The sequence below is a fragment of the Mesoplodon densirostris genome, chromosome 3 (genome assembly GCF_025265405.1).
Source record: "Mesoplodon densirostris isolate mMesDen1 chromosome 3, mMesDen1 primary haplotype, whole genome shotgun sequence".
NCBI classification, from domain to species: Eukaryota; Metazoa; Chordata; class Mammalia; order Artiodactyla; family Ziphiidae; genus Mesoplodon; species Mesoplodon densirostris.
Window position 1 is genome coordinate 72,819,130 of NC_082663.1, and position 72,089 is coordinate 72,891,218.

Sequence of the window (72,089 nt, forward strand, 5' to 3'; positions counted from 1 at the left end):
CCACTCCCCCCTCCACCCCATCCCACCCAATAGGTTATCACTGAACACTGAGCTGAGTTCCTGTGCTTTATAGCAGGTTCCACTAGCTAACTGTTTTACACATGGTAGTGTATATATGTCAATTCTAATCTCCCAATTCATCCCACCTTCCCCTTCCCACCCCTGTGTCCACATGTCCATTCTCTACATCTGCATCTCTATTCCTGCCCTGGAAATAGGTTCATCTGTACCATTTTTCTAGATTCCACATATATGCATTAACATATGATATTTGTTTTTCTCTTTCTGACTTACTTCACTCTATGACGGACTCTAGGTCCATCCACTTCTCTACAAATGACCCAGTTTCATTTGTTTTTATGGCTGAGTAATATTCCATTGTATATATGTACCACGTCTTCTTTATGCATTCATCTGTCGTTGGACTTTTAAGTTTTTTCCATGTCCTGGCTATTGTAAATAGTGCTGCAATTAACAATGTAGTTGTGTCCTTTTGAATTATGGTTTTCTCAGAGTATATGCCCAGTAGTGGAATTGCTGGGTCATATGATAGTTCTATTTTTAGTTTTTAAAGAAACATCCATACTGTTCTCTGCAGTAGTTGTGTCAATTTATATTCCCACCAACAGCGCAAGAGGGTTCCCTTTTCTCCATACCCTCTCCAGCATTTATTGTTTGTAGATTTTTTGATGGTAGCCATTCTGACTGGTATGAGGTGATACCTCATTGTAGTTTTGATTTGATTTCTCTAATAATTAGTGATGTTGAGCATCTTTTCATCTGTTTGTTGGTCATCTATATGTCTTCTTTGGAGAGATGTCTACTTAGGTCTTCTGCTCATTTTTTGATTGGGTTGTTTATTTTTTTAATATTGAGCTGCATGAGCTGTTTGTATATTTTGGAGATTAATCCTCTGTTGATTCGTTTTCAAATATTTTCTCCCATTCTGAGCATTCTCTTTTCGTCTTGTTTATGGTTTCCTTTGCTGTGCAAAAACTTTTAAGTTTAAATCGATCCCATTTGTTTATTTTTATTTTCATTACTCTAGGAGGTGGGTCAGAAAAGATCTTGCTGTGGTTTATGTCAAAGACTGTTTTTCCTATGTTTTCCTCTAAGAGTTTTATAGTTTTACATTTAGGTCTTTATTGCATTTTGTGTTTATTTTTGTGTATGGTGTTTGAGAATGTTCTAATTTCATTCTTTTACATGTAGCTGTCCAGTTTTCCCAGCACCACTTACTGAAAAAGCTGTCTTTCTCCATTGTATATTCTTGCCTCCTTTGTCATAGATTAGCTGACCATAGGTGCGTGGGTTTATCTCTGGGCTTTCTATTCTGTACCATTGATCTATATTTCTGTTTTGGTGCCAGTACCATACTGTTTTGATTACTGTAGCTTTATAGTATAGTCCGAAGTCAGGGAGCCTGATTCCCCCAGCTCTGTTTTTCTTTCTTAAGATTGCTTTTGGCTATTTGAGGTCTTTTGTGTTTCTATACAAATTGTACAATTTTTTGTTCTAGTTCTGTGAAAAATGCCAGTGGTACTTTGATAAGGATTGCATCGAATCTGTAGATTGCTTTGGGTAGTATAGTCATTTTCACAATGTTGATTCTTCCAATCCAAGAACATGGTATATCTCTCCATCTGTTTATATCATCTTTAATTTCTTTCATCACTGTCTTATAGTTTTCTACATACAGCTTTTGTCTCCTTATGTAGGTTTATTCCTAGGTATTTTATTCTTTTTGTTGCATTGGTAAATGGAAGTGTTTCCTTAATTTCTCTTCTGATCTTTTGTTGTTAGTGTATAGGAATGCAAGAGATTTCTGTGCATTAATTTTGTATTCTGCAGCTTTACCAGATTCACTGATTAGCTCTAGTAGTTTTCTGATGGCATCTTTAGGACTTTCTGTGTATAGTATCGTGTCATCTGCAAACAATGACAGTTTTACTTCTTTTCCAGTTTGGATTCCTTTTATTTCCTTTTCTTCTCTGATTGCCATGGCTAGGACTTCCAAAACTATGTTGAATAAGAGTGGCAAGAGTGGACATCCTTGTCTTGTTCCTGATCTTAGTGGAAATGCTTTCAGTTTTTCACCATTGAGTATGATGTTTGTTGTGGGTTTGTCATATATGAGCTTTATTGTGTTGAGATAGGTTCCCTCTATGACCATTTTCTGGAGAGTTTTCATCATAAATGGGTGTTGAATTTTGTCAAAGGCTTTTTCTACATCTACTGAGATGATCATATGTTTTTTTACTTTTTAATTTGTTAATATGGTGTATCACATTGACTAATTTGTGTATATTGAAGAATTCTTGCAGTCCTGCAATAAATCCCACTTGATCATGATGTATGATCCTTTTATTGTGTTGTTGGATTCTGTTTGCTAGTATTTTGTTGAGGATTTTTGTCTGTGTTCATCAGTGATACTGGCATGTAATTTTCTTTTTTGTGATATCTTTGTCTGGTTTTGGTATCTGGGTGATGGTGGCCTTGTAGAATGAGTTTGGGAGTGTTCTGCCCTCTGCAAGTTTTTGGAAGAGTTTGAGAAGAATAGGTGTTAGCTCTTCTCTAAATGTTTGATAGAATTCGCCTGTGAAGCCATCTGGTCCTGGACTTTTGCTTGTTGGAAAATTTTTAATTACAGCTTCAATTTCATTACTTGTGATTGTTCTGTTTATACTTTCTAATTATTCCTGGTTGAGTCTTGAAAAATTGTACCTTTCAAAGAATTTGTCCATTTTTTCCAGTTTGTACAATTTATTGGCATCTAGTTGCTTGTAGTAGTCTCTTACTATCCTTTGTATTTCTGCAGTGTCAGTTGTAATTTCTCCTTTTTCATTTCTAATTTTATTGATTTGTCCTCTCCCTTTTTTTTCTTTTTGCAGTACGCGGGCCTCTCACTGTTGTGGCCTCTCCCTTTGTGGAGCACAGGCTCTGGACGCGCAGGCTCAGCAGTCAAGGCTCACGGGCCCAGCCACTCCGTGGCATGTGGGATTCTCCTGGACCAGAGCACAAATCCGTGTCCCCTGCATCAGCAGGCGGACTCTCAACCACTGTACCACCAGGGAAGCCCCTGTCCTCTCCCTTTTAAAAAATATATTTATTTATTTATTTATGGCTGCATTGGGTCTTTGTTGCTGCGTGCGGGCTTTCTCTAGTTCCGGCAAGAGGCGGCTACTCTTCTTTGTGGTGTGCAGGCTTCTCATTGTGGTGGCTTGCCTTGTTGCAGAGCATGGGTTCTAGGTGTGCGGGCTTCAGTAGTTGTGGCACGTGGGCTCAGTAGTTGTGGCTCACTGGCTCTAGAGTGCAGGCTCAGTAGCTGTGGCACACAGGCTTAGCTGCTTCACAGCATGTGGGATATTCCCAGACTAGGGATCAAATCCTTGTCCCCTGCATTGGCAGGTGGATTCTTCACCACTGTGCCACCAGAGAAGTCCCTCCTTTTTTTTTTTTTTTTGATGAGTCTGGCTAAAGGTTTATTATTTTGTTTATCTTCTCAAAGAACCAACTTTTAGTTTTATTGATCTGTGCTATTGTTTTCTTCATTTCTATTTCATTTATTTTGCTCTGATCTTTATGATTTCTTTCCTTCTACTCACTTCAGGTTTTCTTTGTTCTTCTTTCTTTACTTGCTTTAGGTGTAAGTTTAGATTGTTTATTTGAGATTTTTCTTGTTTCTTGAAGTGAGATTGAATTGCTATAAACTTCCCTCTTAGAAATGCTTTTGCTGCGTCCCATAGGTTTGGGGTTGTTATGTTTTCATTGTCATTTGTTTCTATGTATTTTTTAATTTCCTCTTTGATTTCTTCACTGATCTCTTGCTTATTTAGCAGCACACTGTTTAGCCTTCATGTGTTTGTGTTGTTTACAGCTTTTTTCCTGTAATTGATTTCTAATCTCATAGCATTGTGGTTGGAAAGGATACTTGATATGACTTCAGTTTTCTTCAATTTTCTGAGGCTTGATTTGTGACCCCAGATGTGATCTATGTTGGAGAATGTTCTGTGTGCACTTGGGAATAAAGTGTATTCTGCTGCTGTTGTGTGGAATGTCCTATAAATATCACTTAAATCTATCTGGTCTATTCTGTCATTTAAAGCTTCTGTTTCCTTATTTTTTTCCTGTCTGGATGATCTGTCCATTGGTGTAAGTGAGGTGTTAAAGTCTCCTACTATTATTGTGTCACTGTTGATTTCTCCTTTTATGGCTGTTAGTATTTGCCTTATGTATTGAGGCGCTCCTATGTTGGGTTCATAAATATTTATAAGTGTTATATCTTCTTGGATTTATCCCATGATCATTATGTAGTGTCCTTCCTTATCTCTTGTAACAGTTTTTATTTTAAAGTGTATTTTGTCTTATTCGCGTATTGCTACTCCAGCCTTCTTTTGATTTCCATTTGCACGGAATATCTTTTTCCATCCTCTCACTTTCAGTCTGTATGTTTACCTAGGTCTCAAGTGGGTATCTTGTAGACAACATCTATACGGGTCTTCTTTTTGTATCTATTCAGCCAGTCTGTATCTCTTGGTTGGAGCACTTAATCCATTTACATTTAAGGTAATTATCAATATGTATGTTCGTATTACCATTTTCTTAATTGTGGGTCTTTTTCTTCTCTTGTGGTTCTTGCCTAGGGATGTTCCTTTAGCATTTGCTGTAACGCTGGTTTGGTGGTGCTGAATTCTCTTAGCTTTTGCTTGTCTGAAAAGCTTTTGACTTCTCCATCGAATCTGAATGAGATCCTTGCTGGGTAGTCTTGGTTGTAGGCTTTTCCCTTTCATCACTTTAAATGTATCCTGTCACTCCCTTCTGGCCTACAGGGTTTCTGCTGAAAAATCAGCTGATAACCTTATGGATATTCCTTTGTATGTTATTTTTTGCTTTTCCCTTGCTGCTTATTAATATTTTTTCTTTGAATTTAATTTTTGTTAGTTTGATTATCGTGTCTTGGTGGGTTTTCTCCTAGGATTTATCCTGTATGGGACTCTCTGTGCTTCCTGGACTTAGGTGGCTATTTCCTTTCCCATATTAGGGAGGTTTTCGACTATAATATCTTAGAATATTTTCTCAGACCCTTCCTTTTTCTCGTCTTCTTCCAGGACCCCTATAATTTGAATGTTGTGGGGTTCAGTGTTGTTGCAGAGGTCTCTGAGACTGTCTTCAGTTCTTTTCATTTTTTCTTTGTTCTGCTCCTTGGCAGTTATTTCCACCATTCCATCTTCCTGCTCACTTATTTGTTCTTCTGCCCCAGTTTTTCTGTTATTGATTCCTTCTAGTGTACTTTTCATTTCAGTTTTTGTGTTGTTCATCTCCATTTGTTTGTTCTTTAGTTCTTCTAGGTCATTGTTAAACATTTCTTGTATTTTCTCACTCTGTGCCTCCGTTCTTTTTCTGAGATCTTGGATCACCTTTACTATCATTACTCTGCATTCTGTTTTAGGTAAGTTGCCTGTTTCCTCTTCAGTTATTTGGTCTTGTAGGTTTTTACCTTGTTCCTTCATCTGTAACATATTTTTTTGTCATCTCATTTTTTTTGATGGGTGGGACTCTGTTCCTGTCTTACTGGTTGTTTGGCCTGAGGCTTCCAGCCCTGGAGTTTGCAGGCAGTTGGGTAGAGCTGGGTCTTGGTGCCAAGATGAGGACCTCCAGGAGACCTCACTCCAGTTAATATTCCCTGGGGTCTGAGGTTCTCTGTTAGTCCAGAGGTTCAGATTCAGTCCTCCCACTACAGGAGCTCAAGCCCAATCTCCGGCCCATGAACCAAGGTCCCACAAGTTGGTCACTCAGGGGTTCCTCCCATCCACTGTGTGTCGAGGTCCCCCACCAGCATCTTGTATGTGCCCTAGTTGTGACGAGATGCACACTCTGTGTCCTCCTACTCTGCCATCTTGTTATTAGAGTCTGTCACCATATCTCTTACTCTTCATCATATTTAACCACTGTCTGAAGATACATGATTATTTATTTGCTTGTTTATCAGTTATACCAAGATCGTAAGCTCTACGAGGGCAGGGGATTTTTCTTGTTCAATCCTGTATCTGAGGGCCTTGTACAGTACCTAATACATATTAGGTACTTAATAAATCTTTTTGAATGATCAATGAATATGTTCCTTCCCCTCACTTAGACATCTTAAGTAATTATTTACCTACCTTTAAAACATTCCCAGTTCTTTAATAAGCCATATAAGATGTTTTTAAAAAACCTTACTATTTTTATGTTATAAAACCTACAAAGGTGTTTACTAAACTTTTACTCTGTATACGGTACATTAAGTATACTTGGGTTGTTGTATAGTTGTCAACCAGCAAATGAAGATTGCAATGGGCCAGGCCCATTATATTTGTTATAATCTATAATCTTTCCTCTTGTTTCATGAGCTGTGTGTTATTGATTCCATTTTATAGACGATGACACTGATATCCAGAGATATAATTAACATACTTGATATACTTAAGGTCATATAGTTAGTAAATGACATAACTGGGATTTGACCCATCTGGCTGACCCCACGTATCTTTCCCTATTAAATCCTCTAAACACTAGTTTACAAAGTACCAGATGAACAAATAGGTTTGAGTCTTGTTAACCAGTGAATTTCATTTAATGATACCTTATTGTTATATTGGCATAGAACCATCTTTAAAAATTAACACAGTAGCTAATCTCTGTATTTTTACTTATACTAAGTAATAGCAAATTCACACATATGTCAGATTTAAATAAGAATTTTAAACATATTTTGTGTTTTGTAATGGCAAATTCATTGTATATCCCCTGGATAAGTGTAATTCCAATAGAAGTCTGCAAGTTAGTTATAAATCTACCAAAAAAAAAAAAAGGGAAAATAGAAAATAGTAGAAAAGTTACCTTCCTAGTCTGTGCATGAGGAACATATATTAGAGCATTCTTTAAAATGGAGGTTGTTAATTGATTTATTCCTGAATAGTTAGGAATAATATTTAGGAAGAAATATAGACTTTATCAAATTACATAATTGTCTAGTTGATGTTCCAAGATATATTTTCAAGAAAGATATACATACAAATACCTGTCGTCTATCTAAGCTAGGAACCTACAAGTTACTGAATGGTGTTATTCTAGAGGAACAGGAAGGAAATAAAGCAGTTACTTCTTCAGGCTGGAAATTGCTTGTTGAAATTAGTCTTGACGACTTGCTAACATAGTAATATGTGTAAATAGTGATTTCATTCTGCATATTCGTGGGCATTGCATTGTCTCCCCCACATATATTCTTATCTCAAGTCAATTGTGTGGCAGACATGAGTTTTTATTGGAATTGATATGATTCCTAGGCCCATAGGTGGGACCAGCTAAGTCTAAATTAGGATAATTCTGTCTCCCTTGACATAGTGATTGCTTCTGTAAACCTTGGCCTAAGCCGATAAGCAAATGACATTCTTACTGCCACAGATACTGTTCCAGGGTGGGCAAAGACCTAAGCCAGTCCAATGAGAACAAAGTTCAGGTTGTAAGAGATACTAACTCTCTCCTGTGTATTAACCAGAAAGCATGTGGCTCAGGTAGGATTGGCAGCCCCTCTCCCTGCCATGAGGAGGGCCAGCCTAGCAAAAAGCCTGTCAGGTGGAAGTGAACAGTGCAAGAGAGTCATAAAGAAGCAGGTCTGCCCTGATGAAACTCTATGGCTCTTCCAACCTCTGCACACTTTACTTGTATGACTCGTTATTTTGGCTGTTTTGAGCTGGGCGTCCCATCACTTGAAGCTAAAAGCCTCATAAGAGGTTATTGAAATTACCTCTGATTCTGTTTTCTCTCTCAGCCTCCTCAACTGTTCAGGTGCCTAAGGCTTCTGATTATTTTTCCCCTATTTTTCCTGGTTTTGTCCCCTTGTCTCCATTCCTACTGGCTTACTTTGGGTCCTTCTGTTCTCCTATCTATACTGCTGCACCAGCTTGCTAATAGGTCTCTCTAATTTTAATATACTTAATAATTTGAAGTGTTTCAAAGGTTCCCTACTGCTTCCAGGTTAATACTCAAATTCCTCAGAAATCATCAGGAAAATTTGGCTCGCTTCTGCTTTTAAAATTCATCTTGAAATCGATCATAAACTGCTCTGGTTGTCTGAATGTAATATGTTTTATTCTCTTTAGGCCTTTGCCTGTTTATTTTCTGAAATACTCTGCCCCATTTCAATCAAACAACTCAGCTAAAATACCACCTCTTTGGTAAGGTGTTTCTTAATTGATTTTTTTTTTTTTTTTTTTTACTTCCTGCATGGCTAGTTGCTCATTCTTCAGTGTTCTTATGGCACTTTACACATACACATATCAACACTTCCCACATTGTGTTGTAATGATTTGTTTATAGTTTGATCTTCCTTCTGGACTGTGACTCATTGATGGCCAGGTCTGGACGAAGACATTGTTTTCCTCCCAACTCAGCCTAAGGCTCTACACATAGTACACGTTTAATAAATGTTTGCTGATTATGTGACTAAAGGACTGAATTAGTCTTCGTGGTTATTATTTCAAAACATGCTGTCAGAATACACATCTACAAGTACTGTCCTAAAAATGAAAACAATTCAAAAGGACATGGTAACCAATGTCTTGTATTTTACAGGTTATTCTTCATGGACTTTAAAACAGCTGTATGCAGAATTATCGCTTATTAGCTCTCTTAAATTTAGACTCATTTTAAGAACTATAACTTTCATTTTTTTCCCAGAAAGACTTCTCTTAGTTTAGACTGAAGCAGAGCCAAAAGACAAGGGGAGCTCTAAGGTCTACTTGTCTGTATTTACTTGGTCTAAAATAGCACTGGACTTTTGTTATGTGAGGTTTTCATATGATTTGAGAAAAAAAGTTTTAACCTGCTGTTTTGTTTGAACAGTGATGGCAAAAACTAAAAATAAAACAAGATTCCAAATGTGTGTATGGAAATTAAAACACAGTTTTAGGCAATTTCTGTAAAAACTTCCACTCTCTTTATACACCTTAGACTTAGCCGGAGCCAGATCTGCCCACAAAGGAGACGTTTAACTGATAGGTCCTCTTTATGAAAGGCCTTTTCCAGGGCCCACATCTTGGGGGGTTTGGGGAAGGGAAGTGTGTGGTTCTGTCTAAATTTCATCCAGGACTTCTCTCCCTATCTGACCCTGGAAATTGCTGCAATTTTAGCTTCCTGTGGTAGACAGTAAAAAAAACTAAATCAGAAATGGTAGAAATACACTTAACCAAGTACAGGGAGTTTCTATGATTCCTATGCTAGAGCCAACTATGTATTCATAAGCAACACAACATAATTCTAACTTACACAAGGCATCAACCATAGTAATTCAAACTTCTCTCTGGATGAGCCTTGAAAATAGCTTACCATCAGGATCTACTATTGGTGAGATATATTTTTATTGTTCATTTTTAAAATAAGAGAAGAAAACGACATTTATTTGTAGAACACTATTCAAAAAACATTTCTTCTAAGGAGATGTGTGAAATAAGGGGTTGTAGAACAACAGTGTGAATGGGAGGTATAGGGCAAGTGAAGCCATTTGAATAGGTTGCCATAAAAAGAAAGGTCACAGTGATTCAGCCGACTAAGTAGGCCCTAACTAAGAATACCACAGAACTGCTTGTCTGGCTGAGAGGGCTTTGATGGAAAATGACAAATGAGATTGACAGGGGCATCTGAACCCTTGCAGCTGTTTCATTTCAGGCATTCTTCTCCAGGATGGCTACCGTGTGGATTTAAGAAGCTGTAGACAGCAGTCATTTAAGGAAATGGACACCAAGGCGAAATCATCTTAGAATGCAATCTAGAGTAGAGGGTTAGTTTGGCCAGAATATGCAGGTCCCAGCCATTCATCAGCTGAGTTCCTATCCTCTCCACTGGTTTGCCTTAACACACTTTACTGCTCTGGTTCACCCCTTACCTGCACAGAAAGGTAGTTTCCTAAGTACAGGTTGTTTAACTGTCTTACCTGCTAAAAATCCCACACTGATGTAAAGCAGTATAATATAATACAAAAAACATAGGTATTGGAATCAAAATGGTTTTAATCATGGCTCTGATGTTTTCTGACTTTGTGGCTGTAGGCAAATTCTATGAGGCTCACATTTCTCACCTGTAAAATGGGAATAAAAATAATAATGTAAAATTTACAGAATTATTATAAAACATACTTGATAATGCATATAAATGACTAGGTACACTCTGAATTCTTAATTTGACTAACATGGCAACTAATATTATGTTGGCTTTCAACCTTATTTAGCAGTTAGACCTTTTTATTCAAATACAATGTTATATTATACACACACATATATACATATATACACACACATATATACATATACACAAACATATACATATATACACACATACATGTACATATATATACATGCATACATGTATATAACAGTTAAAAGCAGTATATTACTATAATAAGTATATTTTGTAATTTCAAATCAAATTATTTTTAAAATAAACAAGGAGAAAAGTAAGCTATGATGAAAATAAAAATTGGATAAAAATAGCAATAATAACAAACAGTTATTGAGGATGTGTGATGCATCAGGGGTGAATTATCTCATTAGATCTCCACACAATCTTAAAAGACAGTTACTGTTACCACCATCATTCCCATTTTACAGAAAAGGCAATGGGGCCAGGACAAGCAGATTCATTTCTCTAGATCCCATAGTGAAGTGGGGAGTCAGAATTCCAACCAAAGTAGTGTGCCACTAGAGCCTACGTCTTCAGAATCTCATTGCCTCTGCAGCCAAACTATTTTATATTTTGTTTTATATTCAGAGTATTGAAAATCTTGACCCAGAGATAAGTAGTGGCAAATTGTCAAAAAAATTTAAATAGTTTCCATGAAATCTCTGAAGACTAACTATATTAATGTATACAGTTTAAAGGAGATTATTAGGTTATTTTCTTTTCAAAGTTAAATCACTACTTTCTAATAACTTCACCTCCCTTGAATGGTGAAGGTTAAGTTTGCCTGAATTGGTGTATGGGTTTCCTAGCCAATCATTAACTCATTAGTTCATCCAAAAAATGTTTTTTTGAAGATATGTTAGGTGGCACGTCAATTTAAATCTTTATTGCTTGATGAAAACTTATTTTCAAATATAGCTTGAACTATAATGGTGTTTTGAAGGAAATTATTAAATTATTTGCTAAATACATCCAAAGGTAAAGGTGTAATTTTATTACTAATGTTCTATATCAATCTTAAGCATAGTAATATGGTGACTCTTCATTACTTAGTTAAGCTCATTATAATTTGAGAGATGTTTAGCTATTGGGTTTTTAGATCAGGGATATTTCGGGAGTGATATTTTTTACTTCATATAGTATTTTTAAACCGTTACCTGATCATGGGGCAGCTGGTAAACCTCTATATTAAAAACAAAAGTTTAGAATTCAGTACTCAAATCATTACATATAACACAAAAGTTTGCCTTAATAAAATTAACAGTTTTTATAACAAGATCCCACGATGTCTGCAAAATACTGGCAATTGTATAATGAAAATTAAAATAATGTGCATGCTATATAAGCAAGTCATTGGAAGAGGGAATGCATCTCAGTTTATAAAAATGTTTTTTCCTTAGGTATTTGTTGGCACTGATGTATCAGGAAAATCTGTCTTTCTATTTATGTATTATGTGTCTGTTTATCTGTTTATCTATCTACTTATCTATCTCTTATGTGAACTTGAGTTTTGCCTCTGTTAGCCCTGATTTATGCTCTCTCCACTACCTTGAATACTTTTATATACTCTTTTTCTTGTTTTGTTATACATATTCATAAAATTAGCTTTTGTTTCCCTCCATTTTCTCATTTCTAGTGACCCTTGAATACCTGTTATAAGTGATGCTCAAAATGGAATACCTATAAGAATCATCTGGGGAACTTGTAAAACATGTTGACTTCCAGATCCCATCTGCTGAGGTTCTGACTCTGCAGGGTTGGGCTTGAACCCCAGAATCTGCATTTTCCAAATGTGCCCCATTAATTCTGATGCAGGTGGTCTTCTGAGCACACTTTCGGGAAATTCCTGCTGGAGTGAATGTGTAGAAATGGCATGAAAATGTAGGTTGACATATTGCAGACATGGATATGGTGAATTTCCAACACTAGAAAATATTGAAAGACTGCAATTTCAAACTCTTACAAAGATAAAATGAATGGTTTCTTATATGGGACGAATTGCTTCTAATTTACATACCTTGTAAAATGGAGAAGGCAGAAAAAAGTTGAATATGATTGTGCAGGATGGTTGCTGTAAATTAGTTATAAATGTAAATGTTGTATCTTTTTATCCAAAGAAACTTAAAGTAATTGGACGGTGGTCTAGTAATTTTTCTCTCCTGTTTATCCCCATCCTTCTCTGCATGTGCCACCCCACGCCCCATGTCCAAATATTATAAATAGTTAATAGAGGCTATGACCCCAATAAAGGAAAAATATATGTAGGTGAGGAACACTTAATTATAATTCAATGGAGATTTCTAGATTCTACTTTATGTAAACTATTGATTCTATTAGGTTTTCAAAATTGGTATAAATTTAGAATATAGTTTTCTTGGGATCAGTTAAGTATTATTTTTTTCCCTAGTATTTGAAATCCCCTTTTGTTTCTTTCCACAGATTTTTTTTTTTTTGTAGTTTTAAACATTTCCAATCTGATTTAAAATATCAGACTGCTTAGGTGATATCAAACTAAGATCACTGAAAAATTTTCTGAAATATCTATATTTCCAAGGGCCATTGGCATAAAGATTCATTTAGAATTAAAATAAAGACAAAGGATCTGTAAGTATAAAAATCAAAATGTTTTTTTAAATAGAAAAAAAAATCATATATTATGCCTATTTCTTAAGCAATTTTATTACATGTTACATTGATATATGGCAGTGAAACTATGAGGAAGATTTTGGAATTTATGCATTAGATAAGATTCTAATGACCAAATAACTCTGCCTTCTCAAATAATAGAGAAAATGTTAAATAATATTTAAATCAAACTGACTAGGTTGAGTTCATCTGCCCAGGGAGGAACATTTCTCTTGCCATAATTTAGCTTGAATTATTTTTATAGAGACTGGATTTTCTTCACAACCACAATGCCTTTTTTTATATTGGCTTTTGGCTTTTATTCTGAGGCAGACCCTTTTTAATTTAAACATGATCTGTTGTATTTACTTTGAATGCCAATATACTGTGTATTACCCACCAAGTGACTCTTTCTTTCTGCTCTTCAGAATTAAATAAACCAAGACGCAACACATGTCTTAAAACCACAATAGTTTATTTATAAGAAGAAAGACAGCCCATCAAACTTTCCACAGGAATTTAAAAAATCCATCAGGGACTCAAAGCCTTTACTTTCTTTCCATTCATATAATTTTGGTTTTGGCTTAACACTTAGCACAATATTCACTTCAAAAGAATATCCCTTGCATTTAAAGTAAACAATCATTGTTCTACACAGACTTTTAATTTTTCCCTTCTGCCCTTTGCCATTTTTCTTCTCTCGGTCCAGTTCTTTGCTAGCATTATGTTAGAGTATGCCAGATATAAAATCCCTTTTTAGTTTATATTTTGATATGAAGACTAAATCATGAAAGATCAAATTGTTATATTTTGTTTCATTTCCAATTACTCTTGACATCTATAGTTTCTTAACATTTTAAAATGATACTTTGATTATAGGGGATGAGATAGGACAAAATAACTGCAATTAGAATGAAATAGATTCTGGCTTTAGAAAGGAAAATTCAGTTTGAACATGATGCAAGGCAATGAGGTTTCATTTTGGGTTCAAATTCTTTGGGACTGGATAAGCCAAAACATATGATTTGGGTGGCCTTAGTCTCATCCAAAGTAGATCTCATAAAATAACTTCAAACTTCACTGCAAGAGACATGGTTACTAATGACCAAATGAGGGTCAACAGCAAATATCCATAAATTGCGAAGTCCTATTTCTTGATTTTCTGTCTCAGGAAGTTTACACATTGTGAATCTATGTATGCTTTGATCGCTGAGGCTGTCTGGAATACATACAGGTTCCTTCTTTTTCTGGCCCACTGGAGTCGTGAACAATTGAAAATGTACTTCAATTTCACAGTTACACTGGAAGTCCTGAAATCCTACATTTCATATCAAGAAGTCATAGCCACACAATGTATGTGATATAGATAACATCTTTTACCAAAACACAAGGACTTGCCAAATGAACAAAGAGTTTGCTTTTACGATGAAAGTGTTAGAAGTTGTGCATTTGCTTCAAGAAAAGAAAAAAAAATACAAACACCTTACTGACTTGTGGAAGTTGCTGTGCTAAGTGCTGGATAACATACAATCTTGGCCCTTAGGCAGTTTACAGCTTTGCAGTTTATTCTTCCTTGCAGGTAATAACCTAAGTCAGATACTCCCTATATTAATATTCTGTTCCCAAAGGCCTTTTGCAAAGAGAATCTTATATGCATTAAAATATGTAATTTATAAATATATACCTTATTACAGAATATAAATATATAAGTACATGCCTTGCCACTTAAAATGTTATAAATTCTAGTGTTGCATTTATCCATGCATGTTATGTGGAAGTCTTGTATGTATGGTACTTATTACTATTTCCCTAATGTGTTCTAAATTAACACACACTTATGGACTGGCCTTGCACTCTTGCTCTCGTTGATCTCTCTCAAGTCATGATTATAATGCAATAAAAGGGAGGTATGAATAACCTGAATACCACTGAAATAAAAGGAGCTTATACAGAAAGAATCACAGAACACAGGAAGAAAAAGACCCCTTTGAGGCAGCTACTATATTTCCTGTGACTTTGCTTCCTGCTGTTTGTGCCTGCAGCCAACACTTTTGTGTTTCTTAGTAAATCCAGTATGTTACTCCCAATTTTCTATTATATGCAGTGAAGCTCAGTGTTTAGGGTTGTGGACTCTAAAGTCAGACTATTTTGCCACTTTTTATCTAAGTGACCTTAGGGAAAAAAATTTACCTATTTGCCCTCTGATTTTCTCACTTGAAAAATGATCTTAATACCCATCATTAATTGAATCTAAGCAGTACGAATTTTTACAGTTAACTACTCTGAAGTCAGGTTGACTCTTACAACTGATGGAATGTCATGATTTAATTGGTAACACATTTTTTTTCCCTTTCTTGGTGGTACATAACAGGATGACACGTCTAACCATGGATATAGTGATGAAGTATGATAATCGGAACTTCCTTATGGGGTTCTGTGTAGGATTAAATGAGTTAATGCAAATAAAGCACCAGCACAGTGCCTTGCAATAATTGTCAATTATCATATAATGTGCCTGATGGAACGTGTTGCTTAAGGTTGAGTCTCTGAGAGGGCGATGTGTGTGTGTTCTTAAGAAAAACAGATAGACTGTGGTCTTTATTATTATAAAACTCAATTTGGATGGGGGCAGTTATTCTCTCTAACTTCAGTAGATTCTAAGCTTCCTAAAAGTAGAAATTGAGCCTTTTACTTTTAGCAACTATTAGACTCTCATGAATGTGGTTTACATTCAATAAATGTTTGTGAAGCATAGAACTCCTTCCTTGTTTACTTACTTTCTTTTATATTGGCAAAATAAGTATTAAAGGGTCTTATAATTAGCAGTTGAAAAATAATTACTGGCTTAAATGTGTGGCGCCTAATAAATAAAGTTATTTCTACTTGGTCATGCTTTCCTCAGAATTTTACAAAAGTTCTCCCTTTAGCAAACACAGTTAAAATTTCCTTCCATTTGTTTGATATCTGTAAAACTGTAACGTAAAGGGGGAATTGATTAGCAAGTAGATTTACTTATACATTTACTGAAGGATTTTCAATAGATCTCAAGCATAGAATCAGATCCATCTTAATGATTCATGGATTTCTTACATTTGTTATAAATCTTCAGCATATATGTATACTCATGTTCCTTTTTCTCTCAGCTTCACCAAAGACCTGGGAATGCTGGGTAATCTCATATTCTTATTTTACCATGCATATTTTACCATTGTATCTATTGTTTCCCCATGATTCTTCAAAGAAATTGCTCCATTTAAAAATTGTCCTTTAGAAGACAGCAGTTCCATCAATTTATGCAAGAGAGCATAAAAAATGGGCTTTCTGCAGACTCCCACTGGACCTGAAGGGTGATAAATTTCAGCAAGCCAGGGCCTGCAAAAAGAAAGCAGAGAGTATTTGAAGGCAACCCCAACGTTTGAATAATGAAGAAAAATATATTGGAATGGGAGGGAACACTCTGGTAGGTTTGGCAATGAGAATAGGAGAGTTTCTAATTTTTATATCTAGGGTTAATAAACGTTTTCAATAGAAGGCCAGATAGCAACTATTTTAGGTTTTGTTGGTCATTTGGTCTCCATAGTGACAACTCAACTCTACCACTTTAGCTCAAATGCAGCCACAGACTATGTAAAAAAACTGAGCATGGCTGTGTTCCAATAAAACTTTATTTATAAAACTTGTGAGAGGCAGGGGCCTAGACTTGGCCTTTGGGTCATAGTTTGCTGACTCCTATTATACAGGAAGACATTATCTCCATATTTTAATGTATTTATTAAAATATATTGAGCACCTATTATTTGCTTGGTATTGTGATATTTAAAAAATTCTAAACTACTTTTGTTTTCCCATATGGCAGGCTCCAGCTTTTGCTCATCTTTCCACTTGGCTCACATTTGTATGTCTTGTTTTGTTCTCAGGTTGTCTCTTTTTCCCCATGACAAGCATTTTTAGACAAGAGCTAGTCCCCATTGTCTCATATATACATTTGAGCCTTAGGTAGGTCTTGAGATAGTAAGCTTCATATCTGATGAGCTCTTTGGAAAAGTTGGACTTAACAAAGTGAGGAGAGTGAAAACAGATGGTGTCTTTGTGATAAAGCACACTTTTCATATGTAAGTTGAATTTCCTTCCTCTCCACCTACACAATTGCTGCCAGAAGAGGAGTTGTGTCCTGCAAGATATTTGGAGACTAAAAGTAGGTTTTAAATTGGGATACCTGGGACCCTGTATCACTCATTATTTTTCTTTTCTTTGGCAGAGGTCGTTATGTCTATAATGAAATAAATACCTTTTATTTGATATACCTTTGATACCTTTCTGAGATCCTTTAATTTGCTTTATAATTCATAGCATTCCACATGTGGCCCAGAATAAGTAGTCAACAATGTTTGTTAAAATAACACTGTTGTATTATGCAGGCCTCTGAGGCTTGCCCTTGCCACTTACATGTAACTAATGTAATACCATGACATTAGATATGAATTCCACTTTTTAAAAAAAGAAATTTTCAACATGTTCACTGCACTGATTTGTCCTTCCAGGTGGGCTGAGAGGTAGAGACAAATTTCATGGGGTATGTTCTATTACATTCCTAGAGAATATATAAGTATGTATGACTTCAAGTTTTCCACAGAATTGTAAATCATTATTTCTGTCTTTGAACTAGCTATTGGCACTCCTGCAAACTTCTTAGACAATACAAAAATTCTTTAAAAGTCAAAAAAATTTTATTAATGTAATACACAGCTAAGCATTATGTATATTTTTGTTCTTTTTCTGCCTACTACTGTTTATGTATTAGATACTAGTATTGTTTCTACAGTTAGATGCTTCTCAGGCATTTGTCTTAAATTAAATTTCCATATGTTTAAGGCAGTGACTTACTAACGCATAATTTTGGCATTTGTATGTATTTTATTCCATTGCAAAATTCTATAGCATCTGTAATTATTTAATGATCAAAACAGTTACTTGATCTTGTCAATATTGCTAATTCTAACTAACATGAAAATGGAGATGTCCTTTTTTTCTGTTTCACATATTAATTATCACACTAAATTGAAAAACAAAATAAAAAAAGTTTTCATTCTCAAATAAGTATTGCTTGTCATCCCAACCTGAGAAGCATTGAGCTAAGTGGAGAAGTGTTACTTTTCCAAAGACAGAAACTCAGTTTACACTTAGCATTTGGAATTCTTCTGATAACAAACTCACCTGGAAGGTAATAATAGTTATAATTTCTTTGTCTCTAACAAGAGAGGAGAACAGTTGCAAGACCTCTGGGTCTACCTGGCCTGATGACCCTTGGATTTTAGTTGAAACAAACTCTGAAAAATGCCTGTTAAGGACTCTAGAATACTTTCCAGAGGCTCAGTGATAACAGTGTCACCATATTTCATCAATCCTGAGACATCTTGCCACATGTTCTTTAACACTGCTGTAATGAGGATGTCTTTTATAGTCAATAGCACTTAATATTAGATGAAGTAGGATATTTAAAAGATAACAATTACTGTTTATTGAACATCTACTGCATCTAAGCCACTGTTTTAGACATTTTACACAGGGTATCTTTAATAACTTATGAGATCTTAAAAATGAGAAAGCAGGTGTCCAGAGAGGTAAGTAGCTTGTCTAAGTCACAAGGTTATGGTAAGTGTCAGAGCTAAGATTCAAATCTGGATCTGTCTGACTCTAAGGTCCATGCCCTTGACCACTGTGCTACATTACTAACACGACAAAAGGGAAAAAAGGAAAATGACTATGTGGACATAGGGGTGCTTCTCAGAACCAATGAAAAGAAATGCAATTAAGTTTCAGGAAAAGATGGACCAGGAATTAGAACTATGTCAGGCTTTTCTTAGCTTTCTCTTTGTTGTGTCACTTCTTCCTGAACAGATGCTTTCTTCTTTCTTTTTGCAGGCTGGCTTTCTCTACTTTGCCACATGGCAGAAATTTGCCTTTTACATCATCCAACCTATTTAAAATAGCTTAGTATCCAATAGTTATGGAAAAGGAAGGAGGGAGTCACCCTGTACTAATGTGAGAGTTGGGATACACTGCTGTCAATTGGAAGGGGGCTCCAGAGAATGAGGAACTGTTAATCCATGGAATGGGCAGAGTCCATATCTTGTCTGTTCATAAGTCATGGAGTACACATTCAGTGTGGTGTGGACTCTCACAAAATGCACAGGAACGTGTGTAGTTGGTTCTTACTTTGGAACAAACCAGTCTTCATTTGATGCAACTAACTCTTGGTACAGGTAGCTCTGTAGTTCATTCCATGACTTTATGCACACAGTCTCTTCATGATGCCTACTAATGTTTGCAGCAGCATCTGCCAATAAATAACGTGGAAAATAGTGCTCTCTATTTTAAGGCAGCAGAGATGACTGTGAAGCTAGGGAAGCTTCATGGGCAGTGTGAAACTTAAACCTTGTTCTGAAAGGTATCTAGGGTTTAGATGTGCAGAGAAGGGGGAGACCATTTAAGGTGGGTAAAGGCAGCCTTATTTGCTGAAAGACATTATAAATAGGCTGGGCGTATCCAGGAGTAAATAAATAGGTTAGGTAGGCTGTATTTTATGAAGATTTGAAAGTTGTTTGGAAGTTAGTTTGTAACAGTTTGTGTAGAAATGTGACAGAGACTGCATAGCTATTCAATAAATCCATTTCTTTTTGTTACTGGGCACATTTTCCAAACTCCTTTGCAGATATCTTGACCATGTGACTGATTCTGGCCAACAGAATGTGGATGGGAGGCCTGGCTCACAAAAGCCTCCAGCATAATCCTCCACTTTCTCTCTTTCTCATTTGCTGATTTGATTTTGTATCTACGTTGAAAATCACAGAGCCTCTTTATGTCTTGTTCCTGAATGATTGCATGGAGCAGAGGCCCTTCCCTAGTTTCAACTGGAATTTACATGAGTCAGAAATAAATTCCTATTGGGATTAGCCATTGGAAAGTGTCGTTACAGGAGCTAGCCAATACAAGAACCCAGTGGTCCAGGCTAAGGTGTTTGACTTTTATCTCATAAACGTAACAAGGCTTTTGAGTAGAAAGCCAGTAGGATGAAGTAAATGTTTTAATAAGATCAACGTGACAGAAGGGAGCAGGACAGCTAAAAACAAGGATGGACTGTAGCCTGAGTTACTAGATGAAGGCAGTTATTCCAAAATGAGATGAAAGAGAATCAAGGGGATTAAGCCACACAAGGACAAAGTGCTATGCAGTGAATTTCAAAATTACCAAAAATCTCAGCAATGCCAAGAGGCCAAATCTTAAGCAAAGGCCAATTAATTTGGTGTATAGAGATTAGTAGTGATCTTTAAAATGCTAGCATCAATGAAATAATAAAGGCAGGAAATAGATTATGGTGGGTTAAGGAAGAAATGCACAGTATTAGAAAAAATTTTTTAATTTTGAAATAAGCTGTTAATTTTGACATAAAAATTATGTTTTGTAAAATTTCAGATTGATTAATACCCAGATAGCCATTGGTTGGTCTCAACAAGTCTCTAGGACAGTGCTGGCCACTATAAAGCATTCTCCTATTGTCTCATTCTGCCTTACTCCTTACTCCATGATAAGAAACACTCATGGGTCAACACTCATGGGTCCTGGTCCTCCCGTTCCCACTGAGGTGACCTTAGAGTTCTTCTCAACACCAGGCTCCAGGTAGCAATTCCCAATTCATTAGAGGTGGCAGTTGAACTCATACTTCTTGGCTGTGTGTTTTACATAATCTTATAATTTTTACCTTTTTGAGGGTCGTAGGAGGGAGGCTGAGGAGGAGTAATACAAATACTACTTAGTTATACATGCCTGGGTTGTGTTAGAAGTTTCTCAGACCCACGGCAGTGAAAATTTAGTATAATTCTGCATTCGTTTCTTGTCTGATTATCAGACAATTTTCTTACATCAATTTTCTCCTCAATTGGTGTCATTATTATTCCATTGTCTTTCAATATTATGCTTTAGGGTCACTCACTTCTTTATGGCTGTCATCACTGTTATTTAACGATAACATTTACATAGAATTTTTTCCTCGAAGAATCCTTTAGTATACCTTATTTCGTGTAGTTCAGTAGATTAAAGGAAAACTATTTGAACTCCTCTGTCAGACTTTTCTTTTTTTTTTTCCTCTTAGGGGTTTCTGTATGTGGGACTTCGTTTGAGCTTGGGCTCTGTGCCAGCTGGAAGCTAGACTGATTTCTGTAAGTGGAGCCACAGCCCTTATAAGTTAGTGTAGCATTACAGTGGTTTTCTGTTTCCCATTAGGCATTTAAGAAGAAGCACTCAAATGTGATCTGCATTTTGTAACATACATTCTGTAGAACATTGGTAGTCCCAGGACCAGTTATAGCAAGATGGGAAGCACAATTAAATGGTATTTTTTTCAGGGACATAGACCTATGTGAAAGTTTGACAAGTTGAATACCTTGATCTTTGTTTAAAAGCTTCTATGCCATGTGAGAAGACCTAGCCTGCCACTTTTATCATCCATTAAAACTATAGTAAAAATTATTTTTTGCAAATTAACAATTGGTCACTTGGTGGGAAAAAGGTGAGAGGATAAGATAGGAAACCTGAAAGTTTACCCAACAAGTAATGCTGTGACAAGACATTATTAGGGCTCAATATATATGTATACTTACTACCTGAATTTTGATTGGGCCAAGAAATCAGAAAATTCTTGAATTGGGTGGGATGACAGGAATGTATTTGAAGACTGGATAGAAGACAGAATTTTGTTTATAGCTGGCCATTCTTAGTGAAATTATGTTGACAAAGTGAGATAATACTAATAGTAAACATTTAATGGGTATTTATTATATCAGGCACTCTTTGTTGTAAGTGCATTTGATGTATTATAGGCTCTTTCAAGCAAGAATCAATTTAAATTAGAGAAATTTTTAAACTTTCTTCAAAAGAAAATATTTTTAAAAGAATATATATGCTTAATAATATGCACAGAACTTTAAGACTATTGGTTCTCACTTAAACATAACCCTAAATTATCCCAAACTCCTTGCTCTAGCTCATTGAAATCACTGGACTCTCATGACTCTTCATTCTTTCATTACTGTGTCAGCTAGGCTTATTTTCTCTGTGTGTTTCTGTATGCATGTGTGTTTTACACACTAAATGTGAGAGTTAAGGAAACACAATTGTCTAAAGAAAATTATCTTAAAGAAATATGTAACTAATTTCATCGTGAAGAGAAATCTTACATGAGTTATTTCTTAATTCTTGATTCCATACAGATTTTTTTTTAACTGAAGTATAGTTGACTTACAATATTATACTAGTTTCCGGTGTACAGCATAGTAATTTGATATGACTGTGATATCAATATTATCATTAATATTGACTATATTCCCTGTGCTGTACATTACATCCTTGTAACTTATTTTATACTTAGTAGTTTGTATCCCTTAATCCCCTTCACCTCTTTTGCCCCTCCCCCCACCCTTCTAGCCACTGGTAACCTCTAGTTTCTTCTCTGTGAGTCTGTTTCTGTTTTGTTATAATTGTTCATTTATTTTATTTTTTAGATTCCACATATAAGTAAAAACATATAGTATTTGTCTTTCTCTTTCTGACTTATTTCACTAAGCATTCTATCCTCCAGGACCATCCATGTTGTCACAAAAGGCAAAATTTCATTCGTTTTTTAAGGATGAGTAATATTCCATTGAAAACATAATATATACCACATCTTCTTTATCCATTCATCTGTCGATGGAAACTTAGGTTGCTTCCATATCTTGGCTATAGTAAATAATACTTCTGTGAACACTGGGATGCATGTATCTTTTCAAATTAGTGGCTTTGTTTTCTTGGGATAAATATCTAGGAGTGGAATTGCTAGATCATATGGCAGGTTAATTTTTAATTTTTTGAGGAGGCTCCATACTGTTTTCCATAGTGGTTGTACCAATTTATATTCCCATTGACAGTGCACGAGAGTTTCCTTTTCTCCATATACTCACCAACATTTGTTATTTCTTATCTTTTTGATAATAGCCACTCTGACAGATGGGAGGTGATATTTCATTGTGGTTTTGATTTGCATTTCCCTGATGTTGAGCATCTTTTCATGTGCTTGTTGGCCATCTGCATACAGATTTTTATTATTTGAAAAAAAACATTAAAAATACATGGATTTTGATGCTTCTTAGGTATTTTTGGTAGAAAAATAGGTATTCAGATTTTGTTGAATTACTGTTTGGGGCTGGCATTTTTGTCTCATATGAGGAAAAGCAAAAAGTCTGGATTTTCAATATACCATCTATTATTTGTCTTTTTTAATATTTTCATTTTAAGAATTGCAACTCCTCCTGTTTTCTGATGCTGCATCTTATGTAGGTTTTTCTCCTGGAATTAGTAGAAATTATACTTTTGTGGCATTGTTATGTACACAGATACTTTTTTTTCTGTTTTACAAAGCATAGTTATATAAATTTGCTTAGTTAACTAAGACATTTTTTAAAATATATTGCTTCCTGAAGGAGTTGGCCTTTAAAATAATGTTGAAATGACATATTAACCTTAAGAGAGTAACTCTTTGTTTTACATACATGTATAATTCTGAGTAAGAAGTACATATGAGTGCAGTGCAGAATTTCAAGTTTCTAGGCACCGTTTGAGAGGGAGGAAGGTCAATTCCTGTCTCCAAAACCATTACCCCAGTCCAGGCTAATGAAGAGCTTTTCTTTCTGGAAAATTATAACTTCATTCTAACCTGGTATATATAAATGTGGATTCACATATTGCTCCTGAGAATCACATCTTCCAAACAGATTTTACATTACAATCCTAAAACTGTGGTGAGCTCCCTCCTTATGTGGGCCGAGTGTAGCAACGATGGTTTATGTAGTAACTTCCTAAATATGTTTCAGTGCCTTAGGAAATTGAATATCATAGACTCGTGCTTCTTAAACTTTAGTATTTATATGGATCACTGAGGGAACTTATTAAAATGCATATTCTGATTCAGTAAGTCTGGGGTGGGACCTGAGATTCTGCATTTCAACCAGCTCAGGTGATGCTAATGCCACGGCTCCATTTTTCACACTTGGAGTAATGAGGCCATAGAAAATGATTAACAAACAGGAAGAATTGCCTTATTTTGAGTCTTGCTCAATAGCGGTCACCTTCCCTTACTCTGTTCTTTCCACTGGTTCTGGACTTCCGGTTCCTGGTAAACATCCTGGTGCGCCTACTCAGGGCCCTCACACAGTCTGAAAAAATTCACTTGTCACCTAGCCCATGCCCACCCTTGCATCTCATCTAAGCATCTTTTCCTCAGGGAAAACATTCATTCCGTTAAGGATTAGGATTACTGTGGCACATCAACATCACCTTTAAAAATAACAAGTTTGGAAGGCAGAGTCAAGTTAGCCATGTGGGAAGATGCAGAGTTAGCGTCTCCCCACAACTTGGGCGTCTGGCGGCTGCTGGTGGATGGAGAACTCTGATGCCCAAGGAGATGGGAGGAACCCCAAAGTGAACCAGTAGGATGTAGGGGGACTAAGGGGGGAGGAGAAGTGGAGGCCAGACAGAATCAGTGCCCCTAAGGCTGGGGAGATCAGGAGAGGCAGGTGGAAGGGGCCTTCTGGAAGGAGTGGGAGAGTAGCAGAGGGCGACTGCCTCACCCACTTGGGCCGGGGAGCCTGCTGAGCTACCAGGCTGATCCCCTGCCCTCCGAACCCCCCTCCAGGCCGTGTGGGTACTTGAGGGCATAGGAGGGAGGCTGGGTGATCGGGAGAGGCAGGCGGGAGGGGCCCTCCTAGACCGGAAGAGCAGGAGAGGAGAGGAGGCCATTTGCCCAGCCCACTCGAGCCCAGGAAGCCTGTTGGGCTCCCAGGTGAGGTACCCTGACCTCTGAGACCAGGGGTTGGGGGGCATGCCTGGGCCCCTTCTGTTCCTTGAGCCTTAGCCCCATCCTCCTTTTCCAGCCTTGTGGGTCCTGAGCATTGGCCCCGCCCACCACCCAAATCTCACCCTTGCTTAGGCCCCGCCCTCCACAGCCAAGGCCGCCTTTCCCCTGCCACTTTTTTTTTCTTTTCCCTCCTCCTCTTTTATACTATTGTGGTATTGATGTACCTTCTGGTTGTTGATTCATCTATATTTTTATTTTTATATTCTTCCAAACATATCTGTTAGTTTCCTAGTCTAATTTTATTTTTTACTTGGTTATTGTTGTGGGTTTTTTTTTTTTTTTTTTTTTTTTTTTTGCTGCCCCAGATGGCATGCAGAATCTTGGTTCACAAGCCCGGGGTCAGCCAAAGCTCCTGCAGTGGAAGCTCTGAGTCCAAACCACCAGACTAAAAGAGAACCTCAGACCCCAGTGAGTATTCATCAGAGTGAGGTCTCATGGAGCTCCTTGTCTCAGCACCAAGACCTAGCTCTACCCAATAGCCTACAAACCCCAGTGTTAGAATCCTCAGGCCAAACAACCAGTAAGACAGGAAAACAATCCCACTCATTAAAAAAAAAAAAAATGAGGAGGCAAAAAAATACGTCACAGATGAAGGAGCAAGGTAACAACCTACAAGCCCAAATAAATGAAGAGGAAGTAGGCAATCTACCTGAAAAAGAATTCAGAGTAATGATAGTAAAGGTGATCCAGAATCTCGGAGGTAGAATGGAGGCATGGATTGAGAAAATACAAGAAATGTTTAACAAAGATCTAGAAGAACTAAAGAACAAACAAACAGAGATGAACAACACAATAACTGAAATGAAAAATACACTAGAAGGAATCAATAACAGAAAAACTGGGGCAGAAGAACAAATAAGTGAGCAGGAAGATGGAATGGTGGAAATAACTGCCAAGGAGCAGAACAGAGAAAAAAGAATGAAAAGAATTGAAGACAATGTCAGAGACCTCTGCAACAACACTAAATGCAAAAACATTTGAATTATAGGGGTTCCAGAAGAAGAGAAAAAGGAAGGGTCTGAGAAAATATTCGAAGAGAATATAGTTGAAAACTTCCCTAACATGGGAAAGGAAATAGTCACCCAAGTCCAGGAAGCACAGAGAGTCCCATACAGGATAAACCGTAGGAAAAACACACCAAGACACATATTAATCAAACTAACAAAAATTAAATTCAAAGAAAAAAAAAAAAAGGCAGCAAGGGAAAAACAAAAAATAACATACAGAGGAATCCCAATAAGGTTATCAGCTGATTTTTCAGTGGAAACTCTGCAGGCCAAAAGGGGGTGGCAGGATATACTTAAAGTGATGAAAGAGAAAAACCTACAACCAAGATTACCCAGCAAGGATCTCATTCAGATTCGATGGAGAAGTCAAAAGCTTTTCAGACAAGCAAAAGCTAAGAGAATTCAGCACCACCAAACCAGCTTTACAACAAATGCTAAAGAAACTTCTCTAGGTGGGAAACATAAGAGAAGAAAAAGACCCACAAAAACAAACCCAAAACAATTAAGAAAATGGTAATAGGAACATACATATCAATAACCTTCAATGTAAATGGATTAAATGCCCCAACCAAAAGACACAGACTGGCTCAGTGGATACAAAAACAAGACCCATATATATGCTGTCTACAAGAGACCCACTTCAGACCTAGGGAAACATACAGACTGAAAGTGAAGGGATGGAAAAAGATATTCCATGCAAACAGAAATCAAAAGAAAGCTGGAGTAACAGTACTCATGTCAGATAAAATAGACTTTAAACTAAAGACTGTTAAAAGAGATAAGGAGGGACACTACGTACTGATCAAAGGATCAACCCAAGAAGAAGATATAACAATTATAAATGTTTGTTTGTTTGTTTGTTTTTTGCTGTACGCGGGCCTCTCACTGCTGTGGCCTCTCCCGTTGCGGAGCACAGGCTCCGGACACACAGGCTCCGCGGCCATGGCTCGCGGGCCCAGCCGCTCCGCGGCATGTGGGATCTTCCGGGATCGGGGCACGAACCCGTGTCCCCTGCATCGGCAGGCGGACTCTCAACCACTGCGCCACCAGGGAAGCCCAACAATTATAAATGTTTATGCACCCAACATAGGAGCACCTCAATACATAAGGCAAATGCTAACACCCATGAAAGGAGAAATCGACAGTAACAAAATAATAGTAGGAGACTTTAACACCCCACTTACACCAATGGACAGATCATTCAAATGGAAAATAAATAAATGACACAATATACCAGATAGACCTAATTGATATTTATAGAACATTCCACTCAAAAGTGGCAGAATACACTTTCTTCTCAAGTGCACATGGAACATTCTCCAGGATCACATCTTGGGTCAAAATCAAGCCTCGAAAAATTTAAGAAAATTGAAATCATATCAAGCATCTTTTCTGACCACAACACTATGAGATGGGAAATCAATTACAGAAAAAAAACTAAAAAAACACAAATACATGGAGGCTAAAGAGTATGCTACTAATAACAAAGAGATCACTGAAGAAATCAAAGAAGAAATAAAAAAATACATAGAAACAAATGACAGTGAAAACACAATGACCCAAAACCTATGGGACGCAGCAAAAGCAGTTCTAAGAAGGAAGTTTATAGCCATACAATCTCACCTCAAGGAACAAGAAAAATCTCAAATAAACAATCTAACCCTACACTTAAAACAACTAAAGAAAGAGGAACAAAGAAAACCCAAAGTCAGTAGAATGAAAGAAATCATAAATATCAGAGCAGAAATAAATGAAATAGAAATGAAAAAAAAATAGCAAAGATCAATAAAACTTAAAACTGGTTCTTTGAGAAGATAAACAAAATTGATAAACTTTTAGCCAGACTCATCAAGAAAATAAGGGAGAACACACAAATCAATAAAATTCAAAATGAAAAGGGAGAAATCACAACTGGCACTGCAGAAATACAAAGGATTATAAGAGACTACTACAGACAACTATATGCCAATAAAATGGACAACCACGAAGAAATGGACAAATTCTTGGAAAGGTACATTTCTCCAAGACTGAACCAGGAAGCATTAGAAAATATAAAAGATGTATCACAAGTAATGAAATTGAAACCGTAATTAAAACTCTTCCAAAAAACAAAGTCCAGGACCAGATGGCTTCACAGGCGAATTCTGTCAAACATTCAGAGAAGAGCTAACACCAGTCCTTCTCAAACTCTTCCAAAAAATTGCAGAGGGAGAAGCACTCCCAAATTCATTCTACGAAGCCACCATCACCCTGATAACGAAAACCAGAAAAAGATATCACAAAAAAAGAAAGTTATAGACCAGTATCACTGATGAATGTAGATGCAAAAATCCTGAAAAAATACTAGCAAACAGAATTCAACATTAAAAGGGTCATACACCATGATCAAGTGGGATTTATCCCAGGGATGCAAGGATTCTTCAGTATATGCAAATCAATGTGATACACCACATTAACAAATTAAGGAATAAAAACCATATGATCATCTCAATAGATGCAGAAAAAGCGTTTGACAAAATTCAACACCCATTTATGATGAAAACTCTCCAGAAAATGGGCATAGAGGGAAACTACCTCAACATAATAAAACCCATATATGACAAACCCACAGCCAACATCATCCTCAATGGTGAAAAACTGAAACCACTTCCTCTAAGATCAGGAACAAGACAAGGTTGTCCACTCTTGCAGCTCTTGTTCAACATAGTTTTGGAAGTCCTAACCATGGCAATCAGAGAAGAAAAAGAAATAAAAGGAATCCAAATTGGAAAAGAAGAAGTAAAACTGTCACTGTTTGCTGATGACATGATACTGTACATAAAAATCCTAAAGATGCCACCAGAAAACTACTAGAACTAATCAATGAATTGGGTAAGGTTGCAGGATACAAAATTAAGGCACAGAAATCTCTGGCATTCCTATACAACAAAAATGAAAAATCAGGAAGAGAAATTAAGGAAAAACTCACATTTACCATTGCAACAAAAAGAATAAAATACCTAGGAATAAACCTGCCTAAGGAGGCGAAAGACTTTTACTCAGAAAACTATAAAACACTGATGAAAGAAATCAAAGATGACATAAACAGATGGAGAAATATACCATATTCTTGGATTGGAAGAATCAGTATTGTGAAAATGACTATACTCCCCAAAGCCATCTACAGATTCAGTGCAATCCCTATCAAACTACCAATGGTGTTCTTCACAGAATTAGAGCAAAAAATTTTATAATTTTTATGGAAACACGAAAGACGCTGAATAGCCAAAGCAATCTTGAGAAAGAAAAACCGAGTTAGAGGAATCACGCTCCCCAACTTCAAACTATACCACAGTGCTACAGTAGTCAAGACAGTATGGTACTGGCACAAAAACAGAAATATAGATCAATGGTACAAGATAGAATGTCCAGAGATAAACCCATGCACATATGGGCATCTAATTTATGACAAAGGAGGCAAGAATATACAATGGAGAAAAGACAGCCTTTTCAAGAAGCAGTGCTGGGAAAACTGGACAGCTACATGTAGAAGAATGAAATTAGAGCACTGCATAACACCATACACAAAAATAAACTCCAAATGGATTAAAGACTTAAATGTAAAACCAGACACTATAAAACTCTTAGAGGAAAACATAGGAAAAACACTCTTTGACATAAACCACAGCAAGATCTTTTTTTGACCCACCTCCTAGAGTAATGGAAATAAAACCAAAAATAAACAAATGGGATTTAATTAAACTTAAAAGCTTTTGCACAGCAGAGGAAACCATAAAAAAGACAAAAAGACAACCCTCAGAATGGGAGAAAATATTTGCAACTGAAACAACAGACAAAGGATTAATCTCCAAAATATACAAACATCTCATGGAGCTCAATATCAAAAGAACAAACAATCCAGTTAAAAAATGGGCAGAAGACTTAAATAGACATTTCACCAGGGGAGACATACAGATGGCCAAGAGGCACATGAAAAGATGCTCAACATCACTAATTATTAGAGAAATGCAAATCAAAACTACAATGAGGTATCACCTCATGCCGATCAGAATGGCCATTATCAAAAAATCTAAAATGGTTCTGAAGAACCTAGGGGCAGGACAGGAATAAAGACACAGATGTAGAGAGTGGACTTGAGGACACGGGGAAGGGGACGGGGAAGCTGGGACGAAGTAGAGAGTGGCATGGACATATATACACTACCAAATGTAAAATAGATAGCTAGTGGGAAGCAGCTGCATAGCACAGGGAGATCAGCTTGGTGCTTTGTGACCACCTAGAGGGGTGGGATAGGGAGGGTGGGAGGGAGATGAAAGAGGGAGGAGATATGGAGATATATGTATATGTATAGCTGATTCACTTTGTTATAAAGCAGAAACTAACACACCACTGTAAAGCAATTATACTCCAAGAAAGATGTTAAAAAAAATATCTAGAAACAATAAATGCTGGAAAGGGTATGGTGAAAAGGGAACCCTCCTACACTGTTGGTGGGAATGTAAATTGATACAACCACTATGGAGAACAGTATGGAGGTTCCTTAAAAAAACTAAAAATAGAATTACCATATGACCCAACAATCCCACTACTGGGCATATACCCTGAGAAAACCATAATTCAAAAGGAGTCATGTACCACAATGTTCATTGCAGCTCTATTTACAATAGCCAGGACGTGGAACCAACCTAAATGTCCATCGACAGATGAATGGATAAAGAAGATGTGGCACATATATACAATGGAATATTACTCAGCCATAAAAAGAAATGAAATTGAGTTATTTGTAGTGAGGTGAATGGACCTAGAGTCTGTCATACAGAGTGAAGCAAGTCAGAAAGAGAAAAACAAATACTATATGCTAACACATATATATGGGATCTAAAAAAAAGAAATACAGTACTGATGAACCTAGTTGTAGGGCAGGAATAAAGAGGTAGACATAGAAAATGGACTGGAGGACATGGGTTGGGAAGACAAAGCTGGGGCGAAATGAGAGTAGCATCGACATATATACACTACCGAATGTGAAATAGTTGGCTGGTGGGAAGCAGCAGCATAGCACAGGGAGATTGGCTCGGTGCTTTGCGATGACCTAGAGGGGTGGGATAGGGAGGGTGGCAGGGAGGCTCAAGAGGGAGGGGATATGGGGATATGTGTAGGCATATAGCTGATTTGCTTTGTTGTGCAACAGAAACTAACAGTATTGTGAAGCAGTTATACTCCAATACAGATCTATTAAAAAAATAATTTCACCTGTATCGACTTGGGGAATGTCTGCTTTTCCCATTAGATGGAAAGGTCCATGGACATGATAAGGTCTTTGACACAGGAACTTATATCTATCCTCAGAACTTCCTTTAGACTCTGGCAAGCAAAGGCCTGGCCTGACTATAACCTTAGAAGAATCTGCCTTTGGAGTGTCTTCCTTGGAATTTACTATATCTCCCTTCGATATCCAGCAGTAGCACAGACTCAAGCCTGGGCTGGAAAGTACATGGGCCCTGTTCCTGTTTCCCACTTTGCACACTCTCCATACCTGTACCAGCCCCTTCATACTCAGTCAACAAGATGCTGGAGCAGCTGTGGGTCTTACACCTGTGGGATCATCCTGGGACCCCCACACAAGCTGGTTCTAAGAGAGAGGCCTGGCAAAGACCTCCCACTGGCCAAAGTAGAATTGCTTTCTCAATATCTGGTAATTTGGGATTGCAGAATAGTCCCAAATATGACTCAGCTAATTCAAAGTGGTTCAAATTGTTTATAGAGACAAGAGCCTGCAAAAAAATTTTATTACAATCCTGAGCACCCTAAAAGTGGCCCTATTTTGATCACTGATGTATATTCTTAGGTACTTCAAAATGAAGTGAATAACCTATAAATTTTACAATTAAATTGGGTCTAAATGCTACAAAAATGGAATGGCGGTAAGAGGTAACTCTCCTCTTGATCTTGGGCTTTCAAGGTTTTCCTGGCCACCAAGTGAGATAAGCAAAATCACAATACAATGCACAAGGACAGCAGTCTCTTAAGATGCATTTTTCAGGTGGCACTTTCAATTTTGACCACAAAAGAACCCGGCCTCACATTTCTCTGGAGGTTTCAGCATTTTCTTAACTCTTTTTCTCTTGCACTGACACCGCAATGTGTGCTCCATATGTGAAAGCAGAGTTAAATCAAAAGCTGTGGGCTTCCCTGGTGGTGCAGTGGTTGAGAGTCCGCCTACCGATGCAGGGGACACGGGTTCGTGCCCCAGTCCGGGAGGATCCCACATGCCGCGGAGCGGCTGGGCCCGTGAGCCATGGCCGCTGAGCTTGCGCGTCCGGAGCCTGTGCTCCGCAACGGGAGAGGCCACAACAGTGAGAGGCCCGCGTACCGCAAAAAAAAAAAAAAAAAAAAAAAGCTGCCTTTTCCCTCCAGAAGTCTCTACTTACTATATTGAGCTATAACTGTGATATCCGAAGGTAAAACTACATGAGTAATACAGTCTGACATGCTGAATCATAATCGGGTGCAAAACAAATATATTGCTCCTGAAAATGACACCTAAAAACATTGTTAACCACTAAGTTATGCTACTATTATTATTTTGGAAATCCTTTCACTGTTAATCTAACTTTAAACAGTATGCTCTCTTTTCCTCTTGCAACATAGCAGGATTAAAGACCAAAAGAAGACTGTCATGGTTGGGATCGCCTTTATAATTAGAAGATTGCTGAAAGATAAGGCATTTTAGGTGGAAACCTCACAATTAAGGAAATATGACTGAAAGCACTTCAGCCCAGCTGTAGGCCTGCCTAGATTCTAGTGCCATTTGCTCACTGAGCAGCTTTGACGGGTTAGACAAGTTAATTCACTGGGCCTCAGCTTTCTCCTTTATAAATTGAGAATAGACTAAATTATTGGAAGGCTCCTTTCTCTTCCAAAATCTGTGAGAAAAAATCCTCAGATAGTCACTTGCTCTTCTAGGTAGGCTCAGCCTCAAGACTGTAGTCCTAGTGGAAAAGGGAACCAGGGTTGGGGAGCTGATTAATATAGCAGTTCTGTGGGGCCTCATCTTCCCACAAGGTATTTTTGCTTTGGCTTCCAGTCAACTTGGTGGGACTTAGATGCTGGTCTAAACATTGGAAAATTAGGTTGTTTGACATTTCTGGTCTGTGATTTACCACACGTTTTGTTCCTTGGTACTGCTTTAAAGGTCAAGGTAGACATCTGAGGCTTTTCTTTATCTTTCATGTCCGTTACTATCATGGCAGTGCAAGCCATCACCCTCATTATCCTGGGATTCTGGCATACCTTTCTGCTCTCTCTGTCCTACTCTAGCTCCCCTCTCTTCTGCAGTCTCATTCTCCAGATAGTAGTCAGAATGATCCTGCTCTATCTTCTCTTTGCCCCTCTGGGTGTACTGAAATTGCTCTCCCTCCAGCTTTGTGCTCCAGAGCACTGACTTCTATTGAGTTAGATGTGCTTACTCACCTTCTGGCTTCTATTGAGTTTGGTCAGTTGGAGAGGCACTGTAGCAGATCAGTGGAAGGGAGGAGAAAGTAGATTGGATATTTATTGCCTAGGCTCCTTCCCTTCCAGGGCTGCTTGGCAAGGGTAATGAATCTCTACTGAAGGCCCAGGATCTACTGTGTGGCCCTCTGCTTTAGCTATAACTCCTTCCAAGTTTTGGAAAATGTTCTCTTTTGTTGCCCCTTTAAGTCCTAGGAGTGATAATGCTGCTCCACTGTTGATAACTCCAGTACCCTTCAGACTCCTCTACTTTTCCCCCTTAACCCTATTGCTGTATTTATAAATAGTCCTTTTATGAAATCCTCTTTCATTAAACCATCTGAATATGTCACCTACTTTCTTCCATGTCCTTGACTGGTACAGGAGAGAGATAATTCACACAACCATAAAATTTACCAATTTAAAGTGCACAAATTAGTGATTTTTAGGATATTCACAGGGTTGTGCAACTGTCATCATCTAATTTCAGAATATTCTCATCACCTTAAAAAAATCTTATATCCCTTCATTTCTCCCTACCCCCATTCCTGGCAACCACTAAGCTATTAGCTACTTTCTGTCTCAATTCTGGATATAAATGGAATCATATGATATATGACTTTTTTATCTGATATTTTTTCATTATGCACAGTGTTTCAAGTTTCATCCATATTGTAGCATGTATCAGTACTTCCTTCCTTTTTGTGGCCTAATGATATTCCATTGAATGGATAGATCACATTTTGTTTATCTATTTATTGGCTGATGGGTATTTAGGTTGTTTCCACTTTTTGGCTATTATGAATAATGCTGCTATAAACATTCATGTATAAGTTTTTGTATGAACATACATTTTTAATTCTCTTTGGTATATACCTAGGAGTGGAATTGCTGGATCATACAATAGCTCTATACTTAACTTTCTGAGAAATTGCAAACTATTTTCTACAGTGGCTGAACCATTTAACATTCCACTAGCAATGCACAAGGATTACAGTTTCCCCATATCCTTGCCACCATTTGTTATTTTTCAGTTTTTTAATTATAGCCATCTTAGTGAGTGTGAAGTGGTATCTCCGTTTAGTTTTGATTTGTGTTTGCCTAATAACTGATATCATCTTTTCATGTACTTAGCCATTTGTATAACTTCCTGGGAGAAATGTCTGTTCAAATTCTTTGACTATTCTTTAAGTTATTTGTCTTGTTATTATTTAACTGTAAGAATTGTCTTCTTATTATTGATTGCAACTATTTTATCCCATTCTGTGGGTTTTTTAATTCCTTGGTAGTGTCCTTAGACACACTAAAATTTTCATTTTGATGAAGTCTCATTTATATATTTTTTCCTTTGGTGTCATATTTAAGAAATTATTGCCTAATGTAAGGTCATGAAGACTAACAGCTAGATTTTCTTCTAAGAGTTTTATTGTTTTAGCTCTTACATTTAGATCTTTGATTCGTTTTGAGTTAATTTTTGTATGTGTTGTGAAGTAATGTCAAGAATTCATTATTTTGCATGTAAATATCCAAATGTCCCAGCAGGACTTTTTGAAAAGACTATTGTTTCTCCATTGAATGGTTTTGCAACCTTTGCCAAAAGTCAAATGACCATAGATGTATGGGTTTATTTTTGGACTCTCAATTCTATTCTATTGATCCATATATCTATCCTTATATGAATACCACATTGGCACGATTACTGTAGCTTTATGATAGGTTTTGAAACAAAAAACTATGACTCCTCCAACTTTTTTTTTAATTGTTTGAGTTACTTGGGTTCCTTGTGGTTCTATATGAATTTTAGGGTAACCTTGTCTATTTCTGTAAAAATGGTGTTGGTATTTTGATAAGGTTTTTATTGAATCTGTAGATCAATTTGGGTAATATTGCCCCCAATATTTGATAATATTAAATCTTCCAATCTATGAACACATGATGTTTTTCCATTTAATTAGACCTTTCATTTCTTTGAACAATGTTTTGTAGTTTTCAGTGTACAAGCCTAGCACTTCTTTGATTAAATTTATTCTTAAGTATCTTGCTCTTTTTATGCTATCATAAATGGAATTATTTTATCCGTTTCATTTTAAATTGTTCATTACTATTGTACAATTGACTTTGTATATTGATCTTATATCCTGCAACCTTGCTGAACTTACGAGGTTATTAATTAATTTATTTATTTTTGCTGTGTTGGGTCTTCGTTTCTGTGTGAGGGCTTTCTCTAGGTGTGGCAAGCGGGGGCCACTCTTCATCACGGTGCGCGGGCCTCTCACTATCGCAGCCTGTCTTATTGCGGAGCACAGGCTCCAGATGCGCAGGCTCAGTAGCTGTGGCTCACGGGCCTATTTGCTCCATGGCATGTGGGATCCTCCCAGACCAGGGCTCGAACCCGTGTCCCATGCATTAGCAGGCAGATTCTCAACCACTGTGCCACCAGGGAAGCCCTCCAGTGCCATTTTTAAATGCAAATATACTGAAGCTTTAATGTAAAATGTGGAATTATTCAGATTAATGAGCTAGATTTAGATATGGTATTTCTTCCAAAGTATACAGGCATACCTCAGAGATATTAAGGGTTTGGTTTCAGACCACAGCAATAAAGTGAATATCACAATATAGCGAGTCACACAAATTTTTTGGTTTCTCAATGCATATGAAAGTTATATTTACACTATACTGTAGTCTATTAAGTGTTCAATAGTATTATGTCTAAAAAAGCAATGTATATACCTTAATTAAAAATACTTTATTGCTAAAAAATGGTAATCATCATCTGAGCCTTCAGCAAGTGGTAATCTTTTTTTTTTTTTTTTTTTTTTGCGGTATGCGGGCCTCTCACTGTTGTGGCCTCCCCCGTTGCGGAGCACAGGCTCCGGACGCGCAGGCTCCGGACGCGCAGGCTCCGGACGCGCAGGCTCAGCGGCCATGGCTCACGGGCCCAGCCGCTCCGCGGCATATGGGATCCTCCCAGACCGGGGCACGAACCCGTATCCCCTGCATCGGCAGGCGGACTCTCAACCACTTGCGCCACCAGGGAGGCCCAGTGGTAATCTTTTTGCTGGTGGTGGGTCTTGCCTCAGCGCTGATGGCTGCTGACTGATCAGGGTGATGGTTGCTAAAGGTTGGGGTGGCTGTGGCCATTTTTTTTTTTTATAATAAAATCTGTCTATTAGATCTGAAATCTATATACTTAGACCAGAGGTTCTCATCTTTGGCAGACATTAGCATCATCAAGGGAACTTGTTAGCAGATACCATGCTCTGAGCCCCACTCCAGATGAATTAATCCAAATTTCTGGAGGGGTTAGAAACATGTAGTTCTGTTTTGCTTTCACTCGTGCAGTGACTCTAATGTGCAGCCAGGCTTTAGAACCACTGATTTAGACTAAAAGGTGTGACATGGCAGTCATTAGGCTTAAGCAAGCCTGTTAACCTGTCTTGCTGAGGTTAATTAATTTTTATTGGAGTATAGTTGATTTACAATGTTGTGTTAGTTTTTGCTGTACAGCAAAGTGAATTAGTTATACATATACATATATCCACTCTTTTTTAGCTTCTGTTCCCATATAGGTCATTACAGAGTACTGAGTAGAGTTCGCTATGCTATACAGTAGGTTCTTATTAGTTATCTATTTTATGTATAGTAGTGTGTGTATGTCAGTCCCAATCTCCTAATTTATCCCTCTCCCCCTTCTCCCCTTGATAACTGTAAGTTTGTTTTCTACATCTGTAACTCTATTTCTGTTTGGTAAATAGGCTCATTTGTACCATTTTTTTAGATTCCCCATATAAGTGATATCATATGATATTTGTCTTTCTCTGTCTGACTTACTTCACATGGTATGACAATCTCTAGGTCCATCCATGTTACTGCAAATGGCATTATTTTGTTCTTTTTTATGGCTGAGTAATATTCCATTGTATATATGTACATCTTCTTTATACATTCCTTCCTCAGTGGACATTTAGGTTGCTTCCACATCCTGGCTGTTGTAAATAATGCTGCAATGAACATTGGGGTGCATGTATCTTTTCGAACTATGGTTTTCTCCAGATATATGCCCAGTAGTGGGATTGCTGGGTCATATGGTAATTCTATTTTTAGTTTTTTAAGGAACCTCCATACTGTTCTCCATACTGGCTGTATTAATTTACATTCCCACTAACAGTGCAGGAGGGTTCCTTTTTCTCCACACCCTCTCCAGCACTTATTGTTTGTAGATTTTTTGACGATGGCCATTCTGACCAGTGTGAAGTGATATCTCATTGTAGTTTTGATTTGCATTTCACTGATAGTTAATGATGTTGAGCATCTTTTTATGTGTGGCTGTGGCAGTTTCTTAAAATAAGACCACAGTGAAGTTTGCCGCATCGATTGACTCTTCCTTTCACAAAAGATTTCTCTGTAGAATGCAGTGCTGTTTGGTAGCATTTTACCCACAGTAGAACTTCTTTCAAATTTGGAATCAACTCTCTCAAATCATGACACTGCTTTATCAACTAAGTTTATGTAATATTCTAAATCCTTTTTGTCATTTCAGCAAACTTCACAACATTTTCACAAGAGTAGATTGCATCTCAAGAAATCACTCTTTGTTTATCCATAGAAGCAACTTCTCATCTGTTAGTTTGATCATGAGGTTGCTGCAATTCAGTCACATCTTTAGACTCCACTTCTAATTCTGATTCTCTTGCTATTTCTGTCACATCTGTAATAACTTCCTCCACTAAAGTCTTGAACCCCTCAAAGTCATCCGTGAGGGTGCTTCCAAATTCCTGATGATATTGATATTTTGACCTCTTCCCACGAATCATGAATATTCTTAATGGCATCTAGAATGCTGAATCCTTTCTAGAAGGTTTTCAATTCACGTTGCTCAGCTCTATCAGAGGAATCACTCTCTATGGCAGTTAATAGCCTTATTAAATGTATTTATTAAATAATAAGACTTAAGGGGCTTCTCTGGTGGCGCAGTGGTTGAGAGTCCGCCTGCTGATGCAGGGGACACAGGTTCGTGCCCCGGTCCAGGAAGATCCCACATGCCTCAGAGCGGCTGGGCCTGTGAGCCATGGCCGCTGAGCCTGTGCGTCCGGAGCCTGTGCTCCGCAACGGGAGAGGCCACAACAGTGAGAGGCCCGCATACTCCCCCCCCCCCAAAAAAAAAAGACTTAAAATTTGAAATTACTCCTTAAGCCAAGGGCTACAGAATAAATGTGTTAGCAGGCCTGTAAACAACATTAATCTTGTTGTATATCTCCTTCAGAGCTCTTGGGTAACCAGGTGCATTCTCAGTGAGCAGTAATATTTTGAAAGAAATCTTTTTTCTGAGGAGTAGGTCTCTATGGTAGTCTTAAAATACTCAGTGAACCATGTTCTCAACAGATGTGCTGTCATTCAGGCTCTGTTTCTCCATGTATAGAGCATAGGCAGGGTAGATGTTGCATAATTCTCAAAGGTCCTTGTGTTTTTGGAATGGTAAATGGGCACTGGCTTCAATTTGAAGTCATCAGCTGCATTAACCCCTAATGAGAGTCAGCCTGTCCTTTGAAGTTTTGAAGCCAGGCATTGACTTCTCTTCTCCAGCTATGAAAGTCCTAGATGGCATCTTTTTCCAATAGAAGGCTGTTTTGTCTACAGTGAAAATCTGTAGTTTAATGCTTTTTAGCTAGATCTTCTGGATAACTTGCTGCAACTTCTACATTAACACTTGCTGCTTCATCTTACACTTCTGTGTTATGGAGATGACTTCTTTCCTTCGCCTCATGAACCAACCTCTCCTAGGTTCAAACCTTTCTTCTGCAGCTTTCTCACCTCTCTTAGCCTTCATAGAATTGAAGAAAGTTAGAGCCTTGCTCTGGATTGGGCTTTGGCTTAAGGGCATGTTGATTTAGTCTTCTACGCAGACCACTAAAACTATCTCCATGTCAGCAATAAGGCTGTTTCAGTTTCTTATCATGTGTATATTCACTGGAGTAGCCCTTTTAATTTCCTTCAAGAACTCTTCCTTTTCATTCATAACTTGGCTTACTGTTTGGTGCAAGAGGGCTAGCTTTCGTACTACCTCAGCTTTTGACATGCCTTCCTCACTAAGCTTAATCATTTTTAACTCTTGAGTTAAAGTGAGAGATGTGCAAATCTTTCTTTCAATTGAACATTTAGAGGCCGTTGTGGGTTATAATACATCCATAGATGTATTATACTTAATGGAACTTTGTTTTAAGTGACACTATGCACACAGAATTCATTTCTAGTTCTTGATAGAACTGTACTTAATTCTCAGTATTATTCTTGACTTTTTAAGGGGTGTGCTATGAGAATATGTTCTATCTTACTGTTAAAATCTAATTACATATACTTTAGAATTTTCTAAGATGGTCCTTTGGACCCTGTAAATGTGAAGTTTTATGTAATAACTGCTAATAAAACTATATTGAAACAGTAAAAAAAAATAGCACCCCAAAACAATTATAATATTAACATCAATGATCACACCATAACAAATATAATAATAATGGAAAAGTTTGAAATACTGTGAGAATTACTAAAATGTGACAGAGACAGGGAGTGAGCAAATGCTGTTGGAAAAATGGTGCCTATAGACTTGCTCAATGCAGGGTTGTCACAAAACTTCAATTTGTAATAAATGCAGTAGCTGTGAAGCACAATAAGGCATAGTGAAGTAAAACTATATATGCCTGTATACACTTAATACATCCCATATATTAGACTAGGAATGTTAAAGAAATAAAGCCTTCAATCCTCAATTTAAATAAATAAAGCATTGATTGAGTACCATTCTCTGCACTTTATGTATATAAACATTTTATCCTTATCATAGCTCTATAAGGTAGTTACTACAGTTATCCCCCTTTTACAGATGAGGAACTTGGGACACAGAGAAGTTAAATAACTTGGGCAAGTTGACATGGCTGGAAAGTGGTGGAGCTAGTATTTGAAGCCTGACAGTCTGATTCCAGTTTCCATATTTTTAACCTCTATGTCATATTGCCTCTTGAAATAGTGTGGAAGTAGATATGCAAAGTAGCTCCTTGCAGTGGATGGAGTGTAGTTAGGATTTTTCAGTACTTTCATTGTCCTTCCCTGATTACAAAGAACACCAAAATGTTTGACCACCCTGAGGATTATCAAACCCATCCTGAGAAGAGGGAAATATCCTCTGAGCAAAGTCAATGTCAGAAGCCTAGTTCTTTACATTAGAAAAAAACCAACAAGCTTGTTTTAGGACAATTTTAGATTAACAGAAAAAATACAAAGATAGTATAGGGTTCCTATATACTCTTTCCTCGCTTTCATGGTTTCTATGAGAAGTCCAGTATAGTTCTAATCCTTTTCCCTCTTGGTTAGGTATATATTTTCCTCTTTTAAGACTTTTCTCTTTGTGTTTGGTTTCTGTAGTCTGAATATAACATGGCCAGATGTAGATTTTTTGGTACTTATCCTGATTCATGTTCACTGAAGATTCCTAGGTCTGTGTTTTGGTGTCTGTCATTAATTTTGGAAAATTCTTGGCCATTATTACTTCAAATATTTATTTTGCTTCATTCTGCCTTATCCTTTTGTTATTCAAATTACATATATATTATGCTTTTTGAAAGTGTCCCACAATTCCTGGATAGTTTGTTTTTTTTTGTTTGTTTGTTTGTTTTTTGCTGTTTTTACTTTTTGATTTCAGCTTGGGAAGTTCCTACTGACCTATCTTCAAGCTTATTGATTCTTTCCTCTGCCATGCACAACCTGTGGTTGAGCTTACCAAAGGCATTCTTCATTTCTATTGCAGTTTTTGATTTCTGATATTTCTTTTTGATTTTTATTTTTCTGCTTATGGTGCCCATCTATTCTTGTATGTTGTCTACCATTTTTTTAAGTCAAAGCCCTAACATATTTATCATGCTTATTTTAAATTCCCTGTCTAATAATTCTAATGTGTGTCATATCTGTCTGGTACTGATGCTTACTTTGTCTCTTTGGACTCTGTGTTGTCTTGCCTTTTAGCATAACTGGTATCTTTTTGTTGAAAATCAGACATGATATATTGGTAATAGGAACTGAGGTAAATAGGCCTCATCATTATATGATGATTTATGCTAATCTGGCTAAGAGTTGGTCTGTTTTTATATTTGCTGTAGCTGTAGGTATAAGCAGCTTCACATTCCTCTTGTGTTCTTATTTTATCTCCCCTGTTGACTTTTGGGCTTCTCTAAGTACTCCTCAGAGAGAGTCAGCATTTTGTAGCTCTTTCAGCTATAAGCCTCTGTTGTTATACTGGAGCCCTGTTGCCACTGTGAACTAAAATATTGCTGTCCATGTCGGTAAACAAAGGATGTTGTAGCCATCGAGCCACCACATTACACATTACCGTATTCTATCCTGAGTTCCCTTAGGGCCCTGATGGTGAGCCCTGGGGGAACTCAGGACAGAAACAGGATACCCACCACCTAGCAGTCACTGCTGCAGCCACTCCTGAAGGTGCACCCTGAGCAGAGTCAGGATGAGAAAGCACAGGATGGTGGCCCCAGGTAGCTGAGGTGCATATAAAAGGAATGGTTTCAGTGAGCCTAGACTCTTGCATATTCCCATACATAGAAAAGTGCTGAATTCTTTAACATGAAATATCTGGTTTTCTTTTATTAACAGTAATCTTTTGATGTTCCAACTACCTGGTCTTTTGTTGCAAAAACTCCTATATATCCCGGCTTCCTCTGTTGCCTCTTCAGAACACTTTCTCAGTGTTATCTGAAATGCTGTGTCCTGGGCTTGAAGTCCTCAGAATGTCCAGCAAATAAAAAGTAACTCTCAACTTTTAGGTTGTGCATTTTATTTTCAGTCAACAATGTTGTGTAAGGCATGGATGAGGGGAAGAATTCTATTCTTTTATAAGTCAATCTGAGTCTTTTAGTTGATCTGTGTTTTAGGGCTATGACCTTTACAAATGTTTCTCCAGGGGTATAGCTTTCTCCCCCTTGCCTCTAATCCCCTTCTCTGGCTGCAGGATTCCTATTCTATTTCTTTGAATCTCTGACTCCTGTTTCTTATTGTTTTTTTTCCCTTCCCTAGGTAGAGTAGGAAGGCTGGAGAGTGCTGGAGCTGGAGGAATTTCCTTCTCTCAGCTAGGATGAGCCTCAGGTAAAGTCTTTACCCCTAAATTTTAGGCCTTTCTTATGGAGAAGAATCTGGTTGTGTTTCACAAAGATTACTCTTCCCTGCTCTTGCCAGAGCCCTGAGGGATCCTACTTAGATCTTCACTGTGAGAATCTGGTGGGATTCCTTGAGGTAAAATGTGTGGGGTCCCCCCAAGACATTTTCACACTAGTCTACTCAACCTCCAGCATATTTGTCAAAATCACCCTATAAGTGTTCCTACCAGTTTATGGCTTCGGTGGCTTCTGCTCCAGGCAAGCAGATCTTGACTGTGACTGTGGATTTGCCTTTCCAGATTTCTGGGTGGCAGTTTGCCTTGCTACCTCAGTTCTCTGTGGTCCATGAAATCATTGCTTTTCAGTTAATTCAGGTTTTTATTATTGTAAGGACATGAGTAATGACTCCCAAGCTCTTTACATGTCTGAATTGAAAGCAGAAGTCAGGCATGTATTTTTAAATTCTGAAATATACAATATTGGTGAACTTTGGAAAAAGTAACTGAAGAATAGAAAATTTTAAAAAATGAGAAAATAGTTTCTAGCTCAAACATGGAAGCACCTGTAATAATTTGATCTGTGTCTGTAAGTGTAAATGGAAGTAGCACACTACATGAAAACTTACTCTTTCTCCAGAAATTCAGATGAGCCATACTTCTAATGTGGGTAATCAATGGATTTCTCAATTTTGCTTCCCATTCATATAAGATACTACTTTGATGTCTATTTGACAAGAGAAAGAGATTTTTCATGGGAAGTAGCATATAACTCAGTGATTCAGAAAGTATGCCATGTGATTTGTTTTGTAAAGATATTATTATTTTGTATGTAAAGCAGTGTTCAAAATGCCACACTGATCCCAGTTTCACTGAAAAGTCTTATGTTGATGCAAACCTTATGTTCGCACAGTGGCTGCCGTTTAGTACGTCAAACCCTAGTGAACATCATTAGATCAAATGACTGTAAAAGGTCTTAAGTGGAATGATTTTGATCTACTCTACACATTTCCCACTGGATTTTTGTCCACATTACATAATCACTGTACATTTGGCACAGTATGTTGCCTTTGAAAGAGCTTCAAGATTAAGGAAGCATGAAGACAGAATTGCCCATAAAATCAGAAAGGAGTACTAGAAATATATATGCTGCAAAAACTAAAACCTTCCTTCCTCCTCTTTGTAAACTAAAAGCTCATGCTGAGCTAAAGCTTTATGATTAAGGACTCAACTTAGATAAGCATTAAAAGGCTGTTTCATATTATTTGTCTTCTGATTTGACTGGGCATTAGTGTTAAAGATACCTATTAGGAAAGAATTCTAAAATTCTTACTCATGTACAGAAAATGGTTCTGTTTACTCTAGGGTGGTCAATAAGCATAAATATGAAAAATCATTTGTCAATATGTATATAAGAGATTAATATGAGAGTATTTTCATTTAAGGGAGTGTAACAGTAGAGGAAGACCTCATGGATATGGATAGTCTTAGAGGAGATATAGACAACTGAACAAATATTAAGTGTACTTCTCCAAATTGAGAAGATGACTTGCCTATATCTTCTGACCTACAGCTTCCCCTTTTCCTATCCCATATCCATTCCTCCAGTGTAAATTAGATTTAATAAAGCAGCAGTAACAACAACTTCAAAAGCTTTGGGATAGGCTCGGAAGTCACCTTTGGAATCACCACAAACTTCTGCCTTCACTTTTATTCTTTTACAAATAAATGGACTTCTAGTTTAAATGTTTTGTTTACCAAAATGCCATCATAGTTGTTATCATTGTTGTTTAGAATTATTATTACAAATGCAGTGTTTTATTTAGGGCCTATTTCCATCATTATCAATAATATTATATGAAGGTAAAAGAGGTTAGGGGGTCCAAGGAAGCAAATCAGGACAAACATTTTAGAAAATAAACCTTTGTTTGTTGGAAATAGCCTATAGGAACATCCAAAGATGGGCTAGAGTCAGCTTTTACTAGCTCGTGAGAACCAATTGTTAAATTTTCAGTAATTTTGCAAGCTGGTTGTTCAATAGGCCATTATTAGAAATTAAAATATGCAGGCTTACATTACCTAAATATTAAAATAAAAGTTAATAAATATATAAAAACATAATTTCCTAATTAATTTACTGCATTTTACTATTATCTATGCTCTTGAGATTATTTATATCTACTGTGTCATACAGTGGAATTACTATGCAGTGGTGTGTTACTGGGCATTTCTTCCCAACTCCCTGTTCATTGATGTCACATTGGTACCGTGAAATTAGCCATAGTGGGTGTGTTTACACCACGGAAATCACCAAATGCTAATAATAGGAGACTGAATTATTGTTTTGTTGTTTGTACAAGCTCATGAAAGTGATGGACAAAATGTTAACAATGCAAATTAAATTTAAATGCCTTGTATGTGTTCATTACATTTTGAGTAGCACCAAAATAGAAGAAATATTCTTGTAGTACAGAAAACCGGTATCCAGTTTGGCAAAAAAGTTGCTCATACGTGTCACTGATGAGTGAGTGACATTCTGATATATGAATTCATTATATCATTTTCATTTTATTATTATTGGTAATTTGTGTGCTACATAGTCTTTATATTGGTAAAATTTATTTTTAAAAACTTGTGCATGTAGGTATACACACATTTTTTCCACCTGAGATGCAGTTGTTAAAAACACTTACCTATGGGCTTCCCTGGTGGTGCAGTGGTTGAGAGTCCACCTGCCGATGCAGGGGACACGGGTTCGTGCCCCGGTCCGGCAAGATCCCACATGCCGCAGAGCAGCTGGGCCCGTGAGCCATGGCCTCTGAGCCTGCGCGTCCGGAGCCTGTGCTCCGCAACGGGAGAGGCCACAACAGTGAGAGGCCCGCATACCGCACAAAAAAACAAAAAAAAACCCCAAAAATGCACTTACCTGCATGCCACTAAGGGTGTATGAGAAAACATGAGGGTGGGGCTACATTTGACCAATTCTGTTGCAGCACTGGTGCTAATTACCTTGATATACAGCAGGGAAAAGAACATTTCATGGCACAGAACTGCTCAGCTTCTTGAAATCGACTTTATTGAGCTGCCAAATTGCTGTCTACTTTTCCTAAAGTAGCATGAATCCCTTTTTTTCAGTGTAGAGTCTCCATGTTTCTAAAAGTTGTGTAGCAGCAGGACATTGGCTTCGCCTTTTAAGGCTCCTCCTGTGAGTGCTCTTTTGGTGAGAAAGTGCTTTGGAATAACATACCAAAATCTTTCCTTCTCAGAATCCTGGGAGCCTTTCTAAGCCATCATTCAGGGACCCTTGGCTTTGATAGCAGTTACTTATCTGTTTAAATATACATGTACTGAATTTGGGCAAATTTACTATTCAATTCTAATAGCAATTTTTTTTTACATATTTTATATCACTGTAATGAGTTGTTCCACCACCCACCCCCCACCCGCCCAGGTACTTTTCTTAAGCCAAGGTGCAGCTTTCTTCTACCCCTGCTGGGTCTAATATGTGGCCAAATGGTTCAAAATAGGAAAAACAAGGGAAAGAAAAAAGAAGCAGATTTAGAAGTCATTAGATTGTGATACTGCAGAGTTAAATGATGATTTTCTCATGTGTTTCCTCTAATTCTTTCTGTGTCTGAGCTGGGCAAAAGGGTAATAGGGAGATGGAGAGAAAAGCTTCATCCTAGGGCATGCAAAATTATCTCCACACTCCCTCATGTTTTTAATTTAGGCCAAAAACCCCTAATATTAATAGGGAGGGATCACTGTGTAGGGGACATTCTTCCTAGAAAGATCACTGACTTCACTGTGGGAAATACTTGATGCTCTGCCTAGAGTGTCCAAAACTGTAAAATGAAGAGCTCTTTTAAACTGGTTATATCCTGTACTTGGGACCAAGTACTCAGATTGTAGAGCACTCTCACCGCGATAGGTGCTGTAGACAAATGCTCTCAGTGGTGATTTCTTTTTAGAATTATGTTGTAACAAGAGGGGACTTGCGAATATCTAGTTGGCTGTTTGTGGGCTAAGGTTTGGAATTCGTGTTCCAGACCCTTCTCTAGTTCAGTCTAGCCATTTCCACATCCTGTCTGAATTGGTGATGGCTTTTTCCATGTCTGCATGTTACAAAACCCAGTGAATTAGTGCACAGTGTACCAGTTTGGGTGTTGTAACAGTCCTTAAATCTCTGTCCTGCTAGAATAAAGAGTTGAGGCTATTGGGTGATATTGGCAGGCAGGCATTTAAAATTTGCTTTTTGAATAGTTGACAAACAAGGAGCACAATAAAAATATAAATTATAAAATCTGAAATATGCAAAATTTTAATCCCATGCTTTTCCCATTACTTAGCCCCATGCCCTCTCTCCAGATGTGTTAATCATCACTTGCATTAATTTTTTTTGTGTATATTCCCAGGTGTGTGTGTGTGTGTTTTAACACAAATACAAGAAGATATGAATACAAGTTGCAAATGTAGTTATACTTTTACTGAGCAATCATATTTATGGAAATCTTTCCTATAGAGATATTTCTGCACATTAATATGAAGTTTTATTAGGCTCCTTATTGCAGGATATGATGCAGTAATCTGCATTTGTGAAGAAAAAAGGAGAAGGGACTTTCTATGTACTGATATGCTGAAATGGAAATATTCCAACAGGTGTATGTTGTTAAGTGGAAAAAAATTGTAAAACAGTGTGTCTATATGTTAACTTTTGTATTAAAAAGAAGAAATTATAAAGACTTTTGAAATGAAAATCAGCTTTTAAAAAGTAGATTGTTTAAACACAAAGCTCAAGGCAAAAACAACTCAATTTATTTTCAGGGGTAGTAGAAAGGATAACACAAACTATTAAATTTATGGATCCCAAGTGGATAATTTTACTGAACTCCAGTTCCAAATAATGCAATAGTGAAAAATTGGGAACAAAACTAGAAAATTGGTAAATAAATTATGGTGTGTCTACATAATACAATATAATTCATTGAAATGAGATTTACAGTATTGGAAAATGCTTTTTTAAATGTAAAATTCATGTAAAGCAGAAAAGAAGTAGGCCAATCATTGTCTAATGAGTTAGTGTGATTAATATATTCATTAAAGAGTAGTATATTCATTAAAGAGTAGTAGAAAATACACAAAGGCTAACAGCAATTGTCTTTGGATATGGAATTATTGGTGATTTTGTTTTCTTAAGCTAGTCTTTATTTCCTGAGATGTCAATGCAGATTTCCTATTGCTGGAAGAGATGGGAAAAGTTTATTTTAAAAGGTGATAGAAATATCTGGGAGATGGTAATTGAAAAAATAACTCAAACTTGGTGCCTTTGTTAGGGGGAGAGCAGTATAATTCATTCTTGGCATGAAAGGTGACTCATTCACCCCTCCTTTTTCTCCTTTTCTTTCCTAGGTGAAAGAATTTGAGTCTATATAACTCAGTAGCTTGGTAGATAAGTAGTTGGCTTGTCATTAATGTGGTAGATAAAATATTTATAGTTATTATCCAACAAAATTATGTTGTTTTAGTAATATTTTATTATGTACTTTACAAATTATAGTAAAAATATTGGTTTTGATTCTATTAATATTCATCATTCAAGGATGTGTTAAAACTTTCAGGGTATAAAGCATCATATTTCTACAAGGTTGAAAGTGGTTGATTTAGGCAAGAGGATTATGCATTTGAGTCAGTTGCCAAAATATTTAAGAAAAATGTCTGCTATGAAATATAATATTTTAGTGGTAGAAGGAAGAAACAAATGGTTGTGTAGCCCTATCATGAATGTTTATTTAACCATTGTTTAACTGTCCATTTACATTTATCTGAGCAGATTGTTTTCACATACATCTTAGTGCTTCTCATATCTGTCCCTTTCTCTGTATTTGTATAACTCATTCCAGAACTGCTATAATAGTCTTCAGTTCCTCATTTCAGATTGAAGTTATCTGTTTCCTCATTCTTCTTCACTTCATACAGTAAATCAGTAACTGAATATGGGAGTATTTAATGTTTGTCTGTCTTGCTTGTTAGCCTGCAAGTTCTTTGAGGATAGAGACACTACCCATTCAGTGATATATCCTTGGTGCTTGGTTCAGAGTAAGCACGTAACATGTAATTTTTAAATGACTCAATCAGCAAGGCTGGCAGAGAACTCTTCTCCCTAGTAATCCCTGTTTGAGGTTCATCAAGCTTCCTAAACCAGTCTTTAATCAGTTTTGGTAAATCCCTGGCCATTATCTCTTCAAATAGTTCTTGTGCTTTATATTCTATCTGTTTACTCTTGTGACTCTGATTATATACATGATAGAATATTTGATCATGTCCCATATGCCCCATTGTTCTGTTATTTTTGTTCTTTTTTTTTAATCTGTGTGTTTCAGTTTGGATTTTCTATTGACCTGGTTTTCAGTTCTCAGTTTCTGTCTACTGCTGTGTCCAACCTACTGTTATATTCATTAAATGAGTTATTCATTTAAGTATATTTTTCATTTCTAGAATGTCCATTGAATTTTAAAAAATAGATCTCAATTCTCTATTGAAAATTTCCATATTTTCTTCCATTATAGCTATTTCCCTATATTTCCTTTAACAAATTAATGAGAGTTATGTTAAAGTCTTTTTCACTGATTTAAGTTTGTGAACCATCCGTAGGTCTAATTTCCTCTTTGTTGTTTCAATGATTTTCAATCAATTAATCATATTATTAACATGTCTCACAAATTTTGATAGCATTCTAGACATTGTGAATGACAAATTTTAGAAGCTTTAGAAGTTATTTTCCTATAAAGAAATGTGATTTTGGGGTGGGTAGAGGGGAGCACCTAGAGTAGCAATGGATTATAGTGAACTGTAGAGGTTGATTTCAGACTTTGCAAGGACAGATCTAATTTCGTATGGTCTCTAGTATTAGGGGGTGGCTCTTGTGATATTTTAGTGAAAACCTCAATTGTTTACCAAGCCGCTTTAAATTGGTGAGATTTGTATTCCAAAATTTATCTCACAAGCATTAGGCACCTATTGAAATCTTTGCTCAATTCTTTAGCTTCCCAGGTGTTGCTTAATTCTGGAGTGTATGTGCTGTCTTGGAGTCAGCTAGTGCTTGATGGCTATTTGTGTGCACTTGTGGGTGGGGGCTCCCTCCTGTTCAGTTCCCTCTTCTCTGGATTTTCCCTCAATTTATAGTCACTCTTTCACTCCTAAATTCCAGCTCTTGTGTGTTTCATTAATTTGCTAAGAATCCTGTTTCCTGCTTGAGCTCTATTACCTATACTGTGGCATCAAACTGAAAATTGCTTTCAGGCAAGGAGTCAGATAATTGTGGAACTTACCTGATGTGCCTCTCTTCTTTTACGGATAGGAACCCCTAAATTTTTCCCTGCTTTGGATGCTTTCCAATGCCTTCAAGACTTTGTTATATATTAGTTTCCTAGGGCTGCCGAACAAAGTAAAAAAAATTGGATGAAGACACTACTGAGATTAGATTAGGCACCACCCTAATGACCTCATTTTGACATGATTACCTCTGTAAAGACTTCATTTGAGGTATACATGTGGAATCTAGAAAAATGGTACAGGTGAACCGGTTTGCAAGGCAGAAATAGAGACCCAGATGTAGAGAACAAATGTATGGACACCAAGGCGGGGAAGCGGCGGGGGGAGGTGGTGATGGTGGTGGTGGTGGGATGAATTGGGAGGTTGGGATTGACATATGTACACTAATATGTATAAAATTGATAACTAATAAAACCTGCTGTATAAAAAAATAAATAAAATTTTAAAAAAAGATTTCATTTGTATGAAGTTCAAGAACAAGCAAAACAAAGTGATTGGGATAGTAGAGGCGGTAGTGGTTACACAAGGAAGAAAAGGTATGAGAGAAAGTTTATGGGGTGAGGAAATACTGTGTCTTAATCTGAGTGGTTGTTACATAGGTGTATATATTTGTACAAATCATTGAGTTTAGGATTAGTGCACTTTACACATCTTAGTGTATGTGAGAGAGGAAAAGTGTCCCTCTGCCTCTCAGTGGCCCTCTCCAGGAGCAGCAGCTATCTTCCGGGATGAACCAACCCTTAATGCTGAGCTCATCTCCATGCCTCTGCCCTCTCTGGGATCCTGGCCCTTGAATTTTCCACTACTGAGTTAGATTTCTATTCCTTCAAGCATATTTTTCTTTTCAAATTAAAAAAAAAATTTTTTTTAATCCAGGTATTCTAGTTGCCATCAATGGGAGGGTCTAAGTTATTTAGTTTACCGTTATGGAAACTAGATCTCTACCCACTGGGAATCCTTATAACCACAGAGAACCTCCGTAGATATTCAGACTTGATTTACTACATCAGACTTTGGGATCTTCTTGCTGATCTTGAAAATTGAGTAAAAATTGGCTTAAATCTGAACTCTTTTTCCTGTATCAAAGCCTTGCCAAGATTGCTATTCCCCATCTAACCAGCACAATTTCTGAATTCTTCTTAAGTTACATGATCAGATTATTCATTTCCACACGACTTTACCATTCTCTCTTCTGGAAAAATCACACTATTCATGCTTCATTCACTTCTCTGCTGTGTTCATTTGACACCCTGAAAAATTATCCATCTCTATGATTAAATTGGCCCCCTTTAAAAATAATTTGCTGGTTTTATCCCTCTCCTATCCTAACATACATTGCTAGTTCAAGTGTGTTCTCATTTGTATGTGGCTTGGACATGTTTCTAAAGATTGTTCGTGTACATGTGTTTTGTAGCAGCAACTAAATTATAAACTTTTTTTGTAAGGAACTTTATTTCACTGTTTCTATATTCCACACAAAATACAAATGCCCAGCACAAATTCTTAGCATATAATAATAGATATTCTTGAAAGTCTGTTGACTGGTGACATCAGACGATTCAAGTTTGTTCTCTCTTGCTGAATTCATGTAAATTATATTTAACCCTTAGCAACAATTCTAAATGGTATTCTGTAAAAATCAATAGCCAAACTAATTTTGTGCTTTGCAAGGACTGTGTTAAAATGAAAACATTTACTTAGATGCTTCAACTTACATACTAGCTACTTTTGATCTTCTGTTTGTTTATGACCTTTAAGTTTTTAAATCAGAAATCATTGGAGTTATATACAAAATACTTTAAAACTATGTCCACATCTGCCATATAAAATGAAAAATAAATGAAGATATAGCTTAACTCTAATGGGGGAATAAAACCATGAATCTGAAATGTCCAGATAAAAAACATTTAAAAAAATTGAACTCATTCATCTACTCACTGATTTAACATAATCATTATTGAATGCCTACAAGTGCTAGAAGTTGTTTTAGGCACTGAGTTCTTGCCTTGGTGGGTCTAATATACTAGTGATAGAGACAGGAAAAAAACCCCAAATTAACAAATTATTTAATGTAGATTCTAGTAGTTGTAAATTAAGAAAAATAGAGTAGTGTAAAGGAATTATAAATGAAAGGGGAGATATCAAAGATAGGTTGGTCAGGGAAAGTTCATTATCTTTGAATACAGACATGAATAAAATGATGGAACAAGTTATTAGAAGATCAAAGCTTTGTTCCAGACAAAGAGAACAGCAAGCGTTAATGTGCTGAGGTAGGAATAAGCCTTGATGTAGTCAAGGAAGTGTAAGAAGGACACTGTAGATAAATTGTTGTGTGCAAGAAGGAACATAACAGGAAAGGAGACTGGAAAAATAGCAAGAACTGGATGATGAAGGCAAGAATTGGGAGTTCTAATCTGGTTTTGAGTATGTTGGATTGCTGAGAGAAGAGTTTAGATGGTTAGTAACAAAATGTAATATGACAGAGGTTTTATAAGTTCCCTCTGGCTACTGTGTAGGGGAAAAAGTGGAAGCTATGAGGTAAGTTATGAGGCTTTTGCAGTAGTTTAAAAGGGAAATGAAGGTGACTTGGAATCCAATGGTAGCCGTGAGGTGGCAAAATATGATTAGGTTCAGACTATACTTTGAAGGAAGAACTGGACAAGAAAAGTTAGAAAAGCAAATTTTCAAGAATGACATATAGGTTTTTGTTTCATACAACTGGACTAATGATGTCATTTACTGAACTGAGAAACGATAGTATGAACAAATCAGGGAGATGAAATAAGAGTTCTACTTTAGTCATGTTCCACTTAAGAAACTAAGAGATTTCCAGTGGCAATATTGAGTAGGCAGTTGATGAAAAAATATGGATTTCAAAAAAGAGGTTGAGACTGAAGATATAAATTTGAGAGTCATGAGATTAGATGAGAAAATTAAGGAGGTATTATAAATAGAGTGAAAGAGATGGTTAAAGTCTTGGGATATGCTAACATTTAGAGTACAAACCAGAAAGAGAATAGACTGTCAGTGGTTTAGTAATATCAAGAAAATCAACCGATAAAAGTGTTCCAAGAAGTGAGATGTGATCACCTGTGTTGAGTTCTATGAAGTTCTATAAAGAAGTGATGAAAGATAAAGATCATTCATCGATTATTGGCTTGGCAATACAGAGCTTGTTGGTGACCTTGATAAAAGAGGTATCGATTGGGCTTTAATAAATAATTTATTTAATAAGTATTTAATATATTATATATAATATACATATATTTATATATAAATATATACAAATATATAATACATATTTGTATTATATACAAATATATGTAAAATATATAGTATATATACAAATATATAATATATAAATTATAATATGTTTTATGTATATATATATATATAGAGAGAGAGAGAGAGAGAGAGAGAGAGAGAGGGAGAGATTACAACATGATTGTATGCAAATGGAGATGGTCCAGTAGAGAGGGATAGATAGTATAGGAGGGAAGGAGGTAAATGGGAATGAGACCTAGGCACAGTATGGGGAGGTTAGACTTAGCCAGAAGCAGGGACATTTCATTCATTTTATCAGGAGATAGGTCAAATGTATATTGAAATATTTGCAGGAAAGTTGGTAGTTTCTTAAAATTAAAGTTCATTAATATTAAAGCTCATTAATGTTAGAGATAGAATCATCAGCTAATAGTGAGTAGATTGAAGAGGAATTGAAAGTTAAGGAAAAGGCATGAAATAGTCTGAGAGAATGAGAAAATGAATTAACTAGGGAAATATGTAATCTGAATTCCCAGCTTGCTGAGGGTCCACTTGATATTTGTGGTCATATATTTATGTGAAGCCATTCACTGTGACTTTATGTTTGTAATTTTTTTAAACAAAATCCATTTGTGTAATGGATTTAACCAGGTTTGGAGTTTTGCTAAGAGAGTACAATAGAGGGAGGAGGAGCTTTGTAGGCAAAGAAGTAATTATAATGTACAATTTGTAGGATAGGACTATGAGGAATGGTGGCTGAGGTAGAGAGAAGACAAGATAAACAAGATAATTGCCTAAAGGACAGGAGGGCCAGGATTTCAAATGGATCATCTATATGGACGTTTAAAACAACTAAGATTGATGCTAAGAGTAGAGGAAGACAGTGAGCCAGCTTCTAATGCCAGTTCTATCACTTATGTCTAGCACATCAGTATATTCCTCCTCTTTCATCTACTCAAGGATAGGGCTCTAGAAAGTTTCCCCTCCATCTTCTGTCTCCCTTTTCTACAGAAAAATTCTTACTGGAATATAAACATGCTATTATTTTTCCCATCATGAAAATCAAAATAAAACAATGTAACAACAAAGGAAATCTCTTAACTTCTTAGCTCTTTCTAGGTACCTCCTCATTTCTCTACTCTCTCCTTGAACAAAATTCCTTATAACTGTTGTTTATATCTACTGTTTTCAATTGATCTCTTCCATTTTTCTCTCAAATCTATTCCAGTCACACTTTTATATAAATGAATCAATGAAATGGGAAGAATAAACAGAACTTTGGTAGACAACTTCAAGATGATGTTACATGTTTGATGGCCTGAGCTGAAAAGAGTTGGAGTTTTTGAGGGAAAGAGAGTGGAAATCTTCTGTAAGTAACAAGAGCAAAGGGAATATCTTCTTCATTTTCAGGCTCTGTGTTTTGTGGCATGTGGGAAGCAGACATCCACCACTTGAGAGGGAATCAGGGGAGGTAGGGCCCTCATGGGAAAGCCAGCTTTTGGTTAAAGAGAGATGATAAATGGAATGCTTAGAAATTTGCATTCAGAATGCAGGAGGTTTTGCTGATGGCAGGCCGTGACTTTTGGAGGGCACATTAAAAGAGTATGGAGTTGGGTGGGATGAGGATTGGGTTAGATTCAAAGATATATGGAAAAGAGAGGCCGTTGATGCATGATTCTGGGGAATTGAGTTTTTGTTGATGACTGAGGTAGATAGGGATGTAAGCTATGGTAAAATTGGTCCAGATGGTCTTCTGGGGAAGGTGGGTATCACTTATAACTATAGCTTCCTTTTGGGGGTTTGTCTTTTAGAGTGATTATGCTGGTGAGGCTGTATCTATGCAGTGGTAGCTGTGGGGTGGGGATGGGAGCTAATAGTTCTGGTGTATGTCAAGAATATGAACTTAATAAAACAAGAGTCTTTGGGCCTCTCATAAATTCAGTTGAGGATCATGTAAGGGCCAAGGGAATGCTTTATCTAACCAAGAGTCATAGAGTGCTGGAAGTCTAACTTAAATCCAGCATAACCATGAAATTCATAGATGGGAGTGGGGAATATCATGGATGAGCAAGCACATGGAGCTTTGTGGCCATTCTTTAAATCCTGCTGTGGGTGTTCAAGTTGTATGGTAGTTGGGAGCACCTCCTGCTCATCATCAAGCTCTGCCACTTATTCCCAAGATGACATTTGCCTCTGTTTCCTCATGTACAAAATGGGGGTCAAAATAGAAATTCGCTTGTAGGCTTATTATGAGAATTAGACAAATATATGTAAAACAGTTAACAGACTGCCATGTAGCAAAGAAATTCTAAAAAAAGTCTTAGTTCATAATCACTGAGGAGGCACATCACTGCTCTCTGTTAGTGGGCTTAGTGGGATCGTTGCATCTTAGCATCAGAAAGAGCTTAAGGGTAATTTAGCTTAAGGAAATGTAGTCAGTTCCAAAACTATGGGAATTTTTATTGTATTTATTTTATATCTGAGTCATGTGTTTATTAGGAGCACAGTCTGAAATATTTAAGTCAAAATTTAGCATATAATTGGTTGATTTAACAGTGTATGAGAAGTGGAAGCTCCATGAGAACAAAAGACATTGCTGCTTTTGTTCATTGCTGTGTCCCAAAAGTCTGGCACATATAGTAAGTACTTAATAGTTTAATTCATTGTTGAATGAACTAGAGAATATAAATATTCTTTCGTTTGATCACTGTGCTAATGTGGCCAAGCTTTGGAGTACTCCCTTATCTGGGCAAGTGTAATTAATTTGAGCTATTGCATGATCACAGAATCTATCCTTAACTATCATAAGGGCAGTCAAGTGGCAAATTTGTGGCATTTCACGGGAAGGACTGGGCCCACCAAGGGAGGAAAAGCTCTACAATTAAAAAAAACCCTAGTACTAATAACAATAGCTAACATACAGTCTAAAATACATATAAATTCATTAGTATGTGCCAACACTGTTAAAAGTAGTTTATGTTTATTAACTAAAAGTTCACAATAACCGTGAGGGAGAGTCTATTAACATAATCATATTCACCACCACCATCATCATCATCATCATATCATAATTATTTTCAACATCAGCTTCATCATCTCCATTTTATAGATGATTAAATGGAGGTACAGCAGAGTTAAGTAAGTTGCCCAAAGTCACCCCCTAGTTTGTTGATTTATGGCATAGCTATGATTTGAATCCAGAAAGTCTGACTCCCTTCTCTTTGCAATTAACCTCAATATTGCAGGGAAATACCTCTCTGGTTCATGGTCTAGCATACAGGAAAGATAATATCATTAACTTTTTTCTTCTTCATCTTTAGTGGGGAAAGTGAAAATAGTAACTACTGTTTTATTGAGTGCTCGCTATGTGCCAGGCACCATATTAAGTAAGTAACTTATTTCTGGTCCTTACAAAAACTCTTCAAGGTGGGAATTATTACCTTCTCTTCTTCATTTAAGAAACTGAAGCTAAGAAGGTCATAATTTCCTTAAGGTCATAGAATAAATTTTTTCTTTGGAATTTGACATAAGCTAAATATATGCCTTCTATATTAGTTACTTCATTCACTCTGTAAATTTATATTCAGCACTTACAGTATGTTAGGAAATCCAAAAATGAAAAAGACCCAATCAAATATGAGGCTTTAGTGCCTACATTCTAAACAGCCAATTAATTAATCAATTAATGGTTTATTTTTGAAAAATATCCCCCAATATATGAATCCTGGCAGGAATTTGCATTTTGCCTTCAATTAGTAGAGATGAAGAAGTCCTCTTCCCTCCCACTCCTAGGCTGCTGGAGATCAAAGATGTGGTCAGTGCTCTGGCCCTGAGACTAGAATACTGAGGAAGTGATGTAAAAATCGAAGAGTTGAGAAACTACTCAAAAAGATACAGTGGAGTTGAGAATCCAGGGGCCGTGGTGCCACTTGCAGACTTGTACCCAGATTGCTTTGATCTTTCAACCTTGGACATGATTGCATTTGGCTAGCTTCCCTAGGTCCATGGCCCCTTTTTGAGATGGGCTCTCAAATTGCCTGTTGATCCTATGAGCCATCTGATATTCTTCAATAAGTTCATTTTCCACCCAAGTTAGGTAAAGTGCTTCTTGTTGCTTGTACATAAGAACTCTGACAAATTCATGGAGGTAAGACATGTACAGAGTTAGAAAAAATAAACAATAATAATCAACTATGGCACGAGCCAGAAGAAATATATAAAGTGTTATAAAAGTGCAGAATATGACAAGATAATTAGGATTAATGGAATAGTTGACCTAGTTGACCTTGGAGTAGAATATCAAAAGATGGGCATGAGAAGGCAAAGAGGTGAGAAAAGTAGGCTTAGAGGTGTAGTGAGGAGCCCATATTGGCTGGAGTATAAAATATTTAGAAGAAAGTAAGGGCAAATGAGGTCATACTAGAAAGCATTGCTCTCCTCTCTAAGCCTAACCCTTACACATAACATCTTTCATTCATTCCTTTCCTCGATTCTGATATCTTGCTTTCTTCTTCATATTGTTTCAATGTCTGTCTTTACTGACAAAAATATGTTATTCCATCATACAAATATTCTCTAGTCTCCTGGCATCTTGAAGAGACAAATATATACATTTCCATATGTTTTCTTTCAAGCTACTATATACTTTCTGCTTTTCTTTCACCATTTAACATATTTACAGAACAGGTTACATTTTCTTTCTTCATCTCTTTTATATTTTGCTTCTGATTTTTTTTAAGAAACAATACACAGATACTGCTAAATCTTCCCCATCCTTTTTCCCTTCTTTCCCAGATGTAAGTATCAATACTATCCATAATTTCATGTGTTTATATTTATTTGTATAAATAACGCATATGTACTCATAAACATTAAATGACATTATTATTGGTAAGTTTAATAAGTGTAATCATACAGTATGTGTAATTTTCCAATTTGCATTTTTACTCAATATTTTTTGAGATATATCACGTTTTCTTATGTAATCATTTAGTTCATTCATTTTAACTGCTAAATATTTTTCTGCTGTTTGAAGAAACCACAATCTCAATTTGTTTTCCACTGTTTACTTTACAGTCTTTTGAATATTGGTTACCTCCTCTGGTTATCACCTGCTAACTGTACTTATCACCTGAAATTTCTCTCTTAAAAGTCACCAAATCTAATAGAGTAAAAAAAATCTTCATTTTAAATCTGCCCTGACTTTTGGTGCTGTGAATTGCCTGCCCCATTTCCCTTGAAATTCCCTCATCTCTTGACTTTGTGAAAATATACCTTTCTTGCTATCTCTGTTTTTTCCCCTTTTTCATTGTCTAAATGTAGTGTTCCACAAAGTTCTGTCCTTAGTTTTCCTTTTTCTCTCTCCCTTAACAATCTCATTTGTATTGTGGCTTCACTTCCCAAATGACTCTCAAATCTATATTCAGTTTGTTTCCAGTTTTCTGCTGGACCTTGCCAGCTGGGTGTCATGCTTGACCTAAATTTGCACTTTTTTCTCTCAAATGTGTTCCCCTTTCTCTGCTTCCTATTTAAGTAGCAGTGGCATCATCTTAACAATCATCCAGGCTCAAAATCTTGGAATGACTTATAAGTCCCTTGGGCTTCATCAGTTGCCAGGACCTGCAAATTACTGTTCCATTCATTCTGCCAAATTGGTTCCCACTGCCACTGCCCTAGTTTAAACCCCATGACTTCTAGGCTTTTCACAATAGCATAACTTGTTTCCCTGCTTCTAAGTGTCTTTCCGCTTCCTAGGCATCCTCTATCCTGCTTGATTAATTTTCCTAAAGCACAGGTCTGTTCATAATATTTCCCTGTTTGAAAGCTTTTAACAGTTCTATATCGCCTATAAAATAAAGTCCCAAATCTTCAAGTTGGAATTCATGCTTCTCTGCAAATTGACTTGTTTACCCTCCAAACTTATTTATCACTTCTTCATTTACTATGCCACATATGCCTATCAAATGGAACATCTCATTGTTTCTGTACCTGCCTGAATGGTCTAGGTTAAAGTATGGTAATAAACTACTCCAAAAATCTCAGTGTCTTAAGATAACAAAGGTTTATTTCTCACACATATTACATAGTCATTTTCAGTCAGCAAGGATGTTCTCTGTTCATTGCGGTCACTCAGAGACCAGCCTAAGGAAGCAGTCATCATCTTAAATGTTGCTGGTCTCCACATCACAGGAAAGAGTGGAAAGAGCCTTAGGGGATCTCACATTAGCAATTAAATGTCATGGTACCGATGTGACAAATGTCACTTCAGTTCACAACCCACTGGCCAGAATTGGTCATTTGGCTCTAACTAACCCTAGGAGAAGCTAAGAAATGTAAACCTACCATGTCACACAAGGACTAGAAAACCAGATATTGGTGAACGGCACGAATGATCACCACGGTCCTCTCCATCATTTCCCCCCTGTGGATCATTGGTCATGAAATTTAAAATGTTTCGTTCTTCTCTTCCCTTGTTCAGATGCTGCTTACCCTTAATCCCCAGTGCAGCTATCATCTCTTCAATGAACTGTTTCCTAATCTTTTCAGACAGATCCATTCTCCCTCTGGTCAAATTTCCCATAGCTCTTTATTTTGAAATAATCATTGTTCTCTGTTGTTGTGCATTTAGATACTAGCGGTCAGGCTGCATATTTTATTCACCCATGGACACATGATTTTTTTTCAATTAATACATAAATCCAATAGGAGCATATTTTAATCACTTGGAGATATGTTTTTGGGGTGGGGGCTGGCTTTTATTATCAATTTATGGGTGAGATATTCCTTATATTATCTGTAAGTTTGGATATATATATATATATATATATATGTAATATATGTATATTTATATATCTTATGTATATATACATATAGTTAGCAGCTCCTAGCTACTATGTTATAAATATAGAGTAAATTAATTATGAATCTGCCTTATTCTCACTCTTCTCACTCTGAAAATGCTGGCAGTGCTATTATAACTCCCTTTCACTCTTCTTTTTTGATAAATGGTATGTTTGACCATTGCCCTTCGGTAGCAGTGAGATAGATAGCCCGAGATCTTTTGTGAGTGAAATATTTTAAGGGTGTCCATGAAAGAAAACTGACAAGAGGAAAGTTAAAGTACTAAAATCCTATCCTTCTGTTCTGCCTCCCTTTCTTCCTTCCTTCCTCCTTCCTATACCAAAAACTTATTGGGCACTTGTTCTGTATCTGGTATTATGATAAAATACCATATAGGGTTAGGTACAGATCCCTGTCTTGATGGGATCATATAGTTCAGAAGAAAGAATGACACATACAGCCGCCCTCCAGTATCTGACCTGGAAATCACTATTTCCCCAACTATATACCTGGCCAGTGTCCACCCATGTTTTAGATATCTGCTTAGATGTTTTATCCTTTGGAAAGCCTTCCTTGATTTCTCCAGTATAATCTAGCACTTTAATAATACTGTGGAGAGAATAATTCATTATTTTTGAAGAAAAAACTCAGAGACCAAAGAAAGTTTTACAGAGAAGACAATTGAAAAAAGTCTGAAGAATGAATGGGAGCTCACCAAGAAAAACAAGAATAAAGGAAATTGTGCTCACCCAAATGTGCCAAGTGATCTGTTGAACACAGAAATCTATGAGTATATTAGTATTACTGGAGATTAAATTGTAAAAAATGTCATGTGAAAAGAGGCTAGCAGATGTGCAGGAACCCAATTCTTGGTGCCATGCTATGGGTAACCTCTGAAGGATTTCAAGAAGTGAAGTGACAGGGTCAGATTTATTTTTTAGAAACATCACTTTCACTTAAGTATGGAGGACGAACTTGAGGCAAATGATATGGAAGGCAAGAGAACTATTAGAAGACATTTCTAAAGCTTAAGATAGAGATAATTAGATTTGAAAGTAACATGGGGTTACTTTGAAAGTAACATGAAAGAAATTAGAAAAGAAAATAGACATTTAGGTGAAAAAAAAAAGAAGACATTTAGCAGAAAAAAAGGAGAAAATATCTGGTGATAGCCTGATTGGAGTGAGCAAGGGAGGAGAACATATTGAGAATGTCATTTAGTGTTCTGACTGGGATGGATGAATGGCTGAAGACCACAAATGGAGATAGACAGGACAGAAGGGAAAGCAAGTTTCGAAGTTGAGTTGGTTAAATTGGAAACCCCAATTTTCTGTCTGAAGAAAGGATTGGCATTTACTGTCGAGAATAAAAACAGGAGTTGGTTAGGGGTTTTGAGTGGAGTGACATGTTTTGAATTACTACTGAGGAAAATGGGAATGGGAGCTAAGAAAAGGCAAGTAAAACCTTTATGAGCAATGGAGAGAGGCAAGGTGAAGTTGAAGGGTATAAACATTTAGTAGCCCCAGTCTACAGAGTTATATATATTTTTTCAACTGAACAGGGTGGACAGTTTGTATGAATGATCCAGGGTTAAGAGAGATGATGAAAGTATATAGTTGCAGAGGAGTTGAGGGTGTTTGTGAATCTATGAAGGGGAGGAAATGAGGCAACTAAGGAATAACGTGGAATCAGGAGGGGTTCTGAGGATTCTACAATGTGGAAGAGTAGGTATAAAGAAAGTGGTTCCAGAAAGGAGGCAGAAAGGCAAGGGATGGTCAAAGAGCAGGAATCAGAATTTCTGATTTCTGAAGTGGGGAGAAGTTTTAGTTTCTGAGAAGATCCAGGAAGAGACTTGAAAAGGAACTAGGGGAGAAGAGTAGAGAGAGGTCAGTCCCTCTGGAATTGAAGGGATTGTTGATGGATGTGAAAAGGTATTGGAGAGTTCTTCCATATGGGCATTGAAATTGTTCAGGATAAGATCAATAACAAGCATTCAGGCAGAAAAAAGGTGTGATCCAGGAGACAACCTCATTGAATAAGGGGGCTATAATATGGAGGCCAACAGATGACATATACAAGGAACAAGTAAACTGATCTTTAGTGTAGGAGGATTTTTTTTTTTTTTTGGACTAAAGTGTAGGCATAAAAAGGTCTCGGGAGAAATCTGAACTTTCTTGTACATAAGGGTCAAAATGAGGAGGGGGATAGATGAGGAGGGGGATGGGGACAGTTCATGATACTGAGGTGTGAGAGAATGAGCGTGCTGCAAGAAAAGTCATGCCTTTGGGGAAAAGCCAAATTTGAATTGGAGCAAGGATGTGGAGGGAACATTTTGTGTTCTGTAAAGGGGTAAAAGGTGTAGTATTTATCTCCTGAGATAAGTTCAGAAAAGAAAGTAACTCAAAAAGTGGAAGAAAGAACAGAACAGATGTCATATGAACAGCCAAAGATGGTGCCTGTGGCTCTCATGTTGTTTAGTTCTTTATAGCAGGTTAGGACCATTAGCCCAAAGCTTGCTGGCACCAAACTCACATTCTTACACATCCAGTTGCTTTAAATATAGCCCAAATAAGCATAATAAGCATATTTTTAGCCATTTAGAACCTGCCTACTTTACACAGCCTGTGAATCTGCACCTGAAGTCTGCTAACCATAGATAAGACAAACCCTGTGGCTATAAAGGACCCCACACTGATGCTGCCTTTGGAGCTCTTTGACCCAGAGACTCCTCACTTTGCTGCTGAGTGACATCACCTTGATATGCAAGCCCCCTCTCTGGTTTCCCCTTCTCCCCTGGGATGTCTCTTGTCCTGTTCCCCTCTGGATGGTAGACTTGTGTCACTGACTCTGGAAGATCTCTTACTGGGCTACTTCCCCCTCATACAACTCTGCCCAAGCACCACACATTAAAGCTTGTGTGTTACTATCTCTCATGGCCCTGCCTCTTTCTTGATCAAGCTGCAAATCCTTGAACTTCCTACAGCAGAGAGGACAGAACAGAGCCTGAGTGATCGTAGTCACTTATAGGGATGAGTGACATGAATGTAATTGACTGACCCTGAGCCCAGTTATTCTGATGCTAGACCTTTAGAGGCAAGAGATGGCTAGAAATCTACAGGGGCTTCTTTCTGGTACTAGGTATTATAAAATATGAGTACTAAATTAATTTAACCAAGGAAAACATAGCACTAACTGATAAATAAGGGTGGCTTAACTTCTACTCTTTAGAGAAATAAAAGATAATTATGGAGAAAAGACTATAATAAACACTATATTCTTCAATCAAATTGACATGCTCCTAAAAACTTTCATGAAAATTTATATATTGCAATATATCATATTTTATGAACAATCAATTTATATAGATTTTTATATGTATCGGGGAAAACTATAGCTTTGGGAATCGGATGTGGTATCCTTTTGCAAAATAAATGAATGTTTATTTTATTTACTTAAATCAAGGTACAAAGGAAAGTTTTTAATTACTAAGTGGGTTTTAAGTACTAATACAGTGATTATGAAAGTACAATCAAAATAGAACTTAGTATTTGTATTAGTTTCCTATTATTGCTGTAACAAATTACCAAAAACTTAGTGGCTTAAAAAACTGATTTATTCTCTTGTAGTTCTGGAGGTCAGAAATTGAAAATGGGTTTTACAGGCTAACATTAAGGTGTTGGCAGAGCCATATTCCTTCTGGAAGCTCTAGGGGCAAATTGACTTTTTTGCCTTTTCCAGTTTCTTGAAACCATCTGCATCTCTGCTTCATGGCCTCTTCAAGTGCATCACTCCAACCCCTGCTTTCATTCTCACATTTCCTCTCCACTGCTGGCTTTGACCCTCTTGCCTCCCTCCTATAAGAATGCTTCTGTTTATATTGGGCTCACCCGCATACTTTGAATACTCTCCCCTTCTCAAGATCCTTAAAAACATCTGCAAAACCCCTTTTGCCATGTATATTAACATATTCTTAGGTTCCAGGGATTAGGATGTGAACATTTTAGGGGGGCATTATTCTGTCTACCATAGTATTGAATGCCCATTTTGAACATCAAAGTCTTTTGGGATAAAGGTAAATATCAGAAAGTTAAAGTTTAAAATTTTTTTCATAACCAAACAGTTAAAAGAAGAATGATCATTAAAGTTTGACTTTAGGATTTTATAATAATTATTCTTTGAATCTCAAAACACTGCCCAGGATTTTCTGCCCCATTTCATCCCATTGAATCTTACTCATTATATAACCTATTGTTTGGCTGCTTAAGTGAGGGGTGAGTAAATGGATTTAGATAAAATAAGAACCAGTTTGATCCTTTCTACAAAATGTTTTTTAAATTCTTATGGTTCTCTTTGAAAGAATTTTCCCCGAAACTTTTAACATGTATGGTTGGGTATATTTGGAACTCAAAAGTTTACTTAGAAATAGAATCTATAAAATTGTGCTTACTGAGAAATATAGCTCGAAGTGTATGTATGTGTGTGTTTGCATGTGTATGTGTGTGTATATTGTGTTTATGTAAATGTGTGAATGTGTGTTTGTGGTGGGTAAATAGTGTGTCAAGGGAGCATTATAAAGATATTTCCCAATCCATTCAAAATAGGAAAGAACTAAAGCAGGAGGGGATGTGTATGGAGAGCACCCGGGTCAGGGGCAGGAAGTACTACGGAACTTTGTTTCTTTAAGTTTTTAAGTGTCCACCTGAACCCAAGTTAAATCTTATAAATCCTGGCATGGAATTCTACAGTATAACACTATGGTTGTTTTAATAAGTATAAGAGCTATTAACCTGTTGCACAATCCTAATCAGTATCCTCTGGTTCAACTTGGTGAAATAGTAGCAAAATCATATAAACTCAGGTTTTTTGCTTTGCATTTTAAATTGATATGTGGTCATGTTACGATTGCTGAAATTTCCTAAAGTAACGTATTTCTTGAATTTAGATTTTAAAACGTTATATCAAATTTTTAATAGAAAAAAATATCATTTTTTAAAGAAAATATGTGGATAGGTCAACACAAAGGCTTCTTTCACCCTTTTTGAAAGTTTAATTCTTTGTCAGTCATACACCATTCTTCCTAAGAATAGAATACTAATAATTTCTGCTTGCAGAGAATCATGAAGACTTGGTAGTTAATGAAAACTAACTGTGAAAAAGAACTAAATCCAGCACTTCATGCTATCTAATTATCTCAGCATAATTAACTGTTTGCTAGATTTAGTGCCCAAATCCTTTTTTCCAAACTTAAATTTCATAATCCTTTTGATTACACAAACATGAAAGTCTATCACATATGTGAACTAGAGAGAACACATAAGGAATAATTAGGTTCACCTGGATTTCTTCCTTTCTTTTTAACTTCATCTCCACCCCCTAAGCTTTGAATGCAAATTTAAAATATTGCTTCTCTTCAGACAATCACAGCATCATTATTTCTTCCTTCTCACTAAAATGCAACCTCTAAGATGTGTCTAAATAAAAACAAAGAAATCACACATTTGAAGATAATTAGTGCTTTTGCTTGAGAAAGATTTATCCATTCTCAGGACATGTTTCCATGTCCATAGCAATCAGTGTTTATCACTTGGGTATCTCCAAACACTTGATCTGAGGTTCACATTTTACCCCAAATGCATTAGTTTGTAATTCATTAGAAATGTTTAAAGTGTCAGGTAATAAGGGAGCAAATAGTCCAACATACCTTCTTTTTGACCACTAATGCAAGTATGATTAAAGCCATAGAAAAGGCCAGTAAATGAGAAAAATGCAAATGTTCATCATATTCCATTGCTGTTTTGACACAGCAATTAGATTTGTGCAGAACAGCGAGATTGTTCCAATTCTATTCTCCCAAACATAAGTCTTAAAAAAAGAGGTTACATTTGTGACTGTAGCTCGTGGAGCATCCAATCTGGCATCCTGAAAATCCATATGTAAGCCACACTTATATCTTAAACCTGTCAAACAAATAAATGTACAGAAGCAGTAATTTATGTACTTTATAGACTGTTTTGCCCTTTTAGAGCAAAAGCCTAATTTTCAAGTGTTGCTATTTTAACTTCTGGCAGTGCCTGGGAGATAACTGAGGTTCAAAATGTGAATTTTACAAGTAAAATGTGATTCAAAAATTGATTTACCCTGTTCTCACTACATGTGAGACAGAGAAGAGAAATGCTGGGTGTTTGTGAGCTTTAGGCAAGGGGAAACATATTGCTAAGTACAGAAGCCACGCAAAACTTTGCGGGTTTTCAGTTTAGAAGTGAACTTGAGCCTTTCCCAGTTCAAGTTCTGTTTAGGGCCGGCAAAACATGACTTTCTGATTCAAAGAAATAAGGCTTAAAAAGGCTTATAAAACAGGCTCACAGGCTTCTTGTACATCAAATAGCTCTTACACAATGGCATTTAGATGATTTAAGTGTAAATGAATCAAAGACATATGGATTGCATTTCCCTTGAAATACTCATGGGTTTTAAAATGAAGGGAAAACACACTTGCCAAAATCCTTTTTGGGTTGTGCTGCATCAGAAACATTTGGAAATGGCTTTAAATGTTTAGAAGAACCCCAGATACTGGGTTCAGTCACCCCTGGGGATTAAATCAGTATCCTTCATCCAGTGATAACCAAGCCCCCATTTTGCAAAGACATTTCTTAAAAACATCAAGTCCCTAACCTGACTCTCCTGAAAACTGACTTTCTTGAGGTTTGAATTGCTAATTCAATGATAGGGTCTTATTATGGAGTCTTCCCCAGAGACAAGGAATCCATTCTGTGTTATTGAAGCCACCAGAAGCACATTTCAACTTTACCCAGTTTCTCAAATGTGGTTAAAAATGTAAGTTCTCTCTGTTCTGGAGGTAGAAAATTAGTGGTTCTAAGGATCCAAAAGGAAATCAAATTTTCAAGCTGACTGAAAGGACTACATGATCGAGAAGATAAAAAAGGAAAACTTGTTTGTTCTCGAAACATATGCACAAGTTCTGACATCACGTGACTGTTAGCATACTTAATTTTTTTAAAAAAGGAAAAGAAAGGAAGAAAACTGGATGGTTGAAATGTCTTTGGAGATAAAAAGAGATTTTGAATAAAATGCAGAAATAAATTAGATTTAACGGAAATGGATAGTTTCATGAAAATAGCTAAGCAGAAATAAGAACAAAATACCAAGTACAACACATTTACAAGACTGATGCATAGGAAGGTGATGTGTTGAAATGAACGAAACATGGATTGGCACAAGAGATAAACAAGACATTAAAAGGAGCTAGAGAAGGGAGCTATACTGTTGGAAGAAAAATGTGTTAGATATTGAAATCAGGGAAAAAGAAAAGAAAAAGATAGGATAATGCCTACGCTGAGAGAAAGGCTACAAAGGCACTTAGTAGCCAAGGGAAGAATAAGAAAAGACCATCTAAAACGTGTGAGGGGCTGTTACTCAAGTCTGTGCAGCAGAACAGCTTATGTTAAAAATACTAGATCAGATTTTGCATGCAGTTCTCATGTAAGAGGAAACAGCTTTCAAAATTGTTTAATGATCTCCTGATAGGAAGGTTAACAGGATTATCATGCAGTTCACTGGAGGATGGACAGCAGCTCTCAGCGTGTCCCTCCCTCAATGTGTAATTCCAATATTCTCCTTCACAGGGAAGTGTAAAATCATTGTGCTACTCAAAGGCATTAGTCAGAAAGTTGGTATGTTTTTAATGAGGGAAATTGAGCATAAAGGGGAAATAAGGAAGGGAAGAACATGGGTACAAAAACCTGAGCTCTTTTAGCTTAATTTTGCCTTACCAAACTATAGCCTAACTATAGGGGTGTCTGGGGGGCTGAACTTCTCTTGAGGTTTCAATTTGCTCTGGTCTCCTCTCACTTCTGACTGAGCTGCTGTATCCTAGTAACTAGTGTGACATTCTCTGCTGCTCACATGTTACTGCTCCTCTGTTCTGCTCTCCAACCATTTTCTTGTCAAAGTGGAGAAATACTCCCCACCTTCCCTTCTGTTATGCAGACCACAAAGCAATATTGCTTTGTATTGTCAGTGTCCTGTGGAGACTCTAATGAGAAAGGTCTTCGAGATAGCCTCCCTCTGATAGTTGTGGCTTTAGTACCAGCTGGTGTGGGAGAGTGGGGATGGGGAAGGGAGGGAAGCGGTCCAAAGAATACTCTGAGCAATGCCCATCAGTCACGGAATAATGCAAATCATCCCTTTTCTTTTTTGATGACCCATTATTTTTGCCCTAGACTTGGGTTCTCTGACTTCTGAGAAACTGTATTAATCAGAGTAATTAGTGCCAGGTGCTATAACAAACACCCCTAGAATCTTAGGGACTTTACCCAATAAAGGTTTTTCTTCTGGCTCATATCACAGTTTGTGTGGCAGGCAGCTTCCCATTGCATGACTCTGGAATCCCAATTCTTCCATCCGGTAGTGGGATTCACCTTCTAGGGCCTCTTTTCAGAGCCCATTGCTGTATTATCTGTATTTAGCCAACTGATCAACAAAGAGTGAGGAAGATCATATGATGCTTTTTTTTTTTTTTTTTTTTTTTTGCGGTACGCGGGCCTCTCACTGTTGTGGCCTCTCCCGTTGCGGAGCGCAGGCTCCGGACGCCCAGGCTCAGCGGCCATGGCTCACGGGCCCAACCGCTCCGCAGCATGTGGGATCTTCCCGGACCGGGGCACGAACCTGTGTCCCCTGCATCGGCAGGCAGACTCTCAACCACTGCGCCACCAGGGAAGCCCCATATGATGCATTTTTATGCCCATGACTGGAAGTGATGAACATTACTTCCATGACATAGCACCAATCTAAATGCAAAGGATGTGGGGAGATGTATTTTTTATGAGTGCCCAGGAGGAAGAATTGCGATTGGTGAGCTTTTAGGCAGTTTCTGCCACATTGACCAAGAGGCATTTCCATCCCTAATGCAAATTAATCCTTAGTGGGCCTGTCTTCTCAGCCATTGCCATATGTTCAGATATGCCTGAGGTCATGAACACTGTTTAATGTGGAAACTGAGGCAGATTATTTAGATATACATAGCTAATAAATGACAGAACTGGAATATGTCTCAAATTTGCCTGAATCTCAAGTTATGTTCTCCCCCCAAATTTTATACTTTGGGAAGTAGCAATAGGTATGAGACCAGACTGGAAGGAATCTGATTTCTTTGCTTTGCACCCCTGGAGCCCTCTGAGATACCAGAACCTCACTGGTATCAAAGATTTGGTACAGTTGGTACTGTAGGTAAGGTAGTTAAAGGTAATCCCTAGAGGAAACCCTGAGATTGATATTGTCTCATAGTATCAGGGGAGTGAAAAACACTGGGAAATAGTGAACACTCCACCCTGTCCTCCAAATTGGGTGTGGTAAGATGGCCATGTCAAATGGCCTCGGAAGATACCTTTAACTATCTCTCTTAAAGCTGAAGCAAAAAGTTAAGGGAAGGCCACTGAGTAAGAAAGACATATAATATATGAGATTGAGCCTGGATTTAATGTTACTTTTAAACTTTAGCTTTACTTTTTTAGTAGCTGTGTGGTTATGGATGCATTACTTAACCTCACAGAGCCTCAGTTTTCTTGTTAGAAAAATGAGGGTAGTGAAACTTAACTCACAAGGTAGTAAGAATTAAAGAAGTTAACAAGGGCAGTATGTATAACAAATAGGAGGCACTGCAACTAAGGGTTACTTCATTTTCCCTTTTTATTATTTCTTTTCTTTCATTCATCAAGGGGAGGCATCACGGTAGAAAAATAATTCTCCTAAATGTCATGGAAAATAGATGAGGCAAAATGATAAGTTACTTAATTCATTTATTTATTCATTAATAAGTTTTTAATCCATTTCTTTATTCATTTATCCCTTCATTGAATAATTTGTTTGTTCTTTCATACATTTACCAAACATATACTCACTAGAGGCAAAACATCATAGCATTGGGGAAATCCAAAAGGATAGCATGGACCCTGCTTTCAGGATCTGTCTTCCAGTTGAGGAGACAGGTGTGAGCACAAGTCATGGAAATTACAAGGTGGAGCATGATAAATGACAAAAACATTTTAAAATTAAGTACTGTGATAGTGCAGGAGAGGGAGGATAGAGCAGGGAATGTGAAAAGTGTAAGAGAATCAGTTGCATTTGTGTTGGGACTTGAACAGTGGTGGCTCTGGGATTTCCTAATAATAGGAATTTTGGAGCAACGATCCTACTGGCAGAAGCAAGGGTATTTCTTTTGAAGCTACGTTTACATAAGAAGAACACCAGTGTTCTTAGAATGCTTATTAAAAATCAACAAGAAGAACTCAATTTTGAAAGATGCTTTCGCTCACAATTTTCTTATAAAAATCACAAAAATTAAAAAAAAAACTTATAGAACATTCCTTTTTTCTTTTTACCTCTTTGCCCTCAAAATTAATAATAATTAATATTTTTAGTTAAGTTACTTAAGGGGCTGTATTAGTCAGCTTGGGCTTCCATAACAAAATACCATAGACCGGGTGGCTTAAACAACGGAAATTTATTCTCTCACGGTTTTGGAAACTGGAAGTCCAAAATCAGGTAGCCAGCATGGTTGGGTTCTGGTGAGAGCTCTCATCCTGGCTTGCAGATGACTGCCTTCTCAATGTATTCTTACATGGCAGAGAAGGAGCTCCGATGTCTCTTCCTCTTCTTATAAGGGTACCAGTTCTATTGGATCATGGCTTCACCCTTATGACCTCATTGAACCTTAATTACCTTCTTAGAGTCCCTTATCTTAGAGTCCCTTATCCCTTCTTAGAGTTCTTATCTCTAGTAAGTCACATTGTGGGTGAGGGCTTCAACATATGCATTTGGGGGAGATATAATTCAGTCCATAGCAGGAGTGGTCAAAAGCTCACCTTCTTGGTGCGCTCTCTGCCTTGGAAACATCAGTGTGATTCCATTTGAGAACAGATTGGAGAGGAAACGGGAGCAGCACAATATCTGCTTTACCAACTAATGTCTCAGAGTTGTCAAAATTAAAAAGCTCAAATATACAATTCCAGCTTGATTTGCATACTTGTCAAAGGCGATATGTATTTGAAATAGTACAGGAATTGACTTTATTCCTCCCTTCTAGGTAAACCTATGAAGATTCTCATAAGGATAAAAATATAAATTTTATCATTTTCCAATTGCTGGTTTTATAGAATATCCACATGTTTTTTCCAGATTGGTAAACATTTTTATAGCTATGTTGGATTTTGTTTTTCTTGCAGGTATTAGAGATTTTTCAGCCTACACAGTTTAATCATGATTAATGGCATGTTCTCAAAAACCAACATGCATGGCTTATAGCAATAAAAATAATTACTGTTAGTTGCCTAAGGAGGGTAGGAAGAGTCTGAACTTTCACAAGAATTTGAGAGTTAATTTCAAAAGGGTAGCACCTGTCCTAATGGACCACATATTTGGTAAAACTGTTGCCAATAAAATATGCAAAAACGTTCCAATTTCTTTTCTTGTTTAAATCATGTATCATGACTAAAATTCTTCTCTGTAATTCACATTCAGTTCTCACCTGTTTTGTGTTGATTACAGCTGCATTGTGCTATAAAAAGAAATTTAGACAGGGTATCTGCTGGTGGTAGACTGTTTTTGTACCTCCTCAGTCAGAGGGGGCCATCCCTTCGGAAATCACGTGGTGTCCCCTTTTCCCTCTACTTTGGCATCTTCTTGCAACTGAAAGTATGTTCATCTGAACAATGATGACTCTGGAAAAGGCAAAGAAATCAGAGATGGGCCAAGCGCAGCTTTAGAGGTGTATGTGGAAGGAGGGGCGGGGCCATGAAGGTACTTTATGAGAATTAAGAAGAAGATGCCACTTCCTCTGTTAGACACAGCCCACCCCATGCCAGGGTGTGTGGTTTGCAGACAGAGAGAAAGCTGGATTTCAGTTCCCATTTGCCTCTTTAGGTGGGCAACTGTCTATGATGGTCTTGGGCAGGGCCAAGTTAAGGCCTAAATTGAGGTAGCAGCTTTTATCAGTACTTGCTATTGTACTTTGCACACATTAAGTAGTTGGAAAATGATGATTATGAATGAATAGTTTAATCATCATTATATGCAAACATTACCCAATCCTTTGCAGAAAACTGTATTCCAGAATGAGTTTTCAAGTCCAGATTCTAAAAGTTTTCTATTAATCTAGCAGAAAAGCATTTAGGAGCAGCATGGTAAATTTGTAAAATCC